General features: G+C 32.4%; 7 protein-coding genes across 8 annotated transcripts; 2 read left to right on the top strand and 5 right to left on the bottom strand.

The window, feature by feature from the left end:
* Nucleotides 1-2,214: 2,214 nt before the first annotated feature.
* Nucleotides 2,215-2,950, top strand: LOC118033881 (late embryogenesis abundant protein At1g64065). The gene is made up of 2 exons (XM_035039017.1): nucleotides 2,215-2,845; nucleotides 2,928-2,950. The coding sequence occupies exons 1-2, from the start codon at nucleotides 2,215-2,217 to the stop codon at nucleotides 2,948-2,950; spliced, it is 654 nt and encodes a 217-aa protein (XP_034894908.1).
* A 5,199-nt stretch (nucleotides 2,951-8,149) lies between these two features.
* Nucleotides 8,150-10,162, bottom strand: LOC118033759 (probable membrane-associated kinase regulator 2). The gene is made up of 2 exons (XM_035038855.2): nucleotides 8,614-10,162; nucleotides 8,150-8,497 (listed from the first exon to the last, which is right to left on the bottom strand). The coding sequence occupies exons 1-2, from the start codon at nucleotides 9,878-9,880 to the stop codon at nucleotides 8,358-8,360; spliced, it is 1,407 nt and encodes a 468-aa protein (XP_034894746.1). The 5' UTR covers nucleotides 9,881-10,162; the 3' UTR covers nucleotides 8,150-8,357.
* Nucleotides 10,163-32,003: 21,841 nt separating this feature from the next.
* On the bottom strand, nucleotides 32,004-34,084 carry LOC118033761 (glycosyl hydrolase 5 family protein). Its single transcript, XM_035038856.2, has 3 exons — nucleotides 33,363-34,084; nucleotides 32,603-33,200; nucleotides 32,004-32,504 (listed from the first exon to the last, which is right to left on the bottom strand). The coding sequence occupies exons 1-3, from the start codon at nucleotides 33,942-33,944 to the stop codon at nucleotides 32,077-32,079; spliced, it is 1,608 nt and encodes a 535-aa protein (XP_034894747.1). The 5' UTR covers nucleotides 33,945-34,084; the 3' UTR covers nucleotides 32,004-32,076.
* A 4,854-nt stretch (nucleotides 34,085-38,938) lies between these two features.
* On the bottom strand, nucleotides 38,939-42,388 carry LOC118033762 (uncharacterized). Its single transcript, XM_035038857.2, has 3 exons — nucleotides 41,763-42,388; nucleotides 41,089-41,218; nucleotides 38,939-39,437 (listed from the first exon to the last, which is right to left on the bottom strand). The coding sequence occupies exons 1-3, from the start codon at nucleotides 42,186-42,188 to the stop codon at nucleotides 39,220-39,222; spliced, it is 774 nt and encodes a 257-aa protein (XP_034894748.1). The 5' UTR covers nucleotides 42,189-42,388; the 3' UTR covers nucleotides 38,939-39,219.
* Nucleotides 42,389-46,804: 4,416 nt separating this feature from the next.
* Nucleotides 46,805-49,700, top strand: LOC118033764 (reticulon-like protein B3). Its single transcript, XM_035038860.2, has 5 exons — nucleotides 46,805-47,103; nucleotides 48,246-48,426; nucleotides 48,508-48,649; nucleotides 49,061-49,130; nucleotides 49,217-49,700. Exons 1-5 carry the CDS (start codon nucleotides 46,902-46,904, stop codon nucleotides 49,384-49,386), a joined length of 765 nt encoding a protein of 254 aa, XP_034894751.1. The 5' UTR covers nucleotides 46,805-46,901; the 3' UTR covers nucleotides 49,387-49,700.
* A 2,713-nt stretch (nucleotides 49,701-52,413) lies between these two features.
* LOC118033763 (uncharacterized) lies at nucleotides 52,414-59,916 on the bottom strand. 2 transcript variants are annotated; one of them, XR_012169349.1, is made up of 18 exons: nucleotides 59,634-59,916; nucleotides 59,232-59,445; nucleotides 57,962-58,083; nucleotides 57,757-57,845; nucleotides 57,621-57,653; nucleotides 57,391-57,484; nucleotides 57,032-57,074; nucleotides 56,819-56,919; nucleotides 56,235-56,299; nucleotides 55,585-56,078; nucleotides 55,421-55,508; nucleotides 55,187-55,330; nucleotides 54,396-54,964; nucleotides 53,984-54,119; nucleotides 53,837-53,905; nucleotides 53,570-53,698; nucleotides 52,975-53,166; nucleotides 52,414-52,812 (listed from the first exon to the last, which is right to left on the bottom strand). XR_012169349.1 is itself a non-coding variant. In XM_035038859.2 (17 exons), the coding sequence occupies exons 2-17, from the start codon at nucleotides 59,441-59,443 to the stop codon at nucleotides 53,053-53,055; spliced, it is 2,502 nt and encodes an 833-aa protein (XP_034894750.1). In that variant the 5' UTR covers nucleotides 59,444-59,445; nucleotides 59,634-59,916; the 3' UTR covers nucleotides 52,414-53,052. The 2 variants fall into 2 exon arrangements, 1 of the variants encoding a protein (XP_034894750.1); XM_035038859.2 differs by having other exon boundaries at nucleotides 52,414-53,166.
* A 5,124-nt stretch (nucleotides 59,917-65,040) lies between these two features.
* On the bottom strand, nucleotides 65,041-68,325 carry LOC118033765 (uncharacterized). Its single transcript, XM_035038861.2, has 4 exons — nucleotides 68,005-68,325; nucleotides 67,546-67,698; nucleotides 66,732-66,803; nucleotides 65,041-66,081 (listed from the first exon to the last, which is right to left on the bottom strand). Exons 1-4 carry the CDS (start codon nucleotides 68,137-68,139, stop codon nucleotides 65,413-65,415), a joined length of 1,029 nt encoding a protein of 342 aa, XP_034894752.1. The 5' UTR covers nucleotides 68,140-68,325; the 3' UTR covers nucleotides 65,041-65,412.
* Between the last annotated feature and the right edge of the window lie 2,412 nt (nucleotides 68,326-70,737).

Here is a 70,737-nt window from a genome sequence, read left to right as displayed (position 1 = left end):
GCGAGGTGATTAACCATGTGATTCTCCCCCGAGAGATCGTAGGGTTTTTGATGAACTATATTTATATATTTTTTTTTTTTTCTATTAATTTCTTTCGTTGTTGCTCTCATCAGTCCTATATATTTCATGTCCCGCCCAGCTTGATGAGTTTTGCCACGCTTCCATAAAGATTTCCATGGAAATTATCTAATATATAGACCGAACAACTTGCCAGAGAAATATTCTCCAAATGATGCACGCAGCCTCGAAGAGCAACGATTGTATCTTCCACCTGCGTTGAGCGTTCAAATCCCGCTATGAAATTTTATATTTGAAATCTTCTTAAAAATTAAGAATTGAATTTCAAAATAAATTCGGTTTTTAAAAATACTACAAAGACAAATGCTATAAAGACAAATCAGAGAAATTATTTTTTTCAAAATACATATCTAACCCTTTTTTTTTTTATTCCTTAATACTGTCGATGAAGATAATAAGGATAATATAAAAAATTAATTATTTAAATTTTATCTCTTTCAATCATGTAAATTTAATTTATTTATTTCAATTATAATAAGAGAGAATTGGTAAGGAATAACTTTCAAGGCACAGAAATGGGCTTTGTTTATAAGACAGAGAAAAACCAAAATGTCCGATTCCTTTGCCTGGGCTTGTAAGTTGTGTTAAGCTTACAAGAATGTAAGACGAACAATGATAGTCTTAATCCCGAGGCCTGGCGTGCAACGCCTGGGCTGGCAACTTTTTCATCTTAACATGCAGCCAACTGAGCTATAAATTAAGCTTTTCTGTAGGCTTAAATGAAAAGTTAATTTGGTCCAACGCGCAGGGTTAAGCCTTCGAACTTTTACCTTCGAGGAATAATAATTTTATCATTTAGTTCAAGATTATTATTTTTGTTTAAGAAAACAAATTCGATTTCGACGAGAAGTTTCATCTCAAGCTAAATGATTTGTGGGTAACTCTAATTAATCCCCTTGAGGTTTATGTATTTTCCCAAATTTACCTAATACTTATCTTTCATATTTGTTTCACTCCCTAAAAATCTCAATTTCATTTTTTAAGTCTATATAATATCTTAATATAATCTAAGAGGTAAGAAGGGAAAAAATTTGAAATTGAAAAAACCATTAAGGAATATTTTTTTCCAACAATATCCAGCAATTCTTTGACAATACTAAAATAAAATCATGCTAAAAATAAATAAAATAGAAAATATATTCTTAATAAAAAGTATCAACCATTATTGTAATTGTCTCTGATACACTCTATGACTAGCATTATCATATCTACACTTTTAATCCAACTCTTCAATAAAATCTTGAACATGAATTTGAAAAAAATAATGAATATTTATTTTTATTTAACTATATTATTGATAAAGGAAAAGATGATGTTGCTAAATGAGAATTGAAGCTGGTAGAATTTGTTAATTTATTGAGAAACTAACCCTCTGTCTCAAGTTTTATCATATTGTTTTAATAAATAAAAAAATCTTCTTTTAATTTTCCGTTTTTATTTCGATAATTTTTTCGTAACTTTTTAGATGATATTGAGATATTTTATAAACTTCAAGGATGGAATTAAAATTGAAACACCCGATGGAAATGGACGGAGGGAAGAAATTAAAACAAAAATGAAATATATGGAGGTTGATTGGAACTAAAATGAAAACTATAAGGTGTGAATATTGCAACAAATCAAAGGTTTTAGATAAAAATAAGAAAATATATAAACTTCAAGGGATAGGTTGAAATGTACCCATGATTTTTTCAAAAACATAATTCCCATACTAACTTTTTTTATAAAAAAAAAATTACCATGATTTATTTATTTTTCTTGGACGAGAGGCCTATCATCGCCTCTCTCAAAGACAACTAGAATCTACATCGAGAGGACCTTGATATCTAGCTATACAACCCAATAATGTTTTGGATTATTTTATAATGCTTATTAGCTTGTATTAAAATCATCATTAACATACCGAAGGTTCTATGGATTATATTATAACGCTCATTAGCCTTTGTTAAAATTCATTGTTAATAGTTCAAAGTCAAGAGTCAAGACGTGCACCCCCTAAAAACGCGTTGGGACCGAACATAGAAGGCTTGACGATACGCTTCACTGACAGTTACATGTCAAACAATATGGACAAGATTTAACAAATTGCAACAAGGAAAACAAGAAAATTCAATCGTTCCCTTCTTGAGTTCGGTCATGGCAGAGACAGAGCAGGCCAAGCCCTTTGCTCCGGCAGCATTCCGAATCCGCAGCGTTGAAGAAGAAGACGCGCCTACGCTATCGAAAACTCACCGGAGAAATTGCATAAAGTGCTGTGGCTGCATCACTGCCATTTTATTAATCCTTGCTACGACCATTGTAGTTTTAGTCCTCACAGTTTTTCAAGTCGACGATCCTGTGATCAAGATGAACAAGGTATCGGTGCAGCGGCTAGAGCTTGCTAATGGGACTCTTCGGACTGATGTGAACGTTACACTTCTAGCTGATGTCTCCGTCAAAAATCCCAATGCAGCCGCATTCAAATTCAACAACGGTACAACTACTGTTTACTGCGGTGGCGTGATGGTGGGTGAGGCTACTACTCCGCCAGGCAAGGCCAAGGCGAGACGGACGCTACATATGAACGTCACGGTAGATTTAATTCCTAACAGATTATCGGGCGTTCCAAACTTGACGAGTGACATAGTGTCGGTAGGGAAATTGACCATGAGCAGCAATACAGTAATTCGTGGCAAGGTGAGGATACTCCAAATTATTAAGAAATACCTTGTGGTGAGAGTAAACTGCACCATGACATATAATTTTACAAGTCAGGCGATTCAAGGAGGTAATTGCAAACCACATCTTGGCAAATAAGCACACTATAGTGTAGTTTTCACGTTTTACTGCGACAATTCCTCTTGTTGCAGCTTTTATGCTATACGTTCATTGATGGATTGCTAAATAGCAGTCTCCGTAAGCGACAGTTTACCTTTATAGATTTATATAGGAGAAATCACTGGGATTTTGTACCCTTCATTTGTATTTCTTTCTTTTTTAAGAATATTGTATGAATTTGTACTTGAAGAGCAGGGTTTGCTCAAATAAAATTACTTACATCAAATCTTTACTTAATCACAAGCCTAATTGGAAGTCTTTGTTCGTCCATCTCAAAAAAGGGGACATTTCCTTGCCATAATCCGATGAAAGTATTCATTGTGCTTAGACCATGCTTTTTGGAGTGGTGGAATGGTAAAGATGGGGGTGAAAAGAACATTTTCAATTCCCAGATTTTGCATTGCAAAGAACACCAAAAATATCCTATAGTTTATGTAAACTTAAATGCATTTAAACAGTATTTGTTACCGTATATTCGAGAGTCGGCACTAAAATATTGAAGAAAGTCGTTGGAGGAAATTTCGTGCTTGGAGAAAACAACCAAAAGAATACTTCCATGTGACGTTCAGAATCTCTGTTGGAGGTCCCTTACTGGTCAGTTGATCAATGAGGCCATTGGTTGAGTAATCCTCAAGTCAACATAGATGGTTTGCGGTCAAAATACAGACATTTTAAGTTTGAATTACTAGTTGCTAAGTTCATTTCGTGCGTTATGTGGAAATTCTAAAACACGACCTATGGGATTTTGCAAAATTTTAACTTTGATATATATTTTAACTTTGATATATATTAAACTAATATATATATATATATATATAATTTATTTTTAATATCAAACTTTAATAAAATAACATGTTGAAATTCACTCTAAAACATCCATAAACATTGAAAATAAAGTACGAGTTTGTATTAATTTCAACCCTACAGACACTCGTAATCCAATTGTGTATGACTTCAAGTATTCCAGCACACCTCTTTTCATAGCAAACCTTCAAGAGGTATGAAAAGGGGAAACATGACTAAAGAATAGTCTACCTAGGATCTCGGTGGAATAAAAAAAGAGGAAAAGTTTCTTCCTTTCTCTGTTTGTTTTATTTCGTTGATAGTTCCTACGCTAAGTTCTGAGTATTATAAACTTTTCAACGTAGAAAAATTGTTTAGGGGAGAATTTTTTAGCATTGTTTTTAAATTTGAAAATGGATTCATTTTAAAAAAAAAATCCATTGAAATAAATTCTCATTACAAAATAAAAAATTAATATGTGATTCAATAAAATAATATATGTTTCAATAAATAATAATAAATTTGTTGATTTAAATCAAAATTTGAGTTAAGAAGACAAGATAAAGATAGCATGCATCCTTGCAAAAACAAAATTATCTAATTATAGAATATTTTTTTTTGTTTGTTAAAAATGTAAGTCATTTTAAATAATCATAATAAAACATAGATTTCTCAAGTCTAAAATCAATTTTTTTATTAACATATTTCTTGTTTATCTTAGTGAATATAATGTTTTTAACTGAAATCATTGTTTTTATATATAAAAAAGTATTTATTAATTGTTAAAGGAAGTTAGAATAATATCAAAATAGTATATTCATATTTTATATTTGATTAAAAGCTAAAAAAAAACATAAATAAGATAAAACCATGTTTAAAATCTATTTTATATATATAAAAAAAAACTAATTTGAATCAAATTTTCATGAGCAATTTTTATTAGTATTATTATTTTCATACTAGATATATAATAATTCAAAAGGTATTTATTAAAATTATATAACAATATTAATTTGTTAAAAATTCAAGTCATTTTAAATAAGCACAAAACATATATATCTCAAGTCTAAAATTAATTTCTTATCAACATATTTTTTTTTTTAAATCTCAGCAAATACAAGGTTTTAATTAGAACCATTGTTCCAGTTAAAAAAAACTATCATTTTTAAAACAAGTTAAAAAATATTAAAAAATTATTTCCATATTATATATGTATGATTGAAATTTTAAAAAAATCATAAATGTGAAATAATTATGGCCAAAATCTATTTAAAATTAAAAAAATCAAGTTTTCATGAATAATTTATTATTAGTATTATTATTTTTATATTAGATATATAATAATTAAAAAAATATTAAATTTATAATATTATTTATTAAACATGTGAAGAGTAAATGAATCAATATAATATTTTTTTACTGAAAAAAAAAAAGGTAAGGCCAAGGCGAATGACACACACACACACACACACACACACACACACATATATATATATATATATATATATATATGAAATTATTGGACCTGGTATTTAAAACAAAAGGTTACGAGAACAGGGTGGGCTTTCTCACATCTCATGCCACCGATTAAAAAAGATGTGAGTTACTTTTCCACATCTGTAATTTTGGGTCAACTTGGGCCCTCCCTCAAAAGGACACCTTGGACATGTAAATATGATAGTTTCAATCACCGAGACCCCAATTTCTCTATCATTACTGCTCCAGAATCCATAAATCTAAATTCATATTCATAAAAACAAATAAATAAATAAAATCGCAATACGTAGCATGGTTAATGGTAAGCCCCTTGTCCCTTGAAACCCCGAATACGACATTTGAATTTATCCATTCAAAATAATGTCTTCATAAAGAGAACATTAGTTGTGGGATTCTGCGGTGTAATGCCCCAAGGTGGAGTGTTAAAAGTGCCATTTCTTCAGAAATTTCCAGGCGAGGATCATTCTAATGTCTTCTTACAAAATGGTAGCGGCCATGTCTTTTGGAAAATTGTGTTAAAGTCTTGTAGATTTTGGCTCATCCTTTACCGCTCTAAGATGCTATTTGGGAATGTGATTGTGGGTGAGGTTCATCTGTAACCATATTTTTTAGTGTTTGCTAACAGAGAAAAAGATAATTTTCACTGGTGGGACCCACTAATTTTCACTGCTGCGCCACATTTTGCTGCTTCTCGTGGTAAGAAAGTAACCTCTACAGTGGAGCATTACTCCAATGCGCACTATTCATGTGAACAGTTTTTTTTCTCGAAAAACTGTACAGTTAATTAATTGCACTCGTATTATTCACGTGAATGTGAACAATATTTTTTTTTGTTTTTTTTTTTAATTAGTTTAAGGTAAATTAAATTTAATAACACTATAAATTAGAAGGATATTGCATGATGACATAGCATTTGTGAAATTTGATCGCAATTCCAATTATGTTATTACCAGGCCCGGCCTAGTAAAAAAAAATTCAGTTTTTATTTTTATTTTAACTGTGTTTTATTCAAAAAATTAGAAGGAGATCGCTTGATAACGTAATAAAAAATTCAGTTTTTGTTATTACGTGCTTAAGAAACCATAAAAATATAGTCCTTGTTGGATAGATTTCATATGTGATGATATTGCATATAGTTTAATGGAATAATAAAAAATATTTGATATCAATATTATTTATTTCATGATGTAATAAAGTAGTTAAATTTACAATATTTAAATTAAAAATCATTAATATTAATATATATATATTTTAATTATTTTATAACCTTAATTTGAAAAGTATTTTTTTGAACCAAACATATTAAATTATTTTTTCTTTAATTTCAATTTCAACCACAGTTTTAACCAAATATCTATTTTTTGAAACCAGCCTCAACTAAAAGTACTTTTTATAAAACAATTTTTTTCAAATCACAACAACTATCATAATATCAAACACACCATAAATGTGTCGACTCTCAAAGAGATCAGAAAAGAAAAGCGTCCGATGAGTTTGGATGGTGTTGCTATAAGGCTAGCCAGAAAGAAGGGTAGAGTTCCTCCAATAATCCGACCACCGTGGTTGGAATGGATCGCCTGGGCAGCAGCCCCATCAACACATTCATACAAGGACTTACACTGTGCCGCATAGTATTTCCGTCCAGATGAAGAATGCTCCTTGATCATCCTAGGGACCAAGGAAGACGGTGGCCTCCGACACACCCACCTCGGCGAGGTTGGGCTTTACCCCCATTCCCGCTCCTTTCACCAGAGAACAACTGGAGATGTGAAAGGACTGTTTTTACAACAATCCCACCATATGGGATAAGAATTGGGAGCGAAACTCCTTGTTGTTAGGTTACTTGACACAATTCCCAGATGATATGGATTCTTAGGTTGAGGTCTCCCTCTCTGCTCAGACGCATAAGACAATACAGCTGACCTTAAACGTAAACTTCTTCCCTGTGCATTACAAGATTTGTCTGAATTATCAAGAATTCAATAAGATATGTAATTCGTTATAATTCAAGTTTATTTAATCATATTATTACATAAAATTTTTAATTTGAAAACTTAATCCAAATTAAACACAACATATAATTAATTCATTATTAATTTAAAATATTAACTTCAATGCAAAAACAGGTGACCCAAAAAGTGGTGTTGAAAAGGAATGTGCTAAGCCTCTCCATGAACAATAACTGGGTTAGCAATTTTTCGGCCTTAGATTAAGCTAGTAGATGCTAGCTAGCCTAGGCTTAAAGAAAAGGAGAGGCCACGCAGAATCTTATTACTATCCAAAACGACAAAAGGCTTGCCACAAGATAGTACAGCAGAGTAGTAAAAGCAGCAGCAGCTTGGTTGGGGCCAAGCCTGGCACAAGCAGACAAATTTAATCTCCAATGTTATTTCAGAGCACAGATAAATGGGGGTTGCATCGACATCATCACCAACCTTCCCTAATTCCAAGATTATGATGAGACCATAAAAAGAGAGAGGGCAAAGGGGATTTGTTTAATTTTTTATAGCGGGGAGAGATATGGCATCTTCACTCTCTCGATGTCTCTGCTCTCTCTTACTTCAACAAAAGAAAATCTTTTTCCTGTTCAGGTTTCCACTTTCCCGACTTCTCTGACCACGAAAGACACCTCTTATATCCTGACTTGAGGATTGAGGGCCCTTCAAATAAATCCAAAGATTTTCATGGATCATTACACACATGTTACTCATTTTCTGTTTCTTCATAATCGACTCGTCGGAAAAATCGCCATAATCCGAGAGATATTTGCCATGGGCCAAGGCAAGAACGCAACGCAGCTGCTAGCTATGTTACTGATTTCAGAAGTTCAATAGATATATAAACATTAACAAGTGCCCGCTTGTTTTTAGATGCAACTTGCAGTTAGCACCTCAAAAAAACATCTTTTCGATGTTTTTAACAAGGTTGAAACTATTACCGAACCAAGCCTAAGAACCCTTTCACATCCAGAGTAGTAATAGCTAGCAAAGTACTCATAAACTACTGATTCAGTAGCTAGCCATCAAACTGAATCACTATCCAAAATCTCCTCCAAAAGAAGGCATATTTACAAACGAGCAAGTTCATAAAATTAAAAAAATAAAACAGAGTGGACTGATAACTGATTTCAGAAATCATCATTTTCTTTACAGAATCCTCAGAAGATCATCATCAATCTCTGATCAATCAATCTCATTTTCCTGCCTTCTTTGGGTCCACAGAAGAACCTTTCCCTTCATGATCTGATGACTTGACATTATTTCTATTGATTTCTCATGTGAAGGATCACTCACTGACCTTGATAGCACAGAAGAATCAGAATCTGCAAAACCCAACAAAACAGGAACAGAAACAGAAACAGGAACAGAATTGGTTAACTACTGCACCATAGTATTTGGTTAAAGTAATTAAGAGTCATTAAATAAATGACTGTTTTACCTCGAGAAGCATTGAATGATCTCTTGCAATGAAGAATAGCACTCTGGATCCCATCGTGTTGCTGCAACAGTGAATCATCTCTCCTATTTGACAAAACAGGACCTGGAGGAGCCGCTGCCACCGCCGCCGACGAAGCTGATCTTCTTTTCCCTAAATGCTTACACACAACCCTCAACCCAGAGGGCAAATTCCCCTGTTTTCGACCCTTGTGATCGGGCACTGCCACTGCCGGATCTTCCACACTTACCTTCTCCTTTTCAACTTTATCAGCCGCTGTTGTTTTCTGGGTCACCGTGGATAGCGGCGGAGCAGTCGGTGTTTTTTGCCCAGAGCCTAAACTTAATTGACCAGAGAATTTCAGCTTCTCTCCATACCGTTTAGAAACACGGATATAAAGAGGCTTAACTTTCTGTAAGTACTTCTGCATTACATCTTTTGAAAATTTCAGCTTCTCATCAGAAGAAGCAACACCAGCAGCTGAAGCAGTTGATTCTTCTGTAGAATTCTGCTTCTGCGATGACTTGATACTTTTGCTATTCTCTCTAGTAAACAAAGACATTACAGGAACTTCCTCAACCTTAAATTTCACAGTAAAAAGCTTACTCTGCTTGCCATTTTCCTCATCTTTCTCCCCTTGCAGTTCGGGAGTAGAAGAAGCTAATGCCGGCACCACATTAGCTTCTGCCTTTTCATTTGTTGTTGTAGTGTTTGGTTTCTTCTTTAATCCCAACATGAATATGCGAAATTTTACAGCAGATTTTAGGAAAGACACCGAGAACTGAGAGGATTTTGAGTTTGGCTCAAGTGAAGATGGCTCAATGGGCACAAGCCTTCCTTTGAAAAACAAGTCATCAGAAGGAGAAAGAGCAAGATTTAGATCACTCCTGTCATTGCTAGAAGCCGAAGAGAGAGTGAAATTAATCTCCCTCTCTTCGTCCATGTCATCATCCTCAACCTCATCCTCGTCTGAAGTGTCAGCAGCATCGTTTTCCTCTTCAGAATCAGCCCCATTGTTTCCTTTGTTCGCTTCTTTGCCGTCTCCTCCCTCCTCTTCTTCATCAGGAACTGCAAACTCCAAGTCAAAAAAAGGCCCATCATCGTCATCATTCTCATCATCAGTTTCCGCTCTGCTTGGAGACACAGCAGTGACAATTTTAGTGGCGCGTACGTTACAATAACCATCTCCACCGCACCCACCACCACCACTGATAGCAGCACTACCACCGCCACCACCTCTCCAGTACCTGAGCAAGCTAAAAGCTTCCATTGTTGGGAGAGCCAGAATAATGGAAGGGAAATAATTGAGCGAGTCGGTGGTTGTCTAATAAGAGGGAGAAGGGGGAGACGAGGGTAAAAGGAAGGAATCTTTTTGAGTGAGAGAGTTAATGAGGGGGTTAGCTTAGGTGAATGGGAGCTGCAATAGTACCTGAAAATGGGTGGCAGGGTGGCAGAGAGGAGTAAGCTTTTTTACCACGACAGAAAGAGAGAGGGAAAGGGAGGTTGGCTTTTATTTTGTCCTGACTTTTGAGGGTGTTGCAGGTTAGTCATGTGAAACCAGTCTGAGAGTCAGAAATTCTAGAGGGTAGGATATAGGATTGTTCAGAAATGTTGGGTTCTTTTGGATTTAAAAAATAATTATGAAATATCACAGTTTATATACTATTGGTATTCTCTCAGTAGCGTCGTTTAGTCAAAAACACAGTCTCGTGCAGGATAATTCTACAATTTTATAAAAATTCAACTGTAAAAGTATAAGATTCATAGAAAAACTGATGTGGCGAGAGAGAAAATGAAGAGAAAAAAACAAAGAAGGGGTCTTCGGTAATACACTTTTTTGACATAAAGAAAGATCTTACCGACTATTCTAACCATAACCATGTCTTAAAACACAACCAAACAATATCATAGTCAAAAATAAATTAATCTTGAATAAAATTCATAATTAATTATAATTTTATTTGATATTCTTTTAATATATTATCTTTTTAAGATTTTTTTAATAATATCATCTGGTCTGGTGTATCAAAAATAAATTCATACTATTTTTTTTCTTTCAACACATCATTTTATATTTGTTTTCCTTGGTTTTTGAATCTTAAATCATCTTTTTAGAATAAAATTTTAGATTAATTTTTATTCATGTTAACACAACCGTTATTTGGTTATAAAATATACCATTTTTTTTTAACCCATGCTATTCACTTCAGATTTTTACCAAACTGTATTATTTGTTTTTTTAAAAAAATCAAAATGTAAAGATGAAGTTACAGTTGTGCTGACATACGGATGCCGTATAATAAATGGCTGTAAGGAGTACTCTTACTTGTGGTCAGTCCATCTAGTTTTCACATTTCGGTCAATATTCTAATTTCTATGGCGTGTTAAACCAGCACAGCATCACCTCTACTTTAACTACTTACAGTCGGAGCGAATAAAGTTACTTTAAATATAGTAATAGCAGTTTTTGAAAATATTTTTTATATATAAATATATTTTTATAATATTTTTATTTTATTTTTTAATATTAATACATTAAAATAATCTAAAAATTATAAAACACGGATTAGACGGCAACCTTAACAGCATCGTTGAATGAGACCTTCCGACTACCATTTTCCATCCTAAAATGTATAGTTCATATGGGAATATATTTCAAAACTGACCATTTGTTCAACCCAAACAATCTTAAGATTTGTTGGTGTAAATATTGAGTTGGGTTTGTTGGTCTCGAGAATTTCTTATTGTAGATTAATTTCTGATAACCCATTATGTAGTATCACAAAGAAAATTAGATAGAGGGATTGAATTTTCCGACAATTAGAAGTAAAGGGGTTAATTTGATCCAGTTTAAAAGTTAAGGATTTGATTTGACCAATGTAAAAAGTGTTCCGATTTCTTCAGTTATCCACTACCATCCCTTTGTGTTTGGTTACTGACAAGGTAATTTGATTGGCGAGTCCAGATCCGTTGTCTTTACTTGCGTTCTTGTGTGTCTGCCCCTTGCCTTTTGTTCAAGTTTTCAACTAGTTAAAGCAGTAAAGGAAGCACGTTTGAAATGGAACTAGGCTGCTCAATTATGTCAACTTTTATAATGTTGTACTATATAATCCTTCTTTATCGATCACTCTACCTTTTGGTAAATTACAGGCAAATATCCAGGATAAGATGGAGAGTAAATGCTTTCTATATATATATATATATAGACACCCACACACACACACAGCCCTGAGTCATATAATCATAGCATGGAAAGGTTGGAACAGCACTATTAAACATGTGATGGAGATCCTAGGAAGCAATTTTTTGGATTTTTTTTTAAAATTAGCACAATATTCTAGAGATTTTGGAGGAAAAACACCTTTACACAAAAAAAGAAAAGAAAAAAAAAAAAAACCGAAATAGCACACTTTTAGAAAAACTACAATTCACTTCATAAACAAGATAACTTAATATAAATTAGCAAATAAATAATAAGCAAAAAGCCTCCTCTATCTTGGGCAGAAAAACCTTGCCTTTATTTGTCTTCTCTTTTCTTTTCTTTGCTCTGGTATTCTTTTAGTGTGATTCTTCATTTTCTTCACCTCGATTAGGACGCTGGTCTTGTCTCCTCCTTGGTATTGTTCTACTTGGTCTGTTTTTCCAATTGCCAAAATTTTCTGTTTCAAGCACACATCCAACCTTTGTTAGGGTAGAAACATCTTTGCACGATCCCCCGCTGCTCCATTTTCAGATCTGGGGACAGTTTCCAAGAACTGTTATACGGGGTCGTCCAACGAATTTATGACAGAACCATTATCATAAAATGGAGTTTCAAAGTTGACATCATCTGTGTATTACTGCCACTGTTGGTCCTGTCTGATTCTTTCCGGAGAGAATAACCTTGATCCATCTTGTGGCTTCCTGCATTGAGAAAGTCTTTTTGTAGAACAAAGTCTTGAATGCTTACATAAAAAAGTGTGCACATCCTTTATTAATTATGGCGAGCTTGATAATCAATACTAATCCACATAGAATTTGTTATCTAGCTCATCTACCATGGAGGCTGCAGAATGTATCAGTTTGCACTGTAATTCAATTGATGTCTAGTTCGTGTTATTAAAATATATGCTATTTCATCAACAACAAAAAATGTCCAAAAAATGTTCTTTTTGTTGTGTTTATTCGTTATTTTTTTAAAATGTCCAAAACACTAATTTTTCTAGGGATTTTATTGTATTTTAAGACACATAATACTATTTATTTATCTTGACTTTGTTGTTATTTGGTTATTTTATCTTTTGTTTTTGTTTTTGGGTAAGTTAATCTTTTACATAAATATTTTTTAAGAATTGTGCAAAGTTATTTTGGTAATTATATTTATAGTAAGATTAATAATATAATCCTAGAATAAAATAATTCAATACCTTCTACACAAGGATTTTTTATATTTTTATATTTGATAGAACAATAAAATTACTATATTATCACTAACATTCAAATTTTTTAAGGAGAGGCTGCTAGCTATGACACAAGTGATATATATTAAGATATAGTGAAACTAGTATTCCGTTTCATTTTTAAGAGTGCCTGCCTGCAGTTCCATTAATTGTATAGCAAGTCTAAATTCTCTGATGACTCAAACTGGAGTTCTTGAGGAGAGAATTAACGTAAGAAGCTAAAAGAATTGGCATTTTGAGCCAAATAGTTTAGGATATTGTTAACCCCATACGCTATGCAGGCTCTACTCTTTGAGAACATCTTACAACCTTCTAAATTGGTCGCTGCTGAACTGAGCTTGACGATCTTGTTTCTTCTCTTGAATTTTTTTATTATTAATAATAATAATGTGGATATACAGTCATCTTATATATATTTTAATTATTTTTATGATTTCTGAAATTAATAATTATATAAAACAATAATAGTTTTAGAATTTATAAAATTCTAATTTCTAGAAAATAAAATTAAAATCGAACCAGCAGATATCCCTCGATATTTTCTCTTGAACTCTTTTTAAGTGAACTAAAGTTGGGTGCTAGATTTGAACAATGAGAGACTCCCACGACACAATTCAGATGGAGTGAAAGGTTAAAAACGTGGATAGTGAAAAAGAAAACACAAAGGAAAGCAGGTTTGACTGAGCACTCTTCCTTCTCTGCCTTGGAGCCAGGGTCTAGGCCTGCGCCTTCTAGGGTAACCCAAACTAATATTATTATTCTTTTTACTCTACTAACAAAAAATATATATATTTTTTTTTAAAATATAATTTTTACTTGAAAATATATTAAATTAATATATTTTATTTAGTTAAAATTATTTTAGATATTAATATATCAAAAAAATTTGAAAATATTAAAAAATATTAATTTAAAAAAAATCATTTTTTTTAAATACATTTAAAATGTAAAAGCAAACCGCGCGACTGGTTCCCAGCTACAATCCCCATGTTAAACTCACGTGGCACTCATGCAAGTACGGGACACAGAACCATGTTGAACTACCCTTCTTTCTCGTAAACGCTTTGACCGCTTTATCACGTTACTTGTTGCATTGCACTGCGCACTATAAACTAAAAAAAACTGTGATTCTTTTTTCATTTCACTATTTTTCAAACAGCCGGTAGCATCGGGGACTGCTCATGTCTGCTTCTTCTTTCTTCTTCGATCAATTATTTGATTTCGTAATTAATTTTTTTTGCGAATAGAAAACATCTCGAGTTAAAATATTGCTCAATTTTACAATGCAGAATATAATTTTATCCGTTAAAAAAATTTAAAACAAGATGGACAAAATTAAACACCTACTCAAAACAACAACCATTTTTTCAATTTCACTGTGTTCATGGGCGTGAAAAGGTACAATTTGATCCCATATTTCTTATTTTGGTTCCTGTTTTTTAAATGTTTCGGTCCTAAACATTTCAATTCAAGGAATTTAACAGGGGGGGGATTTATCAAAAAGTAGTTGATGAAAAGAAATTGGTTGATTAACCGCGTCTCAACCATAAAAAAAAAAAAATCAATATTAGAATCAATGAATTCATTTTAAATATGAGAGTTGAAGGAAGACAGTAATTTTCTTTGAAAATACCGTAAAATATAGATTAGGACTTTAAAAGTTTTTTTGGACTTGGTCGGAGTTTTGCGTCATTTTAGCTTTTTCAAGTTTTAAATGGTTTCTTGAGATTTTTAAAATATTTAAGAGATACTTTTTAAAACAAGTTAAGAATTAAATTTTTAGAGTTTCAAAACTTAAAACTTGACTTTTCAATCATTCAGAGTAATTGGAAAACAAAATTAAAAAAAAAAACATGTCATTTTCTTAAATAAATGATACATCATCACTTAAAGTGATTGGCAAACAAAATAAAAAACAACATGTTATTTTCTTAAATAAATGATACATCATCTTATGTTTATTTAAAGTAATTATAGAGAATAACATGTTATGTTTTTTTTTTTAAAAAAAAAAAACACTTAGGCTTAACCTTTAACTTATTTTACTAGGTCTAGGCACACATGTTCTCTATCAAGCTATCCCTTTATTTCTATATTTTTTTTAACTTTTAACAAAAAAAAAATTTAAAACTAATTTATCAAGATAATATTTGAGTGATTATCTAATTATGTCATTGTTTTTTAAAAATATCATAATTTTTATGATGATATTATCAATTTTTTTGTAAATAATTATGTATTAGATCAATATATATAATTCTTAAAATATTTTTCTCATTAATATTTAATAAAAATAAAATATCTGTTTTTTAATTATAAAATTTTATATATAATCTTCACAAATTCATTGCTCTTGAATTTTTTCATATACATGCTTAAAAATAATTGATTCGTGCTTTTTTAATTTTCTAATTAAAACTTGTACGGTCATAATACTTTTAAAAAATGTTTTTTTTGTCAAAATAAAAAATAAATGTGTAAATAATAAAATTATAGTTTTTATTAAAAGTATAGGTTATTTTATTTTTAGTTTGGATGGTTGTAGTTTTTTTTTTTCCTTTTAGTTTAGATTGTTATAGTCCATGAGTTAAGAGAGATAGGAGAAAGAATCTTCTTAGAATAGTAAGGAGTGATAAAGTATTTAATTTGATTATCTTTTTTATGACAAAACTTACTATTTTTAGTGTTAACATGTCCCGTTAGCTAATAGAAGTTCGTTGACAATGTGTTTTTTCTATGAATATCCATGACAAAATAGGTCAAATTTCATTTTGATTTGTTGATTTTTGATTGATTTTGGGGTGTTAGGAAGGTTTTTATGGTGTTTGACCCAAAAAAACCCATCTTGATTTTTTAGCCACCACAATGGTGGCTAGATTATGAGCTGGTATCAACTAACATGTTATTTGGATTATTATTATTATTATTTTAAATAAAAAGTATAAGACTCTTCATTATATATATATATATAAGCTTTTTTAAAGGCCTAAATATATTGGGCCACTCATTGCTATGCGTGTGACATTAACCTTTTCTTTTTTTTTTCAATATTATTTTTTTAATATCGAGGCTCTGTGAAAAAAATTATTAATTTTTTTGAAGTAATTATTTAATATTTTGTTGATTTTAAAATAATTTTTATATTTTTTTATCATATAATTAAATGACAGTAAATATTATTAAACTTAGTGAAATCAATTACTCCAATCACAAGTTTTACAGTTTATTATAAATTGATCCAAGTTAATCTAATATATATATATATATATATTTTAATATTTTTAAAAAGTATTATTGTGAGATTTTTTTAAATCCAAACCATAATTTTATTAGTCAGTCATATTGTTTTTAGATCCATACACCTAGACACAATTAATGTAACTTATATTAAATTTAATGTGAAACTTGGATTAAATAATAAGTGAGTCTAAGAGTTTCTAAATTTAATTTATTAAACCAGGTTTAGTAACTTTATGAAAAAAATTACATGACATGATACATTTGACAAACGGTTGAATTCGATAGCAACCGTCTGATATATTAACAAACCCCATGATGTTAATAGATATGGAGAACTATCTTTATGGGCCCCAGAAAAGTGACAAAGTACAGACAACCTTCCAAATCCTTAAACGGGCCTTTACCACTGCCCTTCAACGTGCCATCACTTTTCTCCCAATCCCATACAATACAATAGCGACCTTTGTAAGTTCGAGGCCTTTGTGGGTCCAGTAACAAAATCTAGGTGTCAACTTCCTCCGATAGATAGGGTCGCGCAACATGACAGCCGAATAGATTTTTCAATATAAAAAAATTATTAAGGTGATATAAGCATTTCTAAAAAAGCATGATAACCAATTAATAAACTTAAATAATTTAAATAAAAATAAAATGATAATAAATAAACTTAAAAAATAACAACTTAAAATAAGTCAAAGAAACCTAACTCGATTCCATTTAACTTAGCGTGTTAAATATGCAATTTAGTTGTAATATTGGTATAACTTCATCGAAAACAAATTAAATAAAACTAAAAAATTTAATTATGAAATAACTCAGCATTGAAGGACAAAACTAGAAAAATAATAATTAACTTTCTAATCCCGTGATCATAGTTACATGATTGAGATAATTTCAAAGAAATAAGATTAAAAAAAACCACGAAGATTAATTTTCAATAAATCAAACGTTGAAGGATAAAATTTAAAACAAAATCAAATTAAAAAAAATAACTCAAAAAATACCAAATTTAACTCGTGTTAACTTTCAAAACACGTGACCTTGGTCCTGAGTCCGAGACTAACCCTATAAATGACAAACCTTAAAAAATAGCAAAACAAAAATTCTAAATCTTTAAAATGTTTAGGGATGAAGTTGAAAAACAATGCAATAAAAAAAATGATCCAAAACAAAAAAAAAATAACAATTAAAAGAATTGAGACTAAATTTGATATAAAAATAATTTGAAATCATATGTTAAGGGATGAAATTAAAAAAAAAAAGAGAAAGGATTAAAAATAAAATAAAAATCAATAAAAAATAAACATCTAATTCGATATAAAAATTAAATGATGAGGGGTGAGATTGCAAAAAAAAAAAATCAATCAAAAAAAGATAAAATTCTTTTTGAACAAATAACTATTAAAAAAATAAAGATTAAATTGGAATCTAAAAAAAAAATTAACATCTTTATATTTTGGCAAGGAAAAGAGAGGGAAAAAAAAAGAGAGAAAAAGACCCCCATGAATCCAACCGTTGCTCCGCCGTGCTCAAACGTGGCACTTTTGCAAGGAGAATGACAATACACTTTCAATATTGACCCGAGCAGTGATGCATTTTGGAGGTGAGGTGACGCTGCATGTACTAACAATTTTTTTGTTATAATAATATTTATATTATTCAAAAGATCAAATCACGCCCTCTTAACTTGTTAATGACAAAAAAAAAAAAAAATAGCATGAAAAGATGAAAAAGCACCTTGATGCAAATTTAACAATTTTTTTGTTATAAGGGAAATGGAGTCCGTTTTAAAAATGTAAAAAGACCGAATTTCTTCATTTTTTAAAATATTTTTCTTTTTAAAACAATATAATCATTATATTGTACATTTAAAAGGTAAAAAGATCAAATTATCCTTAATCAATCTCCTAATAACCAATGGATCCTTAGTAAAATACCATTCTATCACAACACCACGGCCATAAGTATTTTCTTGAAAGGGCAAAACAACAATTGTAATACTCTGATGAATATTAATATTTACCTAGATGCACACTAAATTCTCCATATGTTTTAAGGGGTTATATATATATCGTAAACTCTAGTAAAATTCTATTAAAAAAAAAGGAGCTATATTGATATTGCTATGAATTACGAAATGAAGTCTAACTTATGAAAATGATGATAGAAATTTATTTTAAAAACATGGTAAATAAACTTATTTAAGATTAAATTAAAAGCGGGATCCACCTAATTTTAAAACTAAAATTTTATTGGAAATTATTTTTAAAAAATACTTTAAAATAATATTTACATGATTAAAAAAGAAATTTATCTTAAAAAACCCTTATATATATATTTTATGAAACTCGAAATCTTTTATTTACATTTAAAAAATACAAGATTTTCTTATAATTTATAATTTATATTAGTTATTTACCTCCACTACAGTACGAGGTAACTAATAAGGGATCTAGAACGAAGGGAAAATGATGGAGGAAGAAAAAGGAGAGACTTAATATTAAACTTGGTCGATTGTCTTACCAATCCAAATGAAGGTAATGATGTTGTCCGGAAAATAGAGGGGGGCAAAGAAAAACATAGTGCACCTTTTTTTTTATTGCTGTATTAAAACCGCATGGCAAGTTATTTTTGGTAGTTCATGTAAGCACGCAAGGGGTGAAAAAAATTTGTTTGGGAAAAAGTTAAAATGCAAATAAGCAATCATGGAAGCACAAAGTGGAAGCCAGTCTAGAAGCAAGGTGGATAAATACCAGCTCGATGCTGTGAGGCAAATGTGTTTTGCTAAATAAATTATTCTTTGTGTTCATGCAATTTTTTTTTTATTTGAATGAAGCATGTCCTTTTATTAGTAGCTTGATCTTCTGAATAAAAATGAAATTAATTTTTTTTATAAAAAATTAATAATTTTAAATAAATAAGGAAAAATATATCTTTTAATTTAAACTTCATTTCTCTATTCATGCATTTCTCTTTTGTTCCTACGTAAATATGTTTTGTTTTACACAAAATTTTTATTACGAATAACTTTATCATTGAAAAATTAAATATTAGTATTTTTAATGTATTTATCGGTGTTTTTATCTATAAAGTCTAATTGAAATTTTTAATTTAATAAAAAAAATTCAGAAACCCGCCAAATATTATCAATAACTTTCTAGTTGAAAAATTAAAAATAAATGTTTTTCCGTTTGTATTTTTAATGAACAACATGAACAATGTAATTGAAAAGTTCAAATGTTTTATATAATATATCGATGAATTTAATATGTTGGTGATACCCTCTGTATTAAACACAACGAACAGTGCAATCAAGAGGTTAACAGATCTAATGTTTTTTGGAACATACCAATGGACTTAATTTGCAATGATATTCTCTATATTGAACACAATGAACAATCTAATTGAGAAGTGAAAAGTTCCAATGCTTTCTAAAATATACCGACAGACTTAATCTGTTAGTGATATACTCTGTATTGAACACAATAAACAATGACATATTGAAGGGAACAATTCCAACGCTTTCTGGAATATACTGATAGACTTAATCCATTGGTGTATCATTGGTACTTTGCAGTTTGTTGATATTTTCATCGGTGTACAACAATTTCTATTGCTAGATTGTATCATTATTCATTAACCTGCAAATACTTAAAATCACATTAACACACATAATACAATAACACCAATTATGTGTATGGATAGATGCTCTATCGAGTCGACAAATGAAGAATATATCATCTCAAGTTTGTAGATTTTCTAGATGATATTTATTTCAATCCTCTCTCTATATGTTATGTCTGCAAACACTTATTTAACTCAAAATTATATCAAATCTTTATAAAATATCGATGACATCATGTATTAATTAATTATGTAAACTAAATAAATTTGTAAATATTGGTTTAACTCAAACTTATTAAATCTATTTTAATAGTACTCTAAATTTATTATCATTTATCTATATAAATTCAAATTTCTATACATTTACAAAAAAATTCAACTCAACAATAAAATTGACAAAATATAAAATGAACCCGTTAAATAAATCATTATTTATTTAATCATAAAACACCTAAGTCACAAATTCAAAATAAATTTCATCAATTTACAAACATATATAATTTTATAAAATCTTAAACAAACCCTAATATATACAAATCATACATTCATATAATAAATTTATATGGGAAAAAAACTATAAAACAAGTAAACACTAAAAAAATACATATATTACAAAAATATACAATAAAAATTAACTTTTAAAATTGAGTTTGAATAAAAAATCAGTAGTTCTGCTTATTTGAAATGAAAAATCTTTAATAAAATTTGAATCAGAACATGAATGTTGACAAACTAAGTGTTGAGATGACCAGATTTATAATAATAAGTTTATTTGTAATAAAATTAGGGGGATGTGCTATTTGTTGGAAAGAAAAAGAAATGAGAAGAGAAGAAGAAGATTGCTTATGATGTCATAAATGATTAAATATTAGTCTATGTTTTTTCTTGTTTCTCTTTCTTCTGTGCACGAGTCTATGTTATTTCATTGATTCAAATTATCAGACATGATACGTTTATCTGCAAAATTGCAAATCCCTTGGTCTGGACATCCTGATAAGTTCTTCCTTCAAGATTGACCTGCCAAAGTAACTAGTTGGAACTAAACTTCAACGTGATTTTGGACTCGTCGATATATTCCATACATACAGATTATTTTATGATATCAGTAAGTTGTTGGAACTGATCTTCCATAATTTCCTTATTATTTTGCACATTGCAACATATATTTGTCCTTATTAGGAAATTGATTAAGTCCATTGGGATCTTGACTACCTGCAACATAGAAATGTGGCGGTGCTTGTTAATCTAAAGCCCAGGAACATGCAGGGTGTTTCAAGTGGGACGCTGACGGCTGCTTCCGATGCCTCCCATGAGAATGCAGAGCTTCTTAGAGTTTGGATCCCCTGATGAACAAAACTAACCTTTCTGATCTTGCCTCTCCCAATTAATTAGGTAAGTTACTTGTTTTCTTCCTTCCTCGACCTGCATTCAACAATCCCATCATGAATATAAGTGTAAGAATATATAAATTTATCAATCTATTGCCTCATGCATGCATATACTAAAGAAAAAGGAATCTGTGCAGCCTCATCTAAAGATGATGATTCTTGTATGGCAGTCCTTGGAGGAGAGCATTTTATAAGGGCATCTGCTAGGGTGGTTGCATTCAAATCTCTAAACAATGCCAATATCTCTTAAGAGGAGAAGACTAGTTGATTCTTCATGAGTTCCTTTCGTTTTCCTATGGGTTCCTCTTGTTCGTTAAGAACAGAGAGTTCCGAAGACTTCAAAAAGAATAACTGTACAGAAATTGTTCGATGAAATGATTGAAAGGGATTTTGTTTTTGGGAATTAGGAATGATATTATTGTCAATTGTCAATTATCAATTATAAATGATAATTTTATTTATTTATTTTGAGGCTGCAATGGATATTTGATAATTAATATATATATATATATATATATATATATATAAATTATTAATTTTGTTAAAATATTAAGTGTTGGCTGCATATAAAATTCATTCGGGATATAAAGTGTAATTTCTTTAATTATTGTACAAAAGTAACATCACAAATAAAATTTATTCGACACTGTTTATTTTTACGTTTTAAAAGTGTTTTTAAAAAAAATTGATTTTTTTTTTAATTTTTTTATTAACTTCAAATTAATATGTTTTTAGTGTTTTCAAATTATTTTGATGTGCAAATATCAAAAATAATTTTTTAAAAAATAAAAAAAAATCATTGATATGCATTTTAGTACAAAAAATTATTTAAAAAGCAACTCAACCACAATTTAATTTCTATCATAAAGAACTCAAAACAATTAGTATCACTATCCTTTTCCACCCAAAACTAATAAAACCACCACTAGCAGTGGTCAATGCGCAACGACAACCACTTGGCACAAAACACCACTAGTAACTAGTAAGTGACTAATTGTTAGTGGTGACTAATTAAGGTAATGTTTGGGAACACGATTGAAATTATATTCTCAAAAAGTTCAAAAGTTTTTTTTTTTTTTTTTAAAATAATATGGTTTGTATTTTTTAGATCGTTTTAATATGCTGATATCAAAAATAATTTTTAAAAAATAAAAAAACATCATTAACATATATTTCGGTACAAAAAATTATTTGAAAATCAACCATTATCCTATTGCCAAACACACTCTAAGTTTATAGTGGCTTGATTATGGATAGTTAAGTCTCGTAGTTGCTTGGTTTATTCCTTACTGCGGAGAAGATATAGAAAATTATTGTTAAGGATGGGGGTTAGGGTTTGAGGTGATGGTTGTCGAGGTGGGGTGGTGGTGTTCTTTAGCAAAGAAGGAGGGCAGTTGCTAACATGAGCCAATGGTGGAGATGAGGCATTCTTAAATGATGGTTGTTGGGGCCGATGGCACTGTTCAAGAGAGGAGGACGAATTTTGATTGGATTTGGTTTCTTAGGATAATGGATTTTAATCCCATTTAATATAATGATTTCAGTTATAAATGCCATTTGGATTAAAAATAATAATCATAACATAAGTCAAATGCTAAATATATAATATTTTTTACATTTTATTTGGGTGATGATTAATGGCAGTAAACATGACTATAATAAATAATATAAATTAAAATTAAGTATATAAACAGTTGATCAAATTATTTACACGCTCAAAGTAGAAAATATTTTTAATGATTTATATAGAAAAAACAAGTGATTTGTCCGGACCAAGAGACAGATTTCCCAAACAAGAAAGAATTATTACACATTAGATTCCATTTGTAATTAAAAGAATTCATTTGTCGTGCTTATTTTCAGGACAGATGTTTTGCCTTTACCTTGTAAAACTCCCATGAAAATCATGATGATAATCACAACTTCGGCATTTTTTGTGCCCTAGTTGCTTTTCTTTTGCGATAAAGGCGGTGCCATAATTGTCTTCTCTTTCTCACTCTTGGTCTTTCTTTGACACCTCACAGCTTTCCTCTTTCAGTTTTGAGAACCAATGCAATTTCAGCTCCATAATTGTTTTCTTGTACTTTTCCCTAGGTGCTTACTTTCCTTCCAGGCCTCTCTATGGACTAGGCAATGTATATTTCAAACCGCATTTTGTGCGGACGTTTGCGTGTTTTCCATAGCTTCGTTGCTTTTTAGTATTTAAAAAAAAATTAAAGATTTTTTTTTTTAAATTATTTTTTATACATATTTTTATATTATTTTAATATGTTAATATTAAAATAAATTTTAAAAAATATTATTTCAATATATTTTTAAATAATTTAAAAAAAAATAATAATCGTTATCACAATATTAAATAGGATCTTAATTAGTATTTTGTTTTATTTTTGGAATTTCTTCAGTATATATTATATATTGTGACTTGTATAAAATATTAATTTTGGAATATGGTGCATTGTGTTGTTTGAAAATATTTTTTAATTAAAAATATATTAAAATAATAGTTTTTTAATTTTTATATAAATATATCAAAATTATCAAAAGTACTTCTAAAAATATTAATTTGGTCTTTTAAAATTGTTTTTAAACAGTGTGATGACAAAGATAACCTTAAAACGAAAAAAATGAACTAGCATCTACGGGTTTTATTGTCATTTTCGTTTTCTAAGCACAAGTAAATTAGTTAACAACACTTTAAATCAAAAAAATTGAAACATCCTTGCTTGGGTTTTTTCCTGTCTTTTACTCTTGGTTTCCATTTGTTTTGTTTGTTTTTTTTTATTTACTTTTGATTGATTTCATCCTCGGTTAAATTTAATTTTCATATTAGATTATTCTTTTTGATTTTTTAAAACCCTTTTACTAATTGTATTTTGTTTTTTATTTCATTTATCAACATTTAATTTTAATTAATTTAATATTAAATTTGGTCCCTATTTTTTTAAATCTTTCTTATTGTTTTTTTTTTTTAATTTCATCCCTTGATATTTTTTTTGGTTGAATTTTTATTTTTTATACCTTTTATAGGGTTAGTCTTAACCTTATAATCAAGCTCATGAGTTTCAAATGTTAACACGAGTTAATTTTGGTATTTTTTAGATTATTTTATAAAATTTATTTATTTTTAATTTTATCTTTTAACATTTGAGTTTTTTAAAATTTATTTTAATTTTTTTTGTGTGGGTTATCTCAATCCTATGTTCATGCTGGTAAAGTTAGCATCTTAACTAGAGTTGATTTAATTTTTTTTGTATTATTTTTTTTTTAAAATTAATTTTTTAAAATTTTATCACTGAATATTTTTTTATTAAAACTTTTAAATCTTTGTTTAATTGGATTTGCCTTTTCCTATTTTTTACTGGTTGCCTTTTCTCCTAAATTTTAATTCTATTCTTATTACTAGTTGATTTTTCATCCATGACGTGAGGCTGGCCACTTCTACTTTAAAATAATAATCATAAAATAAATAAATTGGATTGGCAGTTCTTGGAACAAGTCAGAAGCCAGATTCTTATAACTGTAGTGAATATTATAAATATTGATTCAAGAATTATTTTCCAAATATCTAGCTAGTTTTAGGGGTTTGATTGCAAGAGGGCAAAAAAACTAATTTTAGACAATTAAAAATTCATCAAAACAACTGCAGATTAAATCACAGATATTAAAAATGAATAATGGTAATTGGTAATCCATTAGGAAAACGTCAATAACCTAAAAGAAAAGTGTAATGTTTTGAAATTTATAAGATAGGATATTACAACAAAGCCCTTGGAGGCTTAAAGAGAGGGTATAAATGATTGAAGGGTAGTGTGGTAATTGACCAATAATTGATAAATATAAATAGGAAGTAAAAAAAAAAAAAAAAGGGAAAGTGTGATCTGAAATATTCAGAAACGTGAGAGAGAAGGGAGAAAGAAGAAGAAGAGAAAAGAAGGGAAAATAAGGGGAAAAAGGAAGGGATTTGGAGGAAATAAGTGGAAAAGGTAAGATTTAGGTTGTTTAATATGTATAATATGTTAATTCAACTTTAATTTCAGTTTGGTCCTCCATTTGATAAAAGTTACATTTTGGCCCTAAAAATATGGAAAAATTCCAGATTAGTCCCTAGCTGTAATATTAGCTTTTGCAGATTAGTTGATGAATAATTAAGGGTTACTTAGTGAATTATTACCAATTTTATTAGTTGTTTTTATTATGGATTAGATTTCGGGAAAACCGTTAGATTTTGGGTTTTTGAGAAAATTGACTAGTTAGTTCAAAAACATATAGGGTTACGGAATACACCCTTAGTTAAGTGTATTAAATAGGTTAAATGTTCTTTCGAGTCGTTCTTGAATATGTCTCCTTTGTATTCAGATAATCCTGATATTCTACCGACGGGACGTCAGTAGGATTTTCTTCAGTGTCTGCTTTTGGCTTCTGTTTGCTTTTGAGTCAGGTGAGTGGATAATTTTCCATATGCATGAGAAATAGTATAAATATTTGATTTGTTAATATGAATTGGATCATGCTTCTTGATAATATATATTGATTATTATCCTTGTTATGATAAAGCATGATCAATTATTGAATCTGATTTCTTGATATGAACCAATATGATTTGACTTCTGAATTGATAGCTCCTCATTTGATGGATGTCATGAGTTGAGCTTTGAGATATGAATATGTTTGTTTGATTATGATTATGAACCTATGGTATGTCAGTCAGAATACCCATGCTAACAGGGTAGTGTTAGTCTTTGTGCACATCGTATCTGAACCCTAGTTGGTCGGGGGAGTCACCAACCTGTGTGGACTGATCATCCCACAGTACGGAGCCTCATGCTCATTGCATTTTGATTTTCTGACGAGTTCTACCATATGATATTCTTGTTATGGCCTATTTGATAAACCTTCGTATAAGAACTAAAGCCATACTTGTGTATATATTTCTCATTGCTATATTACCTCGTATGTGTATATTGAACGTTATCTACTCACTGAGTTGTTGAACTCACCCTCTCATTATTTATCCTTTTCAGGCTTATAGCTTGATAGCAGGTTACTTTTGTTGAACCTTCCGAACCTGCCTTTTGGTTGTAATTTGTACCTTCCTTTTGTGTCAAGTTAGTGCTCCAAAACTATGAAATTATTAACTCTTGTATTAAGACAATCGAATTATATTATGAAGTTGTTTGTTGTTAATTATGCGTTAAACTCTGATTGAGTTGTTTAAAAGATTGTATGTAAGTTTGGGTTCGCATAGGTTTGGAACCTTGGAGGGGAACCTTGCCTATGTGCCGGTCATGGATCCGGGATTCGGGTCGTGACAAACTTGGTATCAGAGCTTTAGGTTAAAGAAACAATAATATAATTAATTTCATAATAAGTGGAGCATTAGGATCCGTATTGTCTTGTTTGTTGTTTTTGAAATTTTAAATTCTCATCAAGTATGTCTTCTTCCTTGTGATAGATATGCTATCCTAAAATTATGTGATAATCATCATGCTATTGTTCTAGCATGACTTAAGTGCTCTCACTTTTATTTTAGGAAATGCCGAGGAATAAATGAATAACTGATACTATTAAAGTAAATGATAATAAAGATGATGTCCATATTGTGAAGTTTAGAAATGCAAGGTATAGAAGGTGGGGAAATACACCCACACCTAAACATATTCGTATTGTTTGCTCTTTTGAAGCAAAAATATTATTTAATATGGGTGCAACTCATTCGTTTGTGTCCCCATATTTTGCCATGAGGTTAGATAAACAACCAACCTTGTTAAAATCCCCCATTTCAGTCTCCACTCCCTTGGATGAGTTAATATTAGTAAAGTATGTGTACCTGGATTGTGAAATAGAGATTGGAGATAAGATCTTTATGGGAGACTTAAATGTCTTAGATATGGTTGATTTTGATGTGATTTTAGGAATGGATTGGTTGGCGAAACATAGGGCTTCAGTAAATTGTTGGGGTAAGAAAATAATGTTTGATCTAGATCAAGAAGTTGGGTTGGTATTTCAAGGAGATAAGATTGGGTCTCCATCAATTATGTTGTCGGCTATCTCGAGGAAAATGGCCCGAAAAGGGGTACAGTGCTACCTAGCATATATAGTGGATGTAGAGAAAGAAGTTCCCCAGTTAGAGGAAGTCCCTATAGTAAGAGAGTTTATCGATGTATTTCCTGATGACTTACCTGGATTGCCTCCGTATAGGGAGATTGAGTTTTGTATTGATTTGGTTCCGGGCACTGAACCAATATCAATGGCACCATATAGAATGGCGCCAGCAGAATTGAGAGAGTTAAAGGAGCAGCTGCAGGATTTATTGGATAAAAAGTTCATCCGACCAAGTGTGTCCCTTTGGGGAGCTCCGGTGTTGTTTGTGAAGAAGAAAGATGGGTCATTGAGGTTGTGTATAGATTATAGGCAATTGAATCGGGTGACAGTTCAAAATAGATACCCACTCCCTCGTATAGATGATTTGTTTGATCAATTACAGGGAGCTCAATTCTTTTCTAAGATCGATCTTCGATCTGGGTATCATCAGTTGAGGATTAGGGAGGCAGACATTTCAAAGACAGCTTTTAGAACTCGGTATGGTCATTATGAGTTCTTAGTGATGTCTTTTGGGTTGACGAATGCACCAGCGGCTTTTATGGACTTGAGGAATAGAGTGTTTGGCCAATTTATTGATCGATTTGTGATAGTTTTTATTGATGATATTTTGGTGTATTCGAGGTCTAGAGAGGAGCATGAGCAGCATTTGAGAATGGTGCTTCAAACTCTGCGAGATCATCAATTGTATGGCAAGTTCTCAAAGAGTGAGTTTTGGTTGGAGAGTGTAGCATTTCTTGGGCATGTAGTGTCAAGGAATGGGATTGAGGTTGATCCTCAAAAGATTGAAGCAGTTAAGCAGTGGCTTAGGCCTACTTCGGTGACAGAGATTAGAAGTTTCTTAGGTTTGGCCGGCTACTATCGGAGGTTTGTGGAGAACTTTTCTCGAATTTCTGCACCATTGACTAAGTTAACGCAGAAAAATGTTAAGTTTCAGTGGTCTGAAGCTTGTGAGAAAAGTTTCTTAGAGTTGAAAGAAAGATTGACTACTTCGCCTATTCTAGCAGTACCATCAGGTTCTGGTGGTTACACAGTGTATTGTGATGCTTCGAGAGTGGGGTTAGGATGTGTTCTAATGCAACATGGCAAGGTTATTGCCTATGCTTCACGGCAGCTGAAGAAGCATGAACAGAACTATCCTACACATGATTTAGAGATGGCGGCTGTAATTTTTGCTTTGAAGATTTGGAGGCACTACTTGTATGGTGAAACTTGTGAGATCTTTACAGATCACAAGAGTTTGAAATACATCTTTCAGCAGAGGGATCTAAACCTGAGGCAGAGGAGATGGATGGAACTGCTGAAGGATTATGATTGTACCATACAATACCACCCGGGTAGGGCAAATGTAGTTGCCGATGCTTTGAGTAGAAAGTCATCAGGGAGCTTAGCTCATATTCAGGAAGTACGAAGACCTCTGATTAGGGAGCTGCATGAGTTAGTGGATGAAGGAGTCAGATTTGATCTTAGTGAAGCTGGAGCAATGATTGCTCATTTTCAGGTTAAGTCAGATTTGTTTGATAAGATAAAAGCAGCTCAGAAGAAAGATGATTCCCTACTCAGGATTCGAAATGAGGTTGAGCAGGGTAAAGCTGCAGGTTTTGTGATTGGTGATGATGATGTGCTGAGATATAGGGATAGGCTTTGTGTACCTGATGTTGATGATCTGAGGAGAGAATTGATGATAGAGGCACATCAGACAGTTTACACAATGCATCCAGGTTCCACCAAGATGTATAAAGATCTTAAGGTGTGTTATTGGTGGAATAGGATGAAGGCTGATGTAGCAGATTTTGTCTCTAGGTGTTTGACCTGTCAGAGGGTAAAGGGTGAACACCAGAAACCTCCTGGACTGTTGCAACCATTGTTGATTCCAGAATGAAAGTGGGAAAGAATCACAATGGACTTTGTGACAGGATTGCCTAGAAGTCAGGAGGGTTATGATTCGATATGGGTGATTGTTGACAGATTGACAAAATCAGCCCATTTTCTGCCAGTTAAGATTACTTATGGATATGCAAAGTTGGCAGAATTGTTTATTAGTGAGATTGTACGGTTGCATGGAGTGCCAATCTCGATAGTGTCTGATAGAGGTCCACAGTTTACATCGCGGTTTTGGGTGAAATTTCAAGAGGCTATGGGTACTAAGGTGCAGTTGAGTACAACTTTTCACCCTCAGACAGACGGTCAGTCTGAAAGGACTATTCAGACCTTGGAGGATATGTTAAGGGCTTGTGTTATGGATTTTGGAGTTGGTTGGAGTAAGTTCCTACCATTAGTGGAATTTGCTTACAACAACAGTTATCAGGCTAGCATAGAGATGGCACCTTATGAAGCTTTGTATGGCCGAAAGTGTAGATCACCGGTTTGTTGGTTTGAGGTTGGTGAGAAGAGGCTAATGGGACCAGAGTTGATTCAGATTACCTCAGAGAAGATTGAGGTAATTAGAAAGAAGCTTCAAACAGCTCAGAGTAGACAGAAAAGTTATGCGGATAGAAGAAGGCGTGACTTAGAGTTTTCAGTGGGTGATTGTGTGTTCTTAAAAGTATCACCGACAAAAGGAGTATTTAGGTTTGGGAAGAAAGGCAAGTTGAGTCCTCGATTCATTGGACCGTATGAGATTCTGGAGAGAGTTGGGGTAGTTGCTTATAGGTTAGCATTACCACCAAACTTGTCTGCTATTCATCCGGTATTTCATGTTTCCATGTTAAGGAAATATATGTCAGATCCATCACATGTATTAGAGGTTCATCCCATTGACTTGAGGGATGATATGGTTTATGAGGTGCAACCGGAAGCTATAGTTGACCGACAAGTGAGGAAGCTTAGGTCGAAGGACATAGCTTCAGTGAAAGTGAAATGGAAAGGCCATTCACGTGAGGAAGCGACATGGGAGCTCGAGGATAAGATGCGTGAGGAGTATCCTCATCTTTTCGATAATCTCGGTAAGTATTCAATCTTTTCTATTAAGTTTCGAGGACGAAACTTTTATAAGGTGGGGAGATTGTAATGTTTTGAAATTTATAAGATAGGATATTACAACAAAGCCCTTGGAGGCTTAAAGAGAGGGTATAAATGATTGAAGGGTAGTGTGGTAATTGACCAATAATTGATAAATAAAAATATGAAGTAAAAAAAAAAAAAAAGGGAAAGTGTGATCTGAAATATTCAGAAACGTGAGAGAGAAGGGAGAAAGAAGAAGAAGAGAAAAGAAGGGAAAATAAGGGGAGAAAGAAGAAGAAGAGAAAAAAAAAAGGAAGGGAAAAAAGGAAGGGATTTGGAGGAATAAGTGGAAAAGGTAAGATTTAGGTTGTTTAATATGTATAATATGTTAATTCAACTTTAATTTCAGTTTGGTCCTCCATTTGATAAAAGTTACATTTTGGCCCTAAAAATATGGAAAAATTCCAGATTAGTCCCTAGCTGTAATATTAGCTTTTGCAGATTAGTTGATGAATAATTAAGGGTTACTTAGTGAATTATTACCAATTTTATTAGTTGTTTTTATTATGGATTAGATTTCGGGAAAACCGTTAGATTTTGGGTTTTTGAGAAAATTGACTAGTTAGTTCAAAAACATATAGGGTTACGGAATACACCCTTAGTTAAGTGTATTAAATAGGTTAAATGTTCTTTCGAGTCGTTCTTGAATATGTCTCCTTTGTATTCAGATAATCCTGATATTCTACCGACGGGACGTCAGTAGGATTTTCTTCAGTGTCTGCTTTTGGCTTCTGTTTGCTTTTGAGTCAGGTGAGTGGATAATTTTCCATATGCATGAGAAATAGTATAAATATTTGATTTGTTAATATGAATTGGATCATGCTTCTTGATAATATATATTGATTATTATCCTTGTTATGATAAAGCATGATCAATTATTGAATCTGATTTCTTGATATGAACCAATATGATTTGACTTCTGAATTGATAGCTCCTCATTTGATGGATGTCATGAGTTGAGCTTTGAGATATGAATATGTTTGTTTGATTATGATTATGAACCTATGGTATGTCAGTCAGAATACCCATGCTAACAGGGTAGTGTTAGTCTTTGTGCACATCGTATCTGAACCCTAGTTGGTCGGGGGAGTCACCAACCTGTGTGGACTGATCATCCCACAGTACGGAGCCTCATGCTCATTGCATTTTGATTTTCTGACGAGTTCTACCATATGATATTCTTGTTATGGCCTATTTGATAAACCTTCGTATAAGAACTAAAGTCATACTTGTGTATATATTTCTCATTGCTATATTACCTCGTGTGTGTATATTGAACGTTATCTACTCACTAAGTTGTTGAACTCACCCTCTCATTATTTATCCTTTTCAGGCTTATAGCTTGATAGCAGGTTACTTTTGTTGAACCTTCCGAACCTGCCTTTTGGTTGTAATTTGTACCTTCCTTTTGTGTCAAGTTAGTGCTCCAAAACTATGAAATTATTAACTCTTGTATTAAGACAATCGAATTATATTATGAAGTTGTTTGTTGTTAATTATGCGTTACACTCTGATTGAGTTGTTTAAAAGATTGTATGTAAGTTTGGGTTCGCATAGGTTTGGAACCTTGGAGGGGAACCTTGCCTATGTGCCGGTCATGGATCCGGGATTCGGGTCGTGACAAAAAGCATATGGAAAGGGAAGATAAATAAAGAAATAGAAAACGAAATCTAATTCTCAATATTTGTTTCAACAAGCTTGAACCATTGGCTTGTCGGATTATCCTTGCACGTAGGATCATCTCCAACGCAGATGCACTTCTTGGTTACGATGTTTCCTGCAAACGGAGGCTCCAAGTGTAAGCACAGATATTCTCCCTTGTGATCTTTGGAAGCTAAGTGAAGTTTGCTGGCGGAGATTGGTTTCCAAGTGGTTTGTGAGCAGTCGGGGGTTAGGATTGGTGGCAGTCCATCGCCAATGGCTTTCAGGCACAGCCCAGTTCGCCTCAACTCAAGGGGACCTTCATGTCCGTTGTGGGTCCACCTAGTCAAGCCCTTGCAGTTGCCTGCACGAATCTGCCCGTCCATCCCTTCACCTACACAGGCACCACTTTGTGGATGGTACATGATGTAGCTCAGAGGAGCCGTTGATTTTGGATCTGCATGCCAGGATTTCTTTTCAAAAGAGTAGCAGATGACAGAGAAAAGAAGTATTTAGCAGAGGAAAGAACGTGTAATCAATCAAAAGTAGACATACCTAGAAGTGTTTGCTTAAGAAGCCCCAACCTCCTTTCAACTTCCGGGTTTTTTACACGATCCCAATCGATTTCCAGGACTCCGAAGTATTCCTCCATGTTAGTGACGTTTTCTCTAAGATAATAACTTCCTTGTAAGGCCCACAAGCCCCAATCCAAGTCTTTCTCAGCAGCCCAAGTCGAAAAACAACTCAAGAATCTATCATCACGAGCAGGCATTTGTTTCCTATCGATACCAAATTCACTAAAAAATAAAGGAACTGCATTCTCACCATCAGTAACAAAGGCAAGATTGTTGTTTAGTGATCCAATCTTATCTGCGCAAGCTTTATTTACTGATCCATCCACCCAGGGATTGCCCTTTCCACCCCATGAGTACGAATGTCCCTCGAAAATCAACTTATTATCAAAATTAGATTTTAAGGAATGACTCTTGAAGTATGTCAAGTCCGTGGCAAAATTTAAGCCTGAAGCAATCACGAGCACATCTGGATTGGCCTGGTGAACCTGTGCTGCTGCTTCCATGATGTAATGATCAAACCAGAGAGTCGCATTTTGATTCTTGCCGCGGGGTTCGTTGCGCAATCCAATGCTGATGAGCTACAATAACATGATTCATTGGTTAATTATCTAAATCTTGATGGCATTATCAAACCAAAAAGATCTTTTCTTTATATAAAAGATACAGAGAACCGTTTCCTCATCGCCTTCAAAAGATTTGAGCAAGGAATCAAGGAATTTGGAAAAGTTCATTTAGAATACCTGAGTTTTTCCCTTGAAGCGCTGGGCTACCATCTTGAGGCCTTCTATCCACTCCTCAGGATCAAAGTGGGGATCATTTGGGAAGCCATTTCCATCATCATTGCTGCAGCACCAAATTGGCTCGCTTATATGGTTATCAGCATCAATCATTAAACCATAAGACCCAAGAACATCAACAACAGCTTCATAGGCCTGAGGGACAGTCATTTTTAGCACAAAAGGGTTGTGCTTGATCACCCCAGCCTTAGCTTTCTTCAGGTTTAGACGATCAAAGGATTCCTCAATTGTAAGATTTGCATATCTAGTGAACATGTGTATAGAAAATGTGAAACGAATGCAATTGTAATTGTTCTTTACAATTTCAGATGCAATGAATGGCAAGGGTTGCTTGTCAAGACCTTCTGCCAACATTGGAAAAACATGGGCTGGCCAATTAGCACAGTGTAGCTTCACTCTCTCTCCTGTTCTTTCGTCAACAAGCCATCTACCTTGGGTTTTCAACGGAAGAGAATAACATGGGACTGCATAAAGAAAAAAGCTAAACAGGAGAAAGGCTTGAAAATTCTTGCCCAGCATCGTCATCGCTAAAACCCTCCAAAGCTCAACTACCAAAGAGAACCAGTATTATTTGTCTAATCACCTAGCACATTTATATACTAGCCAAGAGATAAGAACATTTGTTGATTTAAAACCAGATGGGATTCTAATCTGGATACATGACAGTTTTGAGCTCGTCCTCAGGCTATAAAAGACAGGCATCCACCAACCAATCAGAAAGCATTAAAAGCACACGGCTCCTTGATTACAAGTAGCTGCAAAGGTATATGCCAGCCTGCAAAACACATCAGTTAATTTCTTATTTGGATAGTTTTATCCACTCTTTCCATCGTACGGGTAAATAAGATGGAAAAACCAGAGAAATCCTCTTGTAATTAGATTTTGTGAGGATTTTGGATAGGAATTAGGTAACCGACTAGTTTGAAATTCGAAGCTTAGTTAGGTGGAATTAAGTTCGTTTTACAAGTAGTAATTTGGTGAATTATAATACAATTCTCTCCTTAATAATCGAGGGTCAAATTTGCATAACAAATTGGATTCCCAAAATAGCAGTCTAGTTACAGAAACGAGGAGCAAAACTAAAAGCATGCAGCATTGAAAAGTCATCGACACATGCCTTCAAGGATCCCACCTAAACAACAAATACCACTTCACACATTTCTCAACACAAGCTTGAACCATTGGCTTGTTGGATCATCCTTACAGTTACCGTGTGGCAACTCCCACGCCTTTTAAGCGACGTGTGGGCTGCTTTTTGTGGTGATGTTCGATACGTCGCGGTATCCCTTTATGTCTGAGCGGCCTGCGTGGCTAGAGGAGCTCTAATTTGGCATTTGTTTTTTTTTTTTTATTCTTTTCCATCTCCTCATGGATTTCTATATTTGATCCTCCAAATCCTTACATCAACCATTTAATTTGTTGTTCATTTATGTTTGATTTTTATTCTTTTTATTACAATTTATGTTATTTAGAATGATTTATAAAATTGTTAAAATTCTCAACTCCATTCCCCTTCAATTCTTTCAATGTTTAAATTTGGCTTCAAGGAGGAATCGATCCTCCCTACAAGTTCGAAGGACCTGTCTATTTGCGACAACCATTTATTTTTCCAATAGAGTATTTGAGAGGGGGCAACGCTACCCCACTCAACTCTATGTAGATTCGCCATCGCACATTTGTTAAAAGAAGCTCGAACCATTGGCTTGTTGAATCATGCTTGCAGTTAGGTTTATCTCATACATAGAAGCACTTCTTAGTGTATGTTTATTTTCTAAAAAGTAAATTTTTAAAAATTATTTTTTAAATATTTTTATATTTGTTTGCCATTAAAAAAGTTGATTAATGAAAAATACTTTCCAGTTCAAAAATATTTTTGACTTGGTTTCCAGGAAAGTGTTTTCCTGAAAAATTTAAACGGAAAACATTTTTTGTAAGTTGTAAAAAATTTAGAAATATAATATTATTTGCTGATTATATCAAATTTAAATCTCAAACTTTTGATTGCTATATATATATATATATTTTATTTTGAATATTTATTTTTTAATTTCACCTTTTAAAATTTAATTTTTATATTAACTTTGGTTCTTATTTTTATAATTGTTATTTGCTTTTCTCTTATCATTTTTTTTATTAAAATTTTTTATTTATCAAATTTGATCCTCATTCTTTTGATTGTTACTTATTTTATTTGAAATTATTTATGAAATGTTAATTATTATTATTTTAATTTCTTCATCTTTCATTTTGTTTTATTTTTTAGATTTGATCTCTATTATTTTAATTATTATTTATTTTATTTTAGATAATTTATGAAATTATATATTTTTTCAATTTCATTATCATTCAAATTTTTAATTTGTAAGATTTTTTCCTCATTATTTTAATAAACTTGAAAAAAAAATAAAACATTAATAAGTTATTTTCCAGCTCATTTTTTATGACATAACTAAACACTGGAAAGTGCTTTCCAACTTATTTTTCATTTCACTACTAAACATCAAAAAATAATTCATTTTTTTAGAATTTATTTTTTTAAAAAAATTACTTTTCAGCAAACTAGTGATAATTTTCTTGGAAGATTCAACGTGGAAGCACAAAAATGGATCCTCCCTTGTCATCTTCGGCAGCCGACTGAAGTTTAGAAAGTGAAGTCCAGCTGTCTGTGGGCTTAAGCAGTCAGTAGATAGAATTGGTGCAAGCCCATAGCCCGCAGCTTTGGGGCAAAAACCACCATTTCCGGCGACCATTTTCACACCTGTAGCAAACATGCCCTAAGCTGGAGGCAAATGTATTTGCTTCAGCCAAAGACATTTTCAACGTATTGGATGTAACATGCATGGCATAGATGCCGCATGATGCAGATCCCTTGAAGGACCCCGCCTGGAAAGATGAGTAACATCTATAAAAATATTTTTTCATCAAATTTGCAACATTCTATACATAAGCTGTAACGTTTTTCAATACCCATTTCAATATCTCTGGTTTAGAAAAAAAAAAAAAAAACCATGGGCATAATCTTCATATCCTTTGTAATCCCAACTGTTTGTAATGAATGCATATTATAAACTAAGAACAAAATATTTGGGTTGTTTGAACCTCGACCCAGGTAACCAGACACAGTTACCCAAGCTTGCTTAGGCAACCATATCTACTGGTTGCTTACCAATTTTAATTTTTATGTCTTGCACATAAACTTTTTATAGGATACATATCGTTTTTTTATCTTCAATAACTACATTTTTGCTATGCCTACCAGCCCACATGAATAAGAGTGAAAATAAATACGCACTTGAGGTCTTGGCCTAGCGGTTGAAGGGACTTATTCTCTTCCTCTACATCCTAAGTTCAAACCTCACCGTGCACGTCTGTCATCCCCGCAGTACCTTACATGATCACTGGGTTTGCAGGATGTTCAAGCTGACCCGGACACCCATGTAAATCAATAAATAAATAAATAAATACACTACATCACATCATATTGAGGTGGATTATATTTTCCTTCACTCGCGTACCAGACACAAAACTCATGTCACAACATCACACTAACCAATAAAACACCTTGATTGGTCTATGACATGATTCCCTTTTCAATGAAAAAATTATAAGTCTTTATGTATAAATACATGCAGTCATCTAATTAAGGGGAGAACTTTTTTTTTTCAGCATGCCAAACCAAGTCCATAATCTTAACACTTAGATATGTTCCTTGCACTTTCCTTTTTTGTTTCTTGTCCATTATTTTCTCCATATATATAAGAAAAATATTGTATGTTCCAATAAAAAATATCAGAGTGTTATATGTTCCAATAAAAAATTGATTTTACAGGAACCACTCATCAGTCCGAGAAAATTAATTTCTCTATGTGTCACAACATCATTAGTATCTTATCATATGATAAGAAAAATATTGCACCTTATATAAAAACAAAAAACACACTAATGTCTTGAGAACAAATAAGGCACTCACAACAAACATTGAAGAGAAATATATATATATATATATATATTGAAATTGGTAGCATTGATGAGGTTTTGCATGCCACTAGATTTGTATATAGAATTAGGTTGTCATTATGAAGTGCCATTACTGAAAAGAGAAAATCAGTACATATATTTTAACTGAATTACATTGTCACAGTTCATTAATCAGCTAGCAAGTTTCACGATAACATATTCTGTAAAATCCCATGATTCAGACAACCATGTTGTAAAGTGTAATCGTTTGATTGAAAGAATATGCTTGGTTTTCAAGTTTCTGCTCAAATGTTTTCAAGCCTGACCTTCATCTCTTCCTTAATTATTAACTGCGGAGAGCTACAAGATAGGTCGTTTGGAGCTAAAGGAACTCAAGTTGTTGAAGCTATTTTCAATATTTCTTTGACAGGGTAAGATTTATATGTGCTCTTTATAAAGACATGAATTTTAGGTGTTTTTTTTTTTTTTTTTTCATTTTTATGGTATAATGTTCTTTAATCATGTTGAGTAGGTCGCTTAATTGAGTTAGTAGAACTAACATTGATGTAACCCAGTTCTTTTGATGAGGGAGAGTTTCCCCGGGTTTCAGATTTTGAGGTTTGGAATATTTAAAATAGAGTTTCCGCCCCATTTATGTTTTTCTGAGTTGTTTCCATTTTTTAACCCATAGTTATTTACTATTGCAATCTTCTCTTTTACAAATCTTCGTGCTTGATTATGTGTTATTGACTGTATTTTGATGGCCTATCGAAATGGTTATCAAGAACAACATTAAGCTATGTGACCCAAGCACATCAATTGCAGTAGAAGAGTCTTGCGTAGCAGGAAATGATTGTTATTGGCTATTCCTGCTTCCGCTTAACTGAGGTTCAAACGATCAGAATGTGCTAAAGTAAGCTTGGCACATTGAGCACGAGTGAACATGAATGTTGCCCATGTAACACGAATACAATTATATTTGTTTTTAACAATTTGAGCAGCAATAATTTAAGGATTGCTTGTCAAGACCCTCAGCGAGCATGGGCTCAACGTGGGAAGGCCAGCTGGCACAGGTTAGCTTCACCCTTTCACCTTCTGTTTCGTCTACAAGCGTTTTGCCTAGCATCTTCATTGATAAGATGGTAACCTTAATTTCAACCAAAAAAAAAAAGATGGTAACCTTTAGACTAAATTAGCCGGGGAGCCAGAAATAGCAAATATCTTCTAAGTAAACAAAGGAGAGAGAATGTGAACAGCAAAACTGCCGAGGAGGGTGTCTTGAGGAAAGACAGATTGATATGCAAGTCAAAACCAAAAATGCTGCCAAGTTGGTTTAGAAATCATCCATAGAAGATTAGATTCTAATTCAAGTAATGTCTACAACTTCATGCCAACAATTCAAACCAAGTTTCTGTCTTTTTTTCTTTAATTTCCTTCTTCCTAGGAACTTGAAAAGGATGGTCATTGAAGATGAGAACTCTTCAGTATTCTTTAAAACAACCAAGCCGGAAAGAAACATATTATTATATATATATAAAAAAAAAAAAAAGAAGAAGAAGAAAGAAGAAATAGAAACATATTGGAGAATCCCTGTAATAAGGTACCACATCTTGCATCATTGACAAGCAAGTCAAGAAATGTCATCCACTAACCCCGGCCAAAAGCCCCTACTCTGTCATCCAAAAATGAGAGGAAAATCCGAAAAAGAAATGAAAGGGAAAAATATTGTGGCGACTCCCAGATTAAAATTCTAACATGCTGCGAGAATCCTGCTCGTCAATGCTCCATTTTCCACCGTGATAAACTAGCAAACAACAGGTGGTTGCTCTCAGTCTCACGGTGATTATTTTGATTTCTTGTCAGAAGCCCTGCCTCCGGAAATCTTAACAACAGGTAGGTCTTTTGACTGAACAAGCTTCAAGGCTGGATGTACCTTGAGGTCTCCCATGAGCAACTTTTGGCCCACGTCCAATTCACTGAGATCCACATCAATAAATGGAGGAATTAAATCGGCAGGGCAAACGAACTTCACAGTCCTCTTAATAGTATTTAAATAAGCACCTGCCAAATTTGTCAAGTGACCATATAATTAATTTGGAAGACAAATGAAAATCAATGTTTCTGTGCACAAAGCAAATTCAAAGTGAAAAATGAGGGAATGCTTCTAATTATAAATTATGCAGCAGTGGAGGGGGTATTTTCACCGGAGACTAAGACTTCTAAACATCCCTACTAGAGATGAAAATTTCATCAAAACTCAATGGATACCCATCCGAACCGACCCAAATAGGTGAGGGTTTTTAGATAGTTACCTTACCTAATGAATAACGGATAGGATATAGATATTGTCAAACTCGACCCAAACCTAACCCAAGATATAAATTTGTATTATATAGATGTAGATAGTTATATATATATCACTATCTTATTTTATGTTGAATAATAAATGATACTCAAATAATGAATACTCGTATGAATATCCAAAACCTGATGGATACGGGATGGATATCTAAATTTCTTATTTGTTGGTAATGGAAAGGATATGGAAACCATTGCCATCCCTAATTCCTAGGGTACGAAACAATAGGACAGTTTACTAACTATTATCGGGTAGCTTGGTCCTGTGAAAAGGTTCTCACATGATGCATGTGTGACACTCTTCCTGCTAATGACTACTAAATGAGTATCATGGTTTATGGTCAAGAGACATCTTTTTTTCCTCTTTCCTCATAACTGAAAGCACTGCATTCATATAACTACTGTGGCTGCCAGCCAATCATTGAGATGGATAATGATGCAAAATGCTGTGCCCAACCATTTTAGACTGCTAGATGTATAGCTCGGAAACAGCAACCTACAGAAGTAATAGAAGATGCCAATATAGAAGAGTACAACAACATGGAAATCTGTATGAGAAGCACTTCGATCCTAGAATATCTTATTAACTTTGCATCAATTAAGAGTATGGTTGCAAATTTTATCAACTTGAACAATGGTTATCTCATCCATGTGCTTGATAGGTATGAATAACAAGTTTAGGCACATGCTGCAAGTGCCAAATTTACTGAGAAGCAGGTGTACATGCATCAAGCTTAAGTTACTTGTCTTGCATGTAACTGGCACATGCAGGTGCCAAATTCACAAAGAGAGGCAGGACTCATCCTCGAGCAATCTAATGCTGAATAGTTGGAAGTTACTTTGACAGAAGAACTGGATTCAAATTTAGTTCGCTGCTAAATATGAGAAGCCAATAGGTCTACAGAAGATATTCTATAATATTTTTTCTGTTTTAACTTCTGCTAGATAGCATTACAGAAATCTACAACCCTAGTCTCAGGATTCCTAAGCTGATTGTTGCTCATCATGCATAATAGCGAGCCTTTTATGGGGAGAAAAACAAAAATATTTCACATACATGTCAGAAAAGGAACATGATCAATCAAGGAGTTCGATGCTCTTAAATGGTTAAACCTATTAAGACATGCAAAAAACTGTAAAACAATTTTAAGTATACACATAACAACATATATCAACAATATGCATTCCTGAAACCAAGACAGTTGACATTCATATGCACAACAAGCAAACCCAGATTTTTACAAATAAAACCCAAAGAAGACGTGCAGTGTGGTTATTATGAAATTTCATCTAGAGAATAGATGACCTAATTGACAAATAAACCATTATACTGCAAAATGAACAAGTGATTAACCTTTCCTAAGTCCAGGAGATATGTCTTCTCCTCTGAAAACAAGCGGGATATCGACCTTCAACAAGGCATGAGAAGGTGCCCTTATAAAGGTCACATTAAGCGGCTCATCTGTTCCGGCATGCAGATGTACCTGCCACAGTTCAACAAAACATCAGTTCCAGATAAACAACTGTCTAACCTTTCTCAAGAACAAACAAGAGAGAAAAAAATTAACACCAACATTTCCTAATCAGCTCTTCATCATTTAATCCTCTCACTACCCCAGTTCACTGAATTTCGTTCATTACACTGAATCTCTATGCAACCTGACGCAAAATTTCTCCACCTTTCTTAATTCACAAAAAAGAAAATTTCAATTTCTTTATATTCTAAGCACATTTAACACCAACACTATCTTTCTATGCAACCTAACACAAAATTTATCCACCTTTGTTAATTCACAAAAAGAAATTCAATTTCTTTATATTCTAAACAAAATTAACACCAACACCCAGCATTAAGCAATCAATTAAACATACCAATCCATGTAAAGACTAGACATTTTCAACACTCTCACCGAAGCTCTGCACTGCATTGTAGCACTTCCTCTTAAAAAACCCGAATTTCAAATTTTCTTAAATTAAAAAAAAAAAATAGCAACAGCCCGCAAAAAGGGGGGGGGGGACTAAACATACCGCTCTCGGCAAGACTCGAACTTTTTCTATAACCTCATCAGACTCGAACTGAGGCCTGACATCAAGCTCAAAAAGCCTGGACAAAAAGAAGGGTCTCCCAAGCTCATTGGTCAAGTTCCTAATTCGATTTTGTTTCACTGAAATCAGCCTTTTATTACCGCCATGTTGTCCATCTTCTTGTTCAAAAACGATACTTGGTACTCTACCCGCTTTTCGTTCTTTTGCTGACACATTTTTTCCTGAATCTGAGCGCGGGATTGCGAATATTGTTTCTAATGGGCCAGGTTCTGGTAATCCATCGAGTAGGGTGGTTTGGATTGAGGGTGGTTCTTCGATTATAGCAGCGGCAGCTTGAGAGAAGAAGCAGTGGTTGTGGTGGCGGTGGAGGGTTTTGGTGGTGAGTGTTAGACGTTGGAATCTATACATAGTGAGAGAGGAAGTGGGGTTTTAACGGAGGTTTTGTGAGTTTTGGAAGAGAGAAGGCTTTTGCAGAGGAGAGTGGCGGCGCTGTGGGTTCACTGGGAGAAATGTGGACGGTTCGGTTCTGAGTTTGGGTAAAATGGGTTGGGGAACGAAACGGCAGCATATTGAAAGAGAACCTAATATGTATTTTTCATTTTTAGCTAGAATGCTAAGACCACATCTCAGAGTACATTTTCTCTTCTAATTATAACTAGATAATTGGCCGTGTTGATCGGATAATTTTTTTAATGCAAAAAAAGTATTTAAACATGGTTAACTTATTTTTAAATAGAAAAAAAAATTAATATGATATGCATTGAATGATTTTTTAAAAACATTATATGGTGATATATTGGATTTTTTTTTCAAATATTAAAATGACTCTAATTACGTTAAATTTACGATCTATGTTATAAAACTATCACAACCTCTTAGAAAATAAATTAAAATAAATTATAAAAACCAATTTTTAATCAATTTAATATTGAAATGTAAGATTGAAAAACAAATTAAATTAAAAAAGAGATAAAAAAAACTACTTGATTCGACTAGAGTTAACCTGTCAAACCTGTAATTTTGTTTATGAAATTATGGTAACTTCATAGAAAGCAGATAAAAAAAAATTATGAAACCCAATTTTCAACTAATTCATTGTTTAATGATGAAATAGAAGAAAATCAATTAAAAAAAAACTAAAAAAACTCAAGTCAACCTAAACTAATTTAATAAACTTGCAACCTGGATCATGAGATTATGATAACTTTATAAAAAACAAATAAAAATATTACGAGGTTTTATTTAAAAAAATATCCAATGTTAAAGACTGAAATCAAGGAAAAAAAATTAAATTCATGAGACAATGATAACTCTATTTAAAGTAAATTAAATTTTTTTTACGAAACTTAATTCTCAAACAACTTGATAATAAAGGATGAAATTGAAATAATAAATAAAAGAAGAATATGAAGAGGAGGATTGAGTTGCTGGAGGGTAAAATTGAAGAGAAAAAAAAAGACTTAAAAACAAACCAAGGTTACTTCTATTTTATTTTTTTTTAGTTTTTTTAAAATGAGTTCAAAAGGCAAAAGTTCACTTGTGAATTTAAATATAAGATTGAGATAATTTCATAAAAAACAAATCAAAAAAATTATAAAGCCTAATTAAAAAAAAACCTAAAAAATGAATAGTTAACCCAACTTCTAATAAATTTAATGTTAAAGGTTGAAAAAAAAAAATACATGAGATTGATATATAATCTGATAAAAAGAAAATAAAAATAAATTATGAGGCATAATTTTCAAAACAATTAATATTAAATGATAAAATTAAAAAGAAAATAAAGGTTGAATTGTTCAAATGTGAAATTGACAATAAAAAACACAAAACAATATTATAGTAAATAATATTATGAAAGTGTGGCTATAGTGATTTAACCAGTATTCTGTTAATTATTATAAGAAACTCTAAATATTATGGCAAAGTCACGGTAGCCAAAAACATTATTGACTTACTGTACCAATTTTCTCTTTTTTATTACATCTTACTCCCCGAGTTTTGTTTTTGGTTAATTGCATCCTTTTGGAACTAAATTAGAGTCATTGCTTCAAGTTTGCTAAGTAATGGAAAAAAAGGGGATTGAAGTGAAAAAAAATAGATGAAATGGATGGAAATTTAAAAAATAACATGAAACTTCATTGTGCTTCTCATACTTTTCAAGTTATAAATTATTTGGTCATTTAAATTTTTTAAAATACAACTTTAATCCAAATTTTTAGTTTTTTTTTTATTTTTTTATTTTGAGGTTCGTCTGAGAAATGTTAAAGAGAGTGGTTGGATTTCAATAAAAAAAAAAAAAAAAAAAACTCTAGAAGTTGTTATAAAATCATTGTTGCCAAAAACATTGTTCACACTCCTATACTGTGGACTCATTGTGCCATTTTTTTCTTTTCATTTTAATTCTCAAACTGTTTTTTTTAGCCAATTGCTTCATTTTAGGGTCAAGTTGGAGCCTAATTACTTCAAGTTGTTAAGCGATGATAAAATTGAAAGAAAACGGGTTAAAGTAAGAAAAACTGAGGAAATGGACGACAATATAAGAAATAACATGGAAAGTTTATTCATAATTCAACCATTAACATTTATAAAAAAATTACCAAAAAACTTAAATAGCCAATAAAAAAAAAGTCATGGACTTGTTAAAAAAGCTTTACGAGGGGGATTGATGAAAGCTTACATGCCTGGACATTTATATATATTTTTTTATAAGGTTTCTACCCTTTAAATAAAAATAAAAATAAAAATAAAGAGGTCTTTTAAAAAGATTTAATTGCCTTCATTGGGATTCAAACCCACAGCATCTACTCAGGGTAATATATATATATATATATATATATATATATATATATATATATATATATATATATATATATATATAAATGAACAATTATAGTAAACTGAAACGAGGGATGACAGGTTCGCAAAAATCTACAGAAACGTCGTCGTAACTCAAGTCTCGACACCAGATATATATTGGTACCTAACGCGCATAGCATATTCGTCCCAAATGTTCTGTCTTCCCACAAGAGCCAACTGTCCAACAAACCAAATACCGCAAATGCTCCATTCGTTTTGAGAAGTCACGGCTTTGTATCTTGAACTTAATATAATTGATCAGGGTTAAAACTGTCAAACAAAAAAACAAAATCCACAATAAAATTTCTGGAGTCAACTAAACATTGAAGTCCAGTCGGCAATGAAGCTCGAAGGGCATGAAAAATTTCCAAAGAAGAGATTCTCGCCTTCTCGGTTCTTCTGCATTACTTTCTGTTTCATGGCAAGAATAAGGTAAGGTTTCTGCCTCGCCATATTTCTCCTTCTCCTTCTTCTTCCTTTTCTTCTTCTTGAATTCAGTCTATCAAATCAGTGATGAAATGCATACTGTTTCTTCTGGATTCTTTGTAATGTTTATCTTAAGTCTATAATCTATCTTTTTTTCCCTCATGAATAGTTTTCTGTTTGATTGCTGAAATGCCCAAGGAAAGAAAATGAAAAGTTTCATCTAAAATTAATTTAATTTAATGGTGTTTTCGTCACGGGGCCTGAACTTGGGCTGGGCCGGGGAAGAGGTAGCGCTTTTAATTTTTTCGCAGTAGAAAATCTAATGGACTTGTTAGTTGTTAGATATGGATTAGGAGTGGTGGTTCAGTGGGTGAGTTTTTACTTTTTAGAATTGACCTCCGTGAAATTGACCCCCAAATTGCCATTAATATTTCTCTATAAGTTTATCAAATGAAAGAGATAGACTATGATCTGTCGTGATTTAATATATTTTTTATTTAAAAATATATTAAAATAATATTTTTTATTTTTTAAAATTATTTTTTATATTAAACCATTAAATCAATCTGAAAATATAAAAAAAATTATTTAAAAAAAAATATTAAATTTTTAAAAACACAGTTTCTACAGTATTCCCAAACATCCGGAAATAGCTGTCTTCTGCCCGCTGCTTTGGATCTTTTTGATGGATGCTTCTTCTATTGCCTTGGAAGCCGGGTGTAGGGTCGTGTGAATTATTGCCTAAATTAAATCAAATAGCTAATCCATGAGCAGAATCTTGATTCTTTTTTCATCGTTATGCCATTGTCCCGTCTCCCCGCCTTCAATCTAGATGATCAGATCTCAAACAGCACTGTTCTTTAAGAATTATCTTCTTGTGGTTGTTTGGAAAGGGCATGGGGTCACATCCTCGGTGCTTAGCGCGTGCCTGATCTGGTACGTGTTCTTCTGCGAGGCATGGCATGGCCACATATAATATCAACGTGACGTTAGAATGATAGAATTGGCTAGCATCCATCATATTCAAACACTCCAAACTATCGGTGATTTTACAATCGACATTTATTGATTTCAAGTGTCGGTCTCGGAGGCTCCTTAACCGTGAAGTGTAACGGGGGAGTGCATGTATCTTAACCCTGTTTTCTCCCTTCTTCTTCTTCTTCTTAGCTTAATAATCAAGATTTTGCATTCTCGAAAGGGACAGAATATGAAAGGTTTTACTTGTACACAGACAGACAAGTTATAAGTAGATAATTCTACTTACTTATGTAAGGTAAAATTAATTATATTATCGTAATCGTCTTCGTCGTCGTCCTCTATGTTGGTTTGGATTAACTTCATATTTTTTTTTTTTATATAAATATATTGATACGGGTCTTCCATGCTAATACATAGTCTAGTGACACCATGGATATCTGGCGGTTCGACTACGTATCAACATCACCAGTGTATTCTATCAACACCTATGACTTTCCTTGCCGCACTCTCATTTTAAAAACTTACAAGTACCGACCACCCTCTTGTCCACACTTGTACAAATCTTAGCGACCAACTTAACGTTTCCTTACCGTCAAATCTAAGGGTCGTTAGTCATCGGCTCTATAAAAAACGTACCCTTTCATTTATCTCTTTCCACCTGTCCATCCGTCTTCTCCAAAACCTATCAACGGGCACGATCAATCATGACAATCCAACGGTTTATATTAAATCTAAGAAAAACCACTACATAAATAACACTTGCTCGCCTGCTTACGTTACGAAAGATACTCCAAACGCCAAGAAGCTTCGTTTTCTGCTCCGAAACGGTAGCGTATTAGGGTTTTTGTTAGGGTTTGACAGATGGCAGAGCATGATAAGGACGATTCAGTGGTTGAATCGGTGACAGAGAAGATATCGGAGAAGATCCACGGCCATGATTCGTCATCGGTTTCTGATTCCGATCACGAGAAATCGAAATCTAATACCGATTCCCTCAAATCTAAGATTTATCGCCTTTTTGGCCGTGAAAAGCCTGTGCACAAGGTTCTCGGTGGCGGCAAACGTATGTTTCCTTGTTTCATAATATTAATAATTTTTGTTCTTATTGTGATGCTTGTGTACAACCCGCTTGGTTACTAGTTTAGGAAAATAACTGTGCTTTTTTTTTTTCTTCCTTTTCACTCATTATTTTTCTTCTTTTTGATGATTTTTTTGCTGTTCAGTGTGATTTCGTTGTGATTGCAATTTTGTTTTTGATAAAAAAAAATAAAAAATTATATTTTGGTGTTTTGTGAGTGTGATTGTATGGTTGATTTGTTAGTAACTGAACAGGTACCTAAAATATGTGCTCTTTGTGGTGTTTTTAGTGTGATTTGTTTTTCCATTTTTTATGATTTTGTTTTTGCTGTTTAGTGTGTTTAAGTGCAAGTTTGTTGTGTGGTGTGTTTTATTACGAGGGTAATAAATTTTGTATTTGATTCTTTTATAGTGTTTGATTTATTAGAAATTAAACATGAGCTAAAATTGGCTCTTATTTTTTTTCCTGAATGGTATCAAATTGTGATTTTCCTTTATGGTAGGCATTGTTTTAAAGATCTAGATCTTGATCTGTGTGTCTTAATAGCTCTGGCTTTGTGTGATTTTGATAATTTAGCAGTGATTGTTAAGAGGATAATAGATAGGGAATCTATTCCAGTGGTGGTTAACATTGTTGATGTGATTGGTTCTGATAAAGTCTTAGGTTCTAAAAAAGCTTTATTTTATAGCTTGATGTGAAATCCCACCTGCCTTGTCGTTCTTTTCAAAGTAAAAATAAGCTGAATAATTATAGTAGAAGGGTTAATTTAGATTTCCTTTGCGGACTTAAAGAAGTTATGGTTAGAAGAACTTCTCAAATGTTAAACACTTCAAATAATTATATTAGAAGGGGTAACTTAGATTTCCCTTGTGGGCTTAAAGAAGTTATGGCTAGAAGAACTTCTCAAATGTACAAACACTTCATAATGACTTAATTAATTAGCTTCTAGCTCTTTAAATTCATTTAATAGGTAATGAATCAAGCTTTGTATTTGAATTGGGATCTAGTGTCCTGCCATAATGACATAATAGATTACTTTTCTTGAATGAATTACCCATTTCCCCTGAGGGGAAACTTGGAGTGTCATTCTGTGTGTCTGATATGTGCAATTGGTAATTGTGAAATAGCTGCCGATGTTTTCCTATGGAGGAACAAGAAGATATCAGCAGGAGTGCTTGGTGGTGCAACTGCTATATGGGTTCTGTTTGAATTGCTTGAATACAATCTTGTCACTTTGGTTTGCCACTGCTTGATCCTTGCTCTTGCATTACTGTTCTTGTGGTCTAATGCCTCCACCTTCATCAACAAGTAAGTTTTCAGTCCTGGCATATTAGATTTTTCAACTATGTAAATTTTTATGTTTCTAATGCCCGTTTCCCCCCTCTTTAGGTCCCCACCACGCATCCCAGAAGTTTGTATTCCAGAGGAACCAGTTCTACAGATTGCAGCCGCACTTAGGATTGAGATCAATCAGGGTTTTTCTGTCCTGCGGGATATTGCATCAGGAAGGGATCTGAAGAAGTTCCTCACTGTAAGTTGATTTGATTGCTCCAACAATGCATTATCATAACATGTAGTATCATGCTTCAACAATGCATTATCATAACTTGTATCTGTATTGTTGTTTCAAAGCAAGGGTGTTGCTGAACTGTAGGTACAATCATTTTTGAATTGCATGTGCCTTATTAGATGTTTTTCCCAGGAGTTAAGAGACCCTTAGTGATCTCATGGCATATTGACTCTGGGTGCAAACTATGACACTTGTTATGTATATATGGAAAACATAGCGATCCTGTGTGAGCTATTATGTTGTGGCATGACTGCTGAAGATATGTGGCTCTGCATCACTAACTGTGTATCTTATTCTTTCTCCTCTGATGTTACATGGCCTAAAGTTGTAGGTGCAATTTGTTAACCATCATTATGTTTAATGTTTAATCAGGTTATTGCTGGCTTATGGGTCTTGTCCATTGTTGGGAGCTGGTGCAACTTTGTGACCTTGTTCTACATTGGTAATGAACTAGCTATTACTTTTTAGATGTTTTTATGAGTGTTTACTTTGAGCTCATGATGTGGATTTTCATTGTTTTCCAAACAGCTTTTGTATTGCTCCACACTGTACCTGTCTTCTATGAGAAGTATGAGGATCAGGTAGATGCATTTGCGGAGAAGGCAATGATTGAGATCAAGAAGCAATATGCAGTTTTCGATGCCAAGGTTCTAAGTAAGATTCCTAGGGGGCCATTGAAGGATAAGAAAAAGGATTAGAGGGTTTTCCCGTGGCTGATAAGTTCTGACACAAATTTGCTAGCTGTGTTTTTTTGTGAAGTAAAACTTTACCCAGTATTGCTTAGAATCCTCCTCTCTTTTTTTTTTACCCCCTCTAATTAGGTAACTGGGTTCAAATATGGATTAATACGGGACTCGTATAGTTGTTTTCGCTGCATGTATGGGCAGCATTTCCATGTGTCTTATCTTCTGTGAGTGGTCTCGTGGCTGCTGTTATTTTACATATCTAATTAGATGCTTTGTCTATTGGGTTTTTTTAATCTTCTTTTTATCGGAAATTGGTCTTGGTTTTATATGCCTTGCATGAATTGTATTTCCGCATAGAGGTTCATGGATCGTTTCTCCCTGCGCCTATCCTTGATGTATGTGGAAGAACCAATGAAATTATTTTATTGCCTTTAAAAGCAGATTTTTTTTATATATAGTTTAGGGTTGTTTATGTCTTTTCAATATTTTTTTATATACTGAAATTACATGCACATTCTCAAAAAAAAAAAAAAAACTTTGGCTTGTTTATTTTTCTATATTTTCTTGAACCGTGAAGTGACCATGTTGCCGTTTCAAGGTGTTTTTTTTTTTTTTTTTTCATATTTTTTGTTGTTGTAATTATAAGGTTAGGGGGCTGTTTGGTAATGTTCAAAAAATAAATATTATTAAAAAAGTTGTTAACGCGCCCAATGCACGTGACGCCCCGAGCTCTTCATGTAGCTCGGCTCTTCAAGCAGCACGTGTGAGGATGTTTGATTACTAGAATTCATCATATGTGATGATGGTCCTGTGTGTACATGGTGTGGTTGGACTATATTTTTTTCTCTTTTTTAGCCAGAAAATTTGCACCGCCTTGCGTCCTCAAGTATATATATTTTTATTGATTTTAGCTTTTATTTATTTTTATTGCAATTTACTTTGTTTTTAATGCTTTTTAAAGTTTTTTTAAATTTTATTCTTATATGTTTTATTTCATTTTTTTTATTAAATTTGATTCTTATCATTTTAATTTTTTTTTTTATACTTTTATATTTTTTTAAATTTTAACCCCCATTATTTTATTTTTTTTTATTCAACTTTGATCTTTTTTTTTATTGTTATTTTTCTTGATTTATTTATTTATTTTAAATTTTGTTCCTCAATATTTTATCTTATTTTTTTTTTTAATTTTAGTGTTTATATTTTTTATTGTTATTTTTTTTAATTTTCTTAAATTATTTTATATTTTAATTTAATCTCTATTTATTTTATGTTATTTAGTTTTTATATCACATCTGCCCTTCATTATTTTTATTGTTATGCATTTTGTTTTATGATTTTTATTGTTATTTATTTTGTTTTATAATTAGAAATTTTACTTTGTAATTTTTTGTGTGTTTGTCTTTTAATAGGGTGATCACAATCTTATAATCTAGAGTCGGTTTAAGTTTTTTTTTTAGATTATTTATTAAAAATTAAATTTTTTTAATTCATCATTATGAAGCTTGAGCTTCTTTATTTGTTTTTTTTTTGTTATCTTGATCTCAAATCTTGATTAACAAGTTAGTTGAATTAACTTGAGTTAACTTTGTTTTTTTCCTTGATGTTTTTTTATAACATTTAATTTTTATTCAATTTCATCATTTGATATTAAGTTACATGCCTTTCAGCTTTGAGAATTTTTCACCATTTTTTTTTTTTTTAACTTGTGGGGTTATCCCGAGTACGGGCTAGTCTAGTTAACTAGGGTTTTTTTAGTATTTTTTTATTTAATTTTGGTCTTTTTTGTCATGTTTTTTTTTTTTAATATATAATTTTTTTAATGGCAATTTTATATCGCGGGTAGTGGATTAGTTAAATTAACCCGGGTTAAATCAGATATTTTTGACTTTTTTTTTAAATTAATTTTTTTTCATCATTTGATATTAGAGTATTGTGCTTTACAATTTTTATTTTTTATTTAATTTCATTTATATATGTTATCTTAATCTTATATCATAGTTTGTGTATTAGTAAAATAATCTAGATTGATTTGAGTTATTATTTTGTAGATATATTTTTATGTTAAGAAAAATTTCAGGACGTCCCTGCTTGTTTGTATCTGCGTTTCAAAAGCACATTTGAAAAAAATTGAATTTTTTTTATTTTTTTATTAACTTCAAATTAATATGTTTTTAGTATTTTCAAATTATTTTGATTCGTTGATGTCAAAAATAATTTTTGAAAAATAAAAAATTATTATTAACATGCATTTTAATACAAAAAACTATTTAAAAAATAACCACAACTACACTACCAAATAAGTTAGATGAGCTACTTGGCAGTGCCTATGCTATTTGGAGGTGACTGCTGCATTAAGAATCTTCATCCGGCGGAATGAGCAACAATGGCTAAAGAAGCAAGGCCGCCGTCAGCACCAAACCAAATCTCTTGCCTGTAATTTCATGGCTTTGTTGGATTTATTAGCGAGTCCTTCATGGCCTCTAAAGCTTCTATGTTCTTTTGTTGGTTCACGGATGGTGCATCTAGAGCAAATAAGTATCCTACTAGGCACACGTTTATCACTGTGTTGTTTGATTCTTAAAATGAGGAAGATAAGAAATCTTAGAAATAGAAAATTCCAAATATGTGTAGTATTGTAATTTTTCAAATTAAATAAATAAATTAAATTATACAATTCTTGATATAATTCTAATTTTTTTCTATAACAGTTATTATTGGCTTGGATTGAGTGATGAAGTGGATTTACTTCATCTAATCTAAGAAAAGGCTGAGAGAAGTAAATTTGTATTGATTTGGATACCGAGGACCGCCGGCACAGATTTATACCCGTTTATTTTTGTGTTTAAAAATTATATTTTTCTATTTTTATTTTAAATTAATTATTTCTGATGTTTTAAAAATATATTAATACGTTAATGTTAAAAATAATTATTTTTTAAATCAACGAATCAAAAAAATATTTTAAAAATCAATTAATACTATACTTTAAAAAATAGATAAAAAGAACCTTTCAAGGAGCTTAGAAGGAGAGATGGATGCAGGTGATGAAAAGAATCCTTCCAAAAGAGTTCAGGAGCACCTCCGGCTCTTTGCTAAAAAAATAAAATAAAAACAGCAGCAGCAGCAAGCACAGCCTGCTAAAAGTAAAATTTAACTTCATTACAACAGATGAGAAATGGGCTACCTCGTCACTGATTCAGGACGGTGAGGATTCCCAGGATACAACGTGGAGTAAGTAGCCAGATACAATTGACGAGCAGAAGCTGATTTATGCCCATTTTCAACGAGCTAAGATGAACTTAAAAGCACTACCCAGAAACAACATGAGATGAAAATTCCATCAACATGACTACTGTTTCATTTTCATCATGCAGCATGGCCGAAAACAACACAGTCAAGTGTCAAGTTGCGCTCTTATTCCTAGGGTCTGTTAATCTGAAGCATTATAAACACACCAAATATAGGTAGGTAGTACGACATTACATGAAGGTCAGGTTTACCAGAAAGTTGAAAGTTTTTCCCATCATTTTCTTTTTCAAATTTGCTCAACCTATCTCTGTTCATCTGTTCAATTTAGTTGAGGGATGAGAAGAGAACCTTGAGGGCAAAGAAGAAGCTTTAGCAATCCATCAGTGAAGAGACGAGCTTTCGTTGGTTGTGGGGTCTAGTTTCATCTCATAAGAAGTAGGTCAACTGCTGTTTTTTCCTTGAACCTCCTTCCCCATACAATTCATTCCACTGCTGCAACTCGTTCATTGAAGCTCCTTCTGCAGCAAAGCTAGCAGCAACCTGCATCACCAAGAGAGATTTACGAATGACTCTACTTAAATAAGGTACTTTAAAAAAGGAACAGGCAGTAAGCAATGGAGTGAAACATTGTCAAACTATCCCTTAAGCATCACTCTAAACCAACCTTTGATTAACTCAGTTTTATCACAACCAAAAACTTCAGATGAAATATGACCCAAGAAGGTGGTTGGAAGCACCAAACAACTATAGCAAAAACAGAGAAGAAAAAAACTGTTGTCTCTTTCCACTTGATCCATAATGCAACCTATATCATTTAAGCTGTTGCTACAAGATTATAGCTTCTCTCTCTCTCTCTCTTCCTTTTCCCTTATCTTTCAACCTAGGATCATTCTTGTGCTGTTTCTTTCTGTGTGCTCAAGATACAGAAAGAAAGCGATTTTACCTGATTCTTTGCAAGCTTGAAGTCTTCCATATTTAGTGGTCTAAGGGTGATGACTCTCTCTTTTTTTACTTCTTTTGTATCAGTAGCTTCTCCTAATTTTTGTGCTGCTTCAGCTCTTTGTTTTTTCACCTGCAAATAAACCAAGGTTCGGAAAGAAAAGAAATTTGAAGTTAGTCTTCAGCATTCTTTTAAAAGTATGGCTGGTCAGAAAAGTTTCGTTCCAAGATGCATTAGAAAAATTAAATAAACGGAAGAAGAAACACTTGCCAAATCCTTTAATCTTTCTTGTTGTATCAACTCCCTGACAGGCCGATAGGCAGCTGTAGTGCACAAGTTCTGTTCAAATAGCCATAACACAGTCAATAAAGACCCAATGATGCATCCGATACCAAAAAGACTGTAAGCAATACACACCTTAAGATCGCTTCCTGAATATCCTTCTGTCATAGTAGCAAGCTCCTTAAAATCTAGTCCTTCTATCTTTTCTTTTCCCAAGAGAGTTTTCAAAATCCTTTCCCTGTGCTCCGCAGAAGGAAGCCCTAACATAATTCTGCATATTATGTTAACAATTTACAGTCAGCACGGACAATTATTAAGCTGTGTTGTGAGTTTTGCATCAGATAATCTTAAAATTGTATTTAGTCTGTTTTATAAATCTTATAATTCAGAATACTATGATATGAGAACAAGAAAAGTAGTACTCCAGTTGAAGACTATCAACTCTCCTTCTCTAAAACAAGGCATAAGTGCAAAAACAAACAAATGCAGATTGAATCACTAGAGGCACAAGGAATGACAGGGATATAAACTAAATAAGGATAACCACCTCCGCTCAAAACGCCTAATAATTGCTTCATCAAGGTCAAATGGCCGGTTGGTAGCAGCGAGAACAAGTATGCGCTCACCCTGATTTGTCAAAAGCCCATCCCAATGAGTCATGAACTCATTCTTTATCTTCCTCATCGCTTCATGCTCCCCAGCTCTACTTCTCTGCCCAAGCATGCTATCAACCTCATCTACAAATATAATAGTTGGGGAAACCTTTGCTGCCAGTGTGAACAAAGCGCGGACATTCTTCTCATCTTCACCAAACCATTTGGAAGTAATGGTTGACATAGATACATTGATGAAGCTGGCTCCAGCTTCTTTAGCAATAGCTTTTGCAAGCATTGTCTTCCCAGTTCCAGGAGGGCCAAACAGCAAAATTCCCCTGCAAGGCTTTAGCAGTCCTCCTTTAAAGAGGTCTGGTCTGCGAAGAGGAAGCATCACTAGTTCCTGAAGCGATTCTTTGGTCTCTTCCAAGGCCCCAATGTCTGAAAAAGTTACATCAATCTCATTCGGAGGTATCACCTCTGGCCTTATGCGTTTTTCAAATTCATTGTCAGGAGGAACTTCCTGAAATCAGATTGATAATTAAGTAGTAAGAAAAAAGGGAGAATGGCAGAGCTGCAGATATAAAACAGAGTGAAGAAGTCCATCCTGAAACCAAGGGGGTTACACCATATAAAATTTTTAGGGTTTGTACATTATCCAAAATTATGGAAATCAATGTTCATATGATTGCAGATGCACATACATCAGATAGGTGATACTACTCGGTCACAAATGGAAGCATACCGGAGCTTTTGACGCTGGTAAGGAATTTTCACCAACTGCCTTAACCCCTGAAGCCTTTTTCTCTACTTCACTTTTATTTTCTGGATTTACACCTTCAGCTTTTGTTTCTGGTTTCACAGCAACAGTCTCATTCCCTCCTGCTTCCTATAATTATTCACAAGAAGCAGAGCAAGCATCGGTACTCTTTTTTTTGAAAAAAAAATTCATGTTGAATCACAGACGAGTGTATAAAACCTTGGATGTTTCTGCCTGAGCTTCCACTTTCAATGAATCTTTGCCCATGGACTTGCTCTCCTGGAATATACTCAATCCATGCGATAAACTGTTTCACAGCTAATACAGTGAATATATGAATAACACTTCAAATGCAAGAGCACCAATATAATTATATAGCTTACCTTTGGGATGACACAACAAGTTTTCCATTTCTGTATTCAGGATACTTGTTCATTAAATGGTAAGAAATTGCAGACACCACAATCTCTTCTATGTAATTACTGAGAGCCATTGTGTCTGCCACACAGACTGAATCCAGATCATCACAATCCAGATCATTCGCTGAAAGTACTTCCATGATGTGATTTCTATTATCGCGAACTTGGATCATCTTCATATCCTCCTCTAGCTTATTTTTCCAGCTGACAAGATGAGTTTCGTCTCCAGGAGGCTTGATTTCAATGTTGTATGGGAAAAGAGCAGTAAGCCCCTCATCGACCTCTCTGAAGTCATTACTCAGATCTAAAACTCGTGAACCAAGGATCAGTACCGATCCAGACAGTTTATTGAACATCTTCTGAAACAAATTGTACGTCCTCTTTGATCTGAATAAGATCTTCTCTACATCCCTCAGGTACAACACAATGGGACTAGTTTTAGACACATAAACCAGAACCTGCACGTGTGACAAAAATTGAAAGGCCCGTAAAGTTCTACTTGGAGTGAGTAGTGTCGTACAACAAACTAATCTCCAATATTTGCAATAAATATTCATAAAATACATAGAAGCACAATATTGCTGTGAAATACTGATAATCCAAAATGCCAATACCTTGTAAAGAGACTGTATAAGAAGCTTCTCATCAAAAGACCAACTGCTTGTACGCCTCAAAGGAGCTTTAAGAAAAATGTGAAGAATTATAAGAAGCAGAAATATTAGTTGCTGCTCAATTAAATTATGAAGATGCTGTAAAACTGTAATTATATGTAATCCTGCATAAAAAATTCCCAACAGCTCCTGGCAGCACATCACCTCCACGTTCATAACATGTAAGCGTGTGAAAGAAATGGTAAATTAGCATCTAGACTACACTACTTTTTAAAATAAATATGATTATAAAAAACAAAAAGGAAAGAAATGAACACACAGTCCACTATGCATAAATTGAAATGCAAAGTCAACTGTATATCAGAAAAAAAAAAATCATCTGTGGCGTGGCACCCATAAACAAACCCAAGTTTTGGTAGCAGCAATGCCCTGAACCTCATTCGACATTTACACCATATGGTAGCAGATAACCAGACATAAGAGAATAAAACTCTTAAATGAAAAACTTTAATGCATACTGCACCCTTTAGAGGTCAATACAATCAATATAATAAGAAAACACGTGATTATATCATAATCTGAAGAACCTGTATTTGCAGGAGTACTCTGTGTAATTTCATTGCTTAGATTAGCTGCAGCAGAGGAATTTCTTCTTAGCTTCCGAGGATTAAAAGAACTGTCTAGCCCCCTGAACTAACAGGGACAAGGCCACGCATCACATAAGGGAAAAATACAAAACCAGCATAATAGAATTTGCTGCATATTCCACAAGATCAATCAAGAAATCTATCCTTCACTACCTTGATGGAATATCCACACCACTAGATTGCCTATGCAGTGAGCCTGCAAGACATCGACTTGGTCAGAGCTTCAGAAGAAGTTGAAACATATAAACCATATAGAAATTGAGTTAGCAATGAAAAACAATTGTAAGAGTTTCTAATAACATGAATAATCATGCATGAAGGTATCTTTATACTGCTCTTAGCAGACTCCAACATCCTAGAAATAATCAGATGGATTTCACAAATGATATCCTAAAAGAGTTTGATAGAACGAAGAATGGACCACTCCCCACATTCCCTGATTTCCCCTGACTGTAGTTCATTAATAGCAATGACACATTCTGTAATTCCTATCCTAGTCATATTTCACGTACGCTTGGGCTCCTCCTTTTGTGGAGGAATCGAAAATGATCCAAAGAAACCAGACAATCGCTCTAGTGTTGTCTCTGAATTGGATCTTTTGAACAACTGTAATAAAGATAGCACATTTAGAAAACAGGAAGTTATAAACTCACATTTAAAAAATAGAAAGTCAAAACGTAATAAGGACCTAAATCCATATGCCAAACTAGAGGATGGTTAGGATAAACAAAGGGAAGCTTACAGATTCTTTGTTTGCACCGTATTTGCTCTGTATCTGCACTAAACCAACGTTTCAGATATTAGTACACACAAAATAAATAAATAAAAGAAAGAGAAGGAGAAAAAAGAACCAACAAACTGCAACAGCATAAACTCGCCTTAAGAGAAAAGTCGGTCGCATCTAATAGCAGCAATTTGGCTTCAAAGTAATGTGCCAAAGCCTTGGCAAGCATTTGTTGATAAGGCTCTTGAAGAATTAAAAAGAAGAAGTTGCAATTGAAATGTGATCCCATAAGTTAACGTGGGTATATGAGTGTGTTTATTTTAGACCAAGCAAAATATAAAACACTTCAGATAACCAACCTGCAGGTCCTGAAAGCAAAATGGCCCGACTTGCTGGTGAAAGGTTCCTCGTATACTTGGAAGCTTCAGCATGCTTCAAGTGGAAATAGGCAGCGCTTGTTAGTAATACCCGTGTCTGCTCACTGTGCCATCAGAAAAGATGCCAGAGACGCAAAATCAGATACCAGGGTAGCACTGAGCATTGTAAGCGAGTTTCAGCAATAAAGAGATTTCTCACAAAGCACATTGAGGAAGAACATAAGAATTTTTTTTTTTTGTTTTTAGAAAAAACATTTCCATGTTGTATAATTCTCTATTTAGTCTTGTCTATGCTTGAGCTCTTGAGAAGGGGCTTCGTTCAACATCTAATATCACTAGTTCCAATACAGGATTAGAGAGTTTAGAGATTTTTTTTAAAAAATTAAAACTAGCCCCGTGGGTATCATAAAAAATTCACAACTGGTATGGATTAGAATAACCACAGGAAAAAATTCTTCCTAGCTGAAGAAGTTTAGAGTGGTGTATTTTTACATTTTTATAATTACACCATAACACCAAAAATTGTACTGTAGTTTGAACCCGTAAAAGCACTGGCAGATTGAAAATCAAGCCAAAGAAAAATTGTAGGATAAAAAAGAACTGGAATCAACTCCCAGTACGGCAATTTCTTAACATCAATCAAATAACTAAACCGTAATTAGTAATTAATTAGCAACTTGTAGAAATGTAATATGAATCTGGGAGACTGAAAAGATACTATAAAATTAAAAAAAAAAAAAAGGATGCTAAAATTTAAAAACACTGTACAAAAGAAACATGTAAACAAATGCATGTGATTGTCAGAATCACATTGAACGAAGAATTAAATCAAGATTAATGTTAATTTTACAGAAAAATGTTCCTGATCTCCGACGTTTTCTACGAAATTAGCATTAATCATTTAAATGATAAAAGTGTAACATAAGCAGGGCATGAAAATCACGACCAACACTGACCTGCTCTGCCCGTCCACAAACAGAATCCAATTTTATTTTATCTAAAAACATTGTGCGATAATCAAAACGAATGTCTATTATTCTACACTAATTATTTCACGCACTTTCATTCTCAAGGAGGCCTACGCTTAAAAGAACTATCTGCCATATAAGAGTCATCAGTGCGTGATGATGATTAGTAAAATCTTCAGCAGTTCGGTTGTGCCATACATATTTAATCAGATTTCAGTATTTGCGAGTGCAATCACAAAATATTGATATTTGAAGAGATAAAAATGAGAGAGAGAAAGAGAGACCTGAGGTAGTAAGGGAATTGATCAAAGGTGACGCCGCTATCTCTTCCGTCAATAACCTGCCTAAGCAATTCTTGCTCCATCGTCTCCGAATTTATACCGTCGGATGCGTCTCCTCTCCATTTACTCACTGTTTTTCCTGACGCCAATCCTATTCCCACCCCCACCCCTACTCCTACACTCAACGCCGATAACACTATATGCTTCTGCTCCATAACTAATTACCAAAATAAAAAAGAAAAAAAAAAAGAAAAAGAGTTGTCACTGTCCAACAAAATGAGGAGAAAGATTATTCTAGAGAAAGTTTAAAAAAGAGCAGCGGATAATTTAGAATCACACAGAGGATAAACGGTAATGGATTTATTCGAGTGAAGCTTTTCCTTTTTTGATATTTAAGACACCAACCGATTTAAGCGACTCTTCTTAACCGCTACTCTGTTTTCTTCTAAAAATATTTCAGTTTTTATTGCACCTAAAACTGAGGAACGAAGGGAGGGGATCTCACGACACGCAAAGCTTGCCTAAAGAAGTTTGTGAGACTACGGGAATGGTGCGGCGGCTGTTGTGGTGGTGAGTGGGGGCGGCTGTTTAGAGAGCAAGGTGGTTGCAAGGGAGTTCCCGCTTTTTCAGGGGAGAGCCTCGGGGATGGGGTTTGAGTTTTTGAAGAGGTGATGATTGTAGGTGGAGTGCTGAGTGTTTATGTAAAGTTCGGCACGTGTCGCTGCTTGGCTGACTTTTGTTTCGGTTTGACAGTGTTTTTTATTTTTTTTATGTTAAAGGGTTATTTTATTTCTTTTTACTTTTTTTTTTATCAAATTTAATGAAATCCCTCGTTATTAAAAATAATAGCATATGACTGCATGTTGCTGGGGGTACAAAATATCAATCGCTGTCCATAATTAGAAATCAGATACTGGTTTTATCATATGGATTAAAACATAACTGATATATTCATTAAGTGATGTGTAAGTGTTAGCACGTTCTTGCATGTACAACGAGTTATGAATTTTATTTGTTTTTGTGTTTTAAAAATATTTAAAAAATTAATTTTTTTTTATTTTAAATTAATATATTTTTAGATCATTTTGATGTGATGATATCAAAAATAATTTTTTAAAAATATATATATATTATTTAAATATATTTATAAATAAAAAACTTTTTAAAAAATAATTATAACCTAATTTCAAATAGCATTTAGCTAAAAAACCAAAAAAAAAAACACTTATTTTTACAGTGCTATCCAATTCAGTCTGTTATGGAAATAAGACTTCCCTCCTGCCCTGCTAACCACTAATTATTAACGTTAGTTCTTTAATTGACTAACTATTAACGTTCATCGTTTCCTGGTTATGAAGTAAAAAAAATTCTATCTATGGCAAACAAACAAAAAATATCAACCATTACCAAAGTCATGTTTTTAATATACCTATCAGTTACTATAGTCATTTTATTAATTACTTACTCCTACAGGGTAATCATTTTTTTATCAATTATTTCTATTTGTTACAGGTAATTTTCTTATCCAATGAGAATTACAGTTTTTTTTTTAATTGATTACATTGCCGATTATACCCTGTAAAACTTGGGGTGCGAAAACAGGTGGCTTTTTAAAAAAAAAAAAAATTATCATTTAGTATTTACTTGATTTTAAATTTAATTTCAGAAATTATTTTGGTTTGCTTTTTATAAAGTTATCACATTTTTAAATAGATATCTTGATATTTATTTTGTACTTGATTTTACTAGCATTTATTTTTATTATTATTTAATTAAATAAAAAAATAATTATTAAACTCAATGGAATCTATGACTATGATTGTGGATTTGAAGGCTTAAGCAGCAAAGTTCGAATCGATGCAATTTATCACCGTTTCAAGTTGATCGGGTCATATTGAAATAATTCTTATATAATTTAATTTTAAACTCAAGTTAAATAATAAATTAGGTCACATTTAATAACAATATATGTCATATAGTAGTCCATATAGCCTGGATATTTATTTTACGTTAATTTCTTTTATTCAAGCAGCAAAGTAATGGGGCCCGTTAAGTATATTCATATAAAAGTTGCATTGTCTGTATATTTGTTAGTTACATTAATAGGCTAAAAACTTCATATACATGCATCGACGAGCAGTCAAGCTACATCCCTTTTTTTTTTTTGGACGATAAGAGTTCTTACAACAATGCCACATGTGGTAATAATAACATTTTAAAAAAAATTAGCATAGTAAAAAAAGAAAAAAAAATCACATAATCTAGAAAATATTTTAAGAAATAATACAATTTAGTAAATTATATATAACATCTAACACTCACAAGTCACTTGTCATATATGCAACTCATAAGTCGCATATGACTCTCATCAAATTAAAATCTTAGACCAATTTTTCTTTTCATTTTTTTTATTATTTTATCTCTCCTCTTCTTTTCTTACCATCACCACGAGATTTGTTGCTACCCACCCATCCCTTTCTCCCCATCGAGAAACACCCACAATATAACTGCAACACCATCCTTATTTTTATTATGAGACAACATTTTTTATGAGTGCCTCTCTTCAATTCTCGGCTGCCATTTAGCACCATCATCATCACCACCATCACTACCATCACCTATATTCACTGCTTAAAGGTATGTTACATACTTTTGCTCTATCAATTGCATAAAATTTGTGCTAAATTTCTTATTTTGATTGTTCTAGGGTTTAAGATTATAGTTTTTAGAGTAATTTAGAATTTTTATGAATTAAATTTAAATTATGTTAATCAACAATATAATACATTAAATAAAGGTTTTGTTAGTTTTTTTTCGGTATATTAGGTTTTTGTTAGTTTTCTTGGACATGCTTATTTTTATTATCGTATAATTAAATAAAAAATATTTTTTAAAAAAATAGATTTATTAAACCTAATCAAGTTTATGATTTAGATTACAAGTTTAACGAATTAATCTGAATTTACACAAGTTAATTTAAAATATTATTGTTAATTGGGTTAACTCATATAAGATTTAATTTGAAACCAGGTTAAATACATAATAAAAAGTTAGGTTAGATGATATCTATCTAGATTTACCAGCTAGGCCATGGGTTGATAACATTGCTAGAGAATTTCCCACGTTCTATTTCTATTTATGGGAAATGAGGAGAGGAGCAGCAACTTTGGTATATACTCATGTATAATACCAATGCATATAGGGGCTGGCCATGTCAAGAGGCACTTATGATTGGTTTAAGATGAATAAGGGATTTGGTAAAATGAGATTTTTTAAAAATATTTTTAAATTATTTTTTATAAATAAGTTTTGGGTAATCTTTAATTGAACTTTTTATTAAATAAAATATAATTAATAAATATATTTTATTTATTTTTAGCTCGTTGAAGTGGCCAGGACAGTGTTACTAATTGCTGGCAAAATGGCCGGCAAAGTTTGGCTGCGAGCAGAGCCACTACAGCTGTACTGCACGTGAAATGAACACTAGCTAGACTCTCTTCTACAAAATGAAGTCATCAGTCATGGAAGAGGCATGGAAATTTCTTATGTACGGACCCCATATTGTAGGTCTGTCCAGTGTCCATAACTCCACACGGAGGCCTATGGACTCCGGTCCTCACCTACGTGAATTCCGTGTTAGAATTGCAACATTATTTCTTAATTTTTTTTTATATAAAATTATTTTGATATCATGTCTAGGGTATTAATCTAACAGGTTCACAAGGATTGAATAATTTTTTTTTATTTTTTTTAATTTTTCCTATTAATATTAAGTTGGTTTTAAGAATTGAGCTTTATAATTTTATTTAGTATATTTTTTATAAAGTTATTTTAGTCACATGAATAAGTTATAAATTTGATTTGATTTTTTACTTGAGCCAATGATGAAAAATTATCATGTTCAATTTCTTCAGATGATGTATTTTTAAGAATTCATCTATGTGCTAGCTCGAACAGGCTCATGCTATTTTTTTTTTAATTTCATTGTTCATCATTTTATTTGTATGGAATTGAGATTTATATTTTTTTTTATTTGTTTTTCTATGTAATTATCTCATTCTCTTTTAATTTTCATCTTGTTAACAAATAAGATTATTGAGACATTTTAAAAATATTGTAATAATATATTTTCATAATATTGATAAACATTCATCTCTTGCATTCAATTGTTGTTATTTGTTTTTTTTGTTGTTGTTATTTTATTTTTTAATCATGTTACTAAATTATTCAAGCTTGACCAGAATCTCAATTTTGTTTTTTGAGAATATTTACGTCATCTTGATATTTTTATTACATAGAATACAGATATTTAAGACACAAACGGACATACAAATAATTATATTTTAGTTTTGAAGTTCATGAGTTATCTGGATAGTTGTGGAGCATCGAGATCAAGACCGCTCCTTGATTTTGGAACCAAGATGATAATAGAGGAACCAAATCCACCCTCTACTCGAGTAATCTCTAAGAAAAAGTCTCAATCTATGCAAGGAAATTATCCAATAAAAGAAGCAACATTTATGGGTGGGCATAAAACCCGATTCTTTTGTTCTCCTTTCCCAGACAGTACTGCATATTGTCACGATTGAAACATTGAGTGGGAAACACGCCGGGCCATGATGCGTTAGAGCATCATTGATGTGAAAAACGGGAAGTCCATGAATCTTTTCATGATCCTTGTGATCTGAAAAATTGAGTTATGGGGTTTCTGAGCATTCTCTGTAATTTGCGTATGCATTGAAGTATATACATATCTCATTAGTTGACATTACAAGATCCTTATTAGTGCAAATTACTATATAGTTTTCATGCAAAAGAGTGAACCATTATATTATAGAAAACACTAAAACTCGTTAGTTTGTAAGTTTTTTTTACTATACACACGCACTTTTTATTTTTTATATTTTACTGTAGATTAATTATTCAAAATTTATTATTTTTATATTTTCATCTTCAAACTTTTTTTTACATGATTGCATTTGTTTTAGTCAAATTAAAAGGACAATTAAATTAAATTTATTGATTAAAAAAATAAAAAAATAAAAAAACATAGTAAAAAAGACACCATAAATGAATGATAGTTTCAAAGTTCTAAAAAGAATTTCACTTTAGGTCTCAAACTTCACATATTATACCTTTTTAGTCCTTTAATATTTTTTTCAATCCCTAGTTTGAAAGAGAAAAGAGAAAGATCATCAGTTTCATGTGGTGAAGAGAGAAAAACATTGTTGGCACCGATTTCAATCACAAAAACAATCAATTATTATGTCAAATGATTTTATTTGATGAGAAGAGTTCGCTTTAAGGTTTTTCTTTTTACCTTAAAAGTGCCTTAAAAAATATATGCAAGCCCATAAAGATTTTTGCTTTTTGATTTTTGAAAATGTTTTTTGATTTTTTTGAGGTCATGTAAGGATTTATCAAGATCTCTAGGGTGTTTTCTAGTTATTTTGGTTCAAAAATAAATTAAAAAATAAGTTTTTGGATAAAAAAAAAACCTTTATTCCTAATTTTTTAACCACCATAATAGTCAGTATTGAAGTAAAATAAAACAACGCGCTGACCCTTACTAAATGGGTCAGATGCACTAACCTGGCTTTTAGAGATTAAACAAAACATTTATAATTAGTGGGTTCAAATCCCACTACTGGCATTTTCAGTCCTTTTTTTGTGATAGTTATGTTCTCTAAATTCCAATGGCAATTACTTTCTTCTTTTTTTCGTGGACATATAGATTATAGAGTATCAGAAAATGGCCATGAATTTCTACCATGTCAAAGAAGAGCCAGGAAAAAATAATTAAAAACAACAATAAAACAAAAGGAGGAAAAGGAGAGGATCCCATTTAGCGACACAGTATTTTACAACGCTAACAAGAAAGATACTGTCGGGAAGAAAAAGGATTATCCTTTCTCCCTTATTGTCCCTAGTATAATTACAGGCCTGGCTGAAAGATGTAATGGACTAATTCTACAAGTGAAAAGACATAATAGAGGGGCCTATGAATCTCTGTCAATTAATACTAACTTGCATTCTGTTGGTGGACCTATATAGAAGAAGACATTGGTTGATCAACATTGCCAAAGCTGCAGTCTTCTCAGAAACCCAGTGCTCAATTTCCCTTCGAGGAGTGACAGGTGACCAACCGGTAAATGATCTATATGTGAGGTACAAAGCTAAGGAGCTATTTCATTAAATCCAAGAATACAAAACCATTCCAGAGGCTATGAAGAAGCATAGATGGCAATAAATTCCGTGACCTTGCAAATATAACACCCATCACCACTCCAAGAAAAATAAGCGGTAGCATTCTCTGTACATTAAAATGTGCCAGCGCAAAGGCAACTGAACTCACCAATATTGCACACCAGACTGGCATGTACCTGGTCAAGGATGGGAGAAGGAAACCCCGGAAGACTATTTCCTCCCATACAGGAGCACACACTGAAACTACTATTGCATACAGTGCCATCGCCACTGGATCCCGTGCTGCGATTGACTGCTCAACACTTGAGAGGGTGACAGGTGTAGAAGGCAGAATAGGCAACAGGCTAAGGTTGAACTGTGAAAGCCGGTTAACTAGTGGAAACATGAGGCATCCAAGAGCAACGTCAAACACCCAGTTCCCTTTCAGCCTGAACCTAAACCAATCAGATGAAAGGGGACGAAATCGAGACAGGCAACGATGAAGGATTGCAATTCCAGCAAGGCCTTCAGTCACATCAGTCACAAGGCTGAACAAAGCTTGACCTCTAAATGTTAGAGATTCCTTGTTGAAACCTGCAATGTGTGCTGCAAAAGGAATCACCCAGGACCCTATGAACCAGAATGAAACAACCCAGAGAAGCATCACCTGCATTACCGAATACTGCTCAGTTACTGTCCTCGCTTTCAATCTTAATTAGTATCTACATTTTAACTTAGGTGAAAGGGTTACTATTAAAAATATATTTGACAAGTTCATAACAAGGTGGTCCTGCTTTTGGTATCTTATGAAAGAAAATCCAGATGACTCGAACTACAATTATTTCATTCCCAATTACATCCTTAAGGTTTCAGTTTCAACTTGCAAGGAAACTTTGCATGGTAGATGACCATTTCATGACATATTGGCATTACTGTAACGCATTTTGTAAAAGTTTTGTTCATTCAATTCCAATCTAAATAAGAATATAGCTATTTGTTGACAATGTGAGATATAAACAACAATCACCACAAAAACACAAAAAAGGAGATTCTAGAGAGCCATGATCAGGAAGCAAGCAATGCACAAAAGTTCAACTGTTGCACCTGATGGTACAAAATTGAAGAAAACATTCCATGACAAAGCCAGCAAAAGCCATTGGGAATCAACTAACAAAAATTTATGGTTCTTGTGTACATTTTCATTTTCATTTTCTTAACAATTAATAACTCGTAATTTATTGACAGCTGCAAAAGCTGACTATCTAGTTGCTATTTCCCAGATGTCCATCAAAGAGTAATTAAGTGGAAAAGGCTAACCTGAACTATGGTCTCTGCTGTCCATGGCACAGTCCACCGGCTCCCAAATGCCCTCAACACTACATGAGCAGCCTGAAACATTTACAAACTAAATAATGAGATTTCCAAATAATATTTTACTGGAAACATATATGTTTATCTTAATAGCCATTGTTTCAACTTTCAGAAATAAGACAGACACATGATGCTCCATTTAATTATTTTGAAAGAGACAGCCTTTCTTTCCTTCTTTCTTTCTTTTTTCCTCCCTTTTCCATTAATTTTGCATGATAAAGATTGCAGCATTTGGAATAATATAATTTGTTCAAAATATACTTTTTGATCAAATCTCAATCCCATCCCTTATGATTTCATGTGAGCCAACAATCATAATGGTCAAATCCACCCAAATGATATACGAGCTGAGGTCAGTATGCAAGTCCTGATTATCAAAATGAGGAATCTGTTCGTAAATTAATTAACCCACAGACTCATCTAATTAACCCACAGACTCATCAATTACCAAGACATTTACCTTGCTGAAATGCGAACATGGGATCTTCAGTTATCTTAACCACTTAAATATTATAATACCTGAGTGGAAATCTACTACATCATTTAAATAGCAGGAAAGGCATGCATCACATGAATCCACAACTAAAATTCACCAAGCCGAAACCATAAAACTAACCATCTAGATTTTTCCCCACCACTCAGCTCCGCCGTACCAAACTCAGTAATTTCATATAAACAGCAACACAAATAAGATTGAAATGGCAACTATAAAAACAATTAAAAGTACCATAAAATCAGAAAAAAATCAGAAAAAACATACCTCTCGAAGACTCGATATCCAATCTCCTTTAACATTCGTAGAGTTATCCAATTCAGGCTTCACCAATTCCTCAGGCACGTAGCGTTCAACACTATCAGACCCAGGATTTACCTGAGAAATTTCCTCATTTCTAAAGAACGAAATTCTCCATTTCTGCAACATAATCCACAAAAGAAAAACGATAAACTAGACACTTATTCACTTATTGAAAGAAAAGGTCCCAATTAGGTTCATTTTTCATTTTTCTTAAAAATCCCAATTTGGCTAACAAAATAGCCTTTTATTAGCTCAAGTTAGTGCATTTTTAAGTACCTTCAGCTCCTAAATCAATAAAAAGATTCCAACTTTCAAGTTCCTCTCTTTCCTTTGCATTCTCACAGCAGCCAAACAAGACCTAACTACTAATCCCAAAAACAGCTATAAGTAAAATGAAAAATTGGAGAAAAAAATGGAACTTACAAGCTTTGGTAGCTTCGAATTGGATTCAAAGATCCGATTATTCCTCGCAAAAAGAGAGTGATTTCGAGGTCGATTAAAAACCCTAAGGTTGGGTATTGAAGGAGCAGAAATGGGTCGTTGAGATAAGCTCAACATCGGGACTGATTAAAAACCCTTATTATTAGCATGTGGATTTTTATTGATTAATTGCTTTGAATTCACATGCACAGTTTAGGGGAAATTGAAAAAGAAAACCCTAATTCATTCAATGTGGGCTTTCTTTGAGGGAAAGGGTGCGTGTTTGGTAGTTGAGGAGAGGCGGTCTGTAATTGTGGATGGGGAATTTAAAATGTGGTTGTTATTTAATTTTCTGAGTGGTGGGTGTTTGGTAACGGGGGATTGGCGTCCCATAAGTTAAGGTGCGACAAATTTACTATTGCAACTGTAGGATGTCTCACCAAACTTTTAGATAATTTTTAAAAAGTATTTTTATTTTAAAAAATATTAAATTAATATTTTTAATATTTTTTTTTTATAGATTTTAATGTACTGATGTTAAAAATAAAAAATAAAAAATAATATTTTGATATATTTTTTAATGATTTTTTTTTAAGAAGTATCATACACTACAATCTCAAACACCCCATAATCGTGTGTTTGAGTTTATGTTGCATAATGCTTTTCAAAATAGTTTTTCTTTTGAAAATATATTAAAATGAATTCTTTTCAGATTTTTTTTTAATTTTTTTTATATAAGTACATCAAAACAATAAAAAAAAACACTAAAAAATAGATATTTTCAAATTGAAAATACTTTTAAAAAAGGCCAAAAAAAAGAGTAGAAGCGCTTTCAAACACACCTCGAACCTCATTGTCTCTCTTTTTTTAAGGTTCTTTGGATTTTTTTATTAGATCACACATAATTTTTTTTCAATTTAATTCTTTTATGTTGCGTTGATTTGAGATTAGATTTGATAGTTTGTTCTAGTTGTTTAGCTGCAAGGATCTTGTGATATCGAATAAACATTATGGTACTCAGTTGATGCATGGTTTGTTCTAGTTGCTTAGTTATAAGGATTTTGAAGTGAAAATTATGATAATGTTTGATTTGGTAAAATAAAATAAAATTTTATTAATTTACAACAAATGAACCTTTAGGGTCGAATTTGATCTTGAGACCAATATTCAATCTTTTCCTAGTAAGGGACTGAATTTAGTGGGCAAGGAAAGATATTCAACCTCTTTGTTTTTTTGATCTTGAACAATTTTTTATGTCATAATTTCAAGCTAAAAAACTACCAGGATTTTTTTTTTATGGAGGGTAATTAAAGAAAAATAATGGGGATTTATTCTAATAATTATTAGAATTAATTTTGCAACAGTTTTGGTTAAAAAAATCCATTATAATGAAGGAAGATTATTTTAGATAAAATTTTGCAAACTCCTTTTCACATTAGTTTTTCATATTATTCTCGCTATGTTTTTCCTGTTTGTTTTTTCTTACTACTCTAGAGCTTAAGTCCAATCTTTATAAAGTAACATTTTTTAAGTTTGTGGATCTTGTTAAGAAGTGCAATAAAATAAGGTAGGTATTGTTGGGATTTGGGAGATTTATTAACAACATTTTATTTACAACAAGAAATTAACAATAAAGTTGTACGGATAAATGATTAATCCTTAATAACAACAAATATTCAGCTTGATTGGATTCTAAATGATTCAACAAGTAAGTAACTAATATGATTTTAGTTTAAGTTCCATATATTATATGCTTAGTATTTTGTTTGAATCCATAATAATTGTTGCATGTGCGCGTGCGATATAACATGATGTTAAGGTTGAGGAGTCGCCATTTAATTGTTTGATGCGGTCTCATTAAAAGACCCGGATAAATTCATCTTATATGAAATTATAAGTTATAATAAATTTTAAAAATAGTCCAAAAAACATAGCTCGATTTTTTAGCCACCTCTCCGATCATTGGAATATGGGTAAGCAAATGATATGTCGCATGCTTTATATTTTTTTTTTTAAAAAAAAAGGTAGATGACATGTCTTTTTCCCTTAAGAAGAAAAATAAAAAAGAAGGCCAGTGCACAAACCTAGCCTTGCAGACCTATGTTTTACAAGTCTTCTTTTTATTGGGGTCTCATGTTTTTGGCTTAGGTGCCTAGCTTCTTTCTGTTTTTTTTTTTCTAAATTTTTTTTTTATATAATTTTAACTGAAATGCATTATATATATAAAAGCTTCATATGATATTTAAATTACTATTCAATTGTTTTCATGATTCTTAAATAATATTATAGGTTTTTATGAGAATATTAAAGATTGTTATGTATCTAATATGCAAAAATTAAAAATAAATAATTGTTTTTTCAATTGTGATTAGTACTTAAAAGTGCATTTTTATCAAAGTTTTATATCATCATTTTATACTTGAAGTATCAATAACTACTTAGCTAGAACATGTTTTATAATAACATATCTAATAATATAAGATACCTTTCATTTATGGTAAATATTCATCTTAAATGCAAGCCTATCACATAAATTAAGGGATTGATTGATGAGTTTAACTACTGAAATTGAGAAGATAAAGAGAGGGCTAAGCTTAGAAAAGAGATGTTGGTTCAGTCCAAACTAGAACACCGTTCGGTTATTGGATCATAATTGAAGCTATAGAATTTGGATTTAGGTCTGCTTTATATGGATGGAAAGCTAATACATAGGCCTAAAACTTTCATGAGGAGTTC

The sequence above is a fragment of the Populus alba genome, chromosome 1 (assembly GCF_005239225.2).
Source record: "Populus alba chromosome 1, ASM523922v2, whole genome shotgun sequence".
NCBI lineage: Eukaryota > Viridiplantae > Streptophyta > Magnoliopsida > Malpighiales > Salicaceae > Populus > Populus alba.
This window is presented reverse-complemented; position numbering and strand designations above follow the sequence as displayed.

Coding starts and splice junctions, on each gene's coding strand:
- LOC118033762 (XM_035038857.2), bottom strand. CDS start 42,188: ATGTATAGATTCCAACGTCTAACACTCACCACCAAAACCCTCCACCGC. Junction 41,219..41,762: donor TTCGAGTCTTGCCGAGAGCG/GTATGTTTAGTC, acceptor GAACTGTGGCAG/GTACATCTGCATGCCGGAAC. Junction 39,438..41,088: donor ATCTCCTGGACTTAGGAAAG/GTTAATCACTTG, acceptor CAAATTTGGCAG/GTGCTTATTTAAATACTATT.
- LOC118033764 (XM_035038860.2), top strand. CDS start 46,902: ATGGCAGAGCATGATAAGGACGATTCAGTGGTTGAATCGGTGACAGAG. Junction 47,104..48,245: donor GGTTCTCGGTGGCGGCAAAC/GTATGTTTCCTT, acceptor ATTGTGAAATAG/CTGCCGATGTTTTCCTATGG. Junction 49,131..49,216: donor TGTGACCTTGTTCTACATTG/GTAATGAACTAG, acceptor TTTTCCAAACAG/CTTTTGTATTGCTCCACACT.
- LOC118033761 (XM_035038856.2), bottom strand. CDS start 33,944: ATGACGATGCTGGGCAAGAATTTTCAAGCCTTTCTCCTGTTTAGCTTT. Junction 33,201..33,362: donor GCTTCAAGGGAAAAACTCAG/GTATTCTAAATG, acceptor ATGTTATTGTAG/CTCATCAGCATTGGATTGCG. Junction 32,505..32,602: donor TCTTAAGCAAACACTTCTAG/GTATGTCTACTT, acceptor CCTGGCATGCAG/ATCCAAAATCAACGGCTCCT.
- LOC118033759 (XM_035038855.2), bottom strand. CDS start 9,880: ATGGAAGCTTTTAGCTTGCTCAGGTACTGGAGAGGTGGTGGCGGTGGT. Junction 8,498..8,613: donor ATCATTCAATGCTTCTCGAG/GTAAAACAGTCA, acceptor TGGGTTTTGCAG/ATTCTGATTCTTCTGTGCTA.
- LOC118033763 (XM_035038859.2), bottom strand. CDS start 59,443: ATGGAGCAGAAGCATATAGTGTTATCGGCGTTGAGTGTAGGAGTAGGG. Junction 56,920..57,031: donor GGTGTGGATATTCCATCAAG/GTAGTGAAGGAT, acceptor CTGTTAGTTCAG/GGGGCTAGACAGTTCTTTTA. Junction 53,167..53,569: donor TCAAGCTTGCAAAGAATCAG/GTAAAATCGCTT, acceptor TTGGTGATGCAG/GTTGCTGCTAGCTTTGCTGC.
- LOC118033881 (XM_035039017.1), top strand. CDS start 2,215: ATGGCAGAGACAGAGCAGGCCAAGCCCTTTGCTCCGGCAGCATTCCGA. Junction 2,846..2,927: donor AAGTCAGGCGATTCAAGGAG/GTAATTGCAAAC, acceptor CTCTTGTTGCAG/CTTTTATGCTATACGTTCAT.
- LOC118033765 (XM_035038861.2), bottom strand. CDS start 68,139: ATGTTGAGCTTATCTCAACGACCCATTTCTGCTCCTTCAATACCCAAC. Junction 67,699..68,004: donor ATTCGAAGCTACCAAAGCTT/GTAAGTTCCATT, acceptor ATTATGTTGCAG/AAATGGAGAATTTCGTTCTT. Junction 66,082..66,731: donor CAGCAGAGACCATAGTTCAG/GTTAGCCTTTTC, acceptor TCGGTAATGCAG/GTGATGCTTCTCTGGGTTGT.